The 70,491-nt window shown below is 48.9% G+C and overlaps 2 protein-coding genes across 3 annotated transcripts in view; both read right to left on the bottom strand.

Moving 5' to 3' along the window:
• TMEM201 (transmembrane protein 201) overlaps window positions 1–14,750 on the bottom strand; it is a 26,648-nt gene extending 11,898 nt beyond the window's left edge. Inside the window, exons 1-6 of the mRNA XM_025368178.1 lie at window positions 14,518–14,750; window positions 7,600–7,720; window positions 6,564–6,758; window positions 4,995–5,171; window positions 1,840–2,192; window positions 1,032–1,235 (exon numbers count right to left, since the gene is read on the bottom strand). Coding sequence (XP_025223963.1) covers window positions 1,032–1,235; window positions 1,840–2,192; window positions 4,995–5,171; window positions 6,564–6,758; window positions 7,600–7,720; window positions 14,518–14,630 — 1,163 coding nt within the window. The 5' untranslated portion in view covers window positions 14,631–14,750. The remainder of the gene's footprint in view (window positions 1–1,031; window positions 1,236–1,839; window positions 2,193–4,994; window positions 5,172–6,563; window positions 6,759–7,599; window positions 7,721–14,517) is intronic.
• A 5,821-nt stretch (window positions 14,751–20,571) lies between these two features.
• SLC25A33 (solute carrier family 25 member 33) lies at window positions 20,572–65,629 on the bottom strand. 2 transcript variants are annotated; one of them, XM_025365561.1, is made up of 7 exons: window positions 65,356–65,627; window positions 49,798–49,977; window positions 34,161–34,238; window positions 31,493–31,593; window positions 28,378–28,444; window positions 23,870–24,150; window positions 20,572–21,494 (listed from the first exon to the last, which is right to left on the bottom strand). In XM_025365561.1, the coding sequence occupies exons 1-7, from the start codon at window positions 65,409–65,411 to the stop codon at window positions 21,292–21,294; spliced, it is 966 nt and encodes a 321-aa protein (XP_025221346.1). In that variant the 5' UTR covers window positions 65,412–65,627; the 3' UTR covers window positions 20,572–21,291. The 2 variants fall into 2 exon arrangements, with proteins under 2 accessions (XP_025221346.1, XP_025221352.1); XM_025365567.1 differs by lacking the exon at window positions 34,161–34,238 and having other exon boundaries at window positions 21,022–21,494; window positions 65,356–65,629.
• Window positions 65,630–70,491: the final 4,862 nt, after the last annotated feature.

Here is a 70,491-nt window from a genome sequence, read left to right as displayed (position 1 = left end):
AGGGGTCCCTCTCATTTCATAGATGGTAAACTGAGGCTGGGAACAGCAGGGACCTGGCCAGGCCCTGCTACTGAGCAGCAGGTCTGTGGGCTGCCCCCTCACCTAAGTCGGAGGGCAGAGTGAGGCTGGGTCATGGCAAGCAGGTGCCTCGGCAGCATCCAAGAGCCACTGCCAGGGCCTGGGGAAGCTCGTGACAGGCCAGGGAGGGAGAGGATGACAACAACCTGATGTCACTGAAGGCCTGCATACCCTGGGTCCCTTACCCTTGGAAAAGCTCAGATTCCCCAAGGTCAATACAGGCTCCTACTGCCCATCTCAGGCAGGGTCTCACTCCCCAAACTCATAGCGAAGGCCAGGCTGGGCCCGAGAACTGCACTCTCCATTCCCAGGGACTCAGGAGGGTCTCAGAGCAAGAGGCCGAGCAGCAGACACAGAGCAGCAGCCCTGCCTCCTTGACGGCTCCACCATCTCCTGCAGGGCCGGTCCAGCCACAAGCAGGACCAAGGGGACAGACTGCAGGTGCTCCTCAGGGGCCAGGTGGGGGCTCTGTGCTGCCCCAGCCTCACTCTGTTGCATGGTTAGGGCATGCCAGGGGCCCAGCCTGCAGCCCCTGTCACCACCAGACAGGACCAGGCTCCTCACTCAACAGTGTCAGAGCCAGGAAACGGCATTGTGAGATGGGGGTGCCTGGAGCTACCAGCAGGAAGCCACAGGTCAGAGCCTGTGTGGGTGATGCCCACGTTCCAGTCACCAGGCCAGTGAAAGGGCCATTGGCCAGAGAGGTGGCAGCAGTGGTGAGTGGCTACAGGGCACTCGGGGATGGCTGGTGGTGCCGGAAAGGAAAAGGCGGGGCAGACTGACTCTTTGAGGCAGTGGAGGGACTGGGCCAGGACCTGGGGCTGTAGGGTGGGGGTGGGAGGGCGTGAGCAGGTGAAAAGAGGCAGGACAGAGAGGGGCCCGCTTCGGACCGGGCAAAGCCTGGGCCTGAGCATCGCGTGTCCTCCCCCCGCAGTCACGGCTGCTTCTCTGACCTTCGGGGCCGGAACCTCCGCGGGCCCGTCGCCTTCCTTGTGGCCACAGCTGCTGTGAAGCCAACCAGGCAGCACAAAGATGTGGTGCTGAACTTGAGCGTGTCCAGCCAGCTGGGCGGGGCGGCCTGTAGGTGCTGCTCAGCCAGGTGCAGCCCCAGCAGCAGGGCCCACAGGCAGGTGCAGAAGGCGTCGATCCTCCGGAGCCTGAAAGGGAAAGCAGTGGGGTCACCCCAGGGGAGGACAAGACCTCCTGGGTCCACGCCTTCCTTCCTGCCTCCTCTGTCTATCCCTGGCCCTGCTCAGAGAGTCCAGAGCCAGGAGAGAGCGCGGGCTCAGAACCCCTCACACTCACACGCTGCCCGGCTCCGAGCAGGTGGCTCAGTGTTTCTCCTTGGCCTCTAAGTTCCAGCCTGTAACAGGGCTAAGGAAAATTCCTCCAAGTCGGTGAGGAGGGGCAATGGGGACACGGCACTCACAGGACACGCTTCCACTCAGGGAACTCCAGAGCCTCCCACGTAAGCCCCACAACCCAGGAGGCAGGTGGTTATCATTATCCTGACTTAACAGAGCCCGAGGAGGAGAGACGAGGCGACTGGGCCCAGCTCACAGCCGGTGTGCAGAGGGCTGGCTCAGAGGGCGTCTGCTATGCCGCCTCACCTCACCTATGACTCCCAGTCCCTGGGCTTGTACCAGCGACATAGTGGAGTTCAGCCTAGGGCTGTGCACCCAATGGGGTCTCTTGGCCCCCACCCTAGACAGTAATCCAGCACACAGTCCCCCACCTGTCAATTCCCAGCCCCATGCACACCTGATGCGGCCAGCCAGCAGCATTGCCAGCAAGCAGGTGAGCAGGCCCAGTGCCACGACGCCCGTCTGGTGGCTCTGTCCGAAGGCCCAGGCCTCCCACAGCTTCTCCGCCATGTGCTCGGGGAGCAGGCCCAGCAGCTGCCGCCAGCCCTCGGCCCCAGGGGCAGTGCCATTGTCAGGTGTGGCCGAGCCATTGCCACCAGGTGGCAGGGCCAGGGGCACAGTGGTGCCCGGGGCGAAGGGGTCGCTGGCCCCATACAGTGTGGTGGTCAGTAGGAAGGCGCAGGCTAGGAAGGCAAGGGCACGGAGCAGGATGACCTGGACTGGGGACTTCACGGTGGAGGAGCAGAAGCTCTGCAGAGGAGGAAGAGAGGCAGGTTAGTGAGATGGCCAGGGAACCACCCCCAGCCATCACTGGTGTCACTCTTTTTTTTTTTTTTTTTGAGACGGAGTCTCGCTCTGTCACCCAGGCTGGAGTGCAGTGGCCGGATCTCAGCTCACTGCAAGCTCCGCCTCCCGGGTTCACGCCATTCTCCGGCCTCAGCCTCCCGAGTAGCTGGGACTACAGGCGCCTGCCACCTCGCCCGGCTAAGTTTTTGTATTTTTAGTAGAGACGGGGTTTCACTGTGTTAGCCAGGATGGTCTCGATCTCCTGACCTCGTGATCCGCCCGTCTCGGCCTCCCAAAGTGCTGGGATTACAGGCTTGAGCCACCGCGCCCGGCCACTGGTGTCACTCTTTGAGGGGTTCTGGCCAGACCCACATTCCCACACATCCTGGGCTTGGTTCAAAAACTCACCACTGAGTTCCACTGGCCCGCCTCCCTTCTGGGTGGGGAGGAGCGCTGCTCTACCACACTCTCCTTTTAAAGAAATCTTTCCATATTGTAGAGACCTTATTTTGGCTCACTGCAACCTCTTCCTCCCAGGTTCAAGCGATTCTCCTGCCCCAGTCTCCCCAGTAGATGGGATTACAGGTGCCCACCACCACACCCAGCTAATTTTTGTATTTTGTTTTGTAGAGATGGGGTTTTACCATGTTGGCCAGGCTGGTCTTGAACTCCTGACCACAGGTGATCCACCAGCCTTGGCCTCCCAAAGTGGTGGGATTACAGGCATGAGCCACCACATCCGGACAAGTTGAGCCCCTTTACTTTGGGGAAGCAACATGCCCATGGGGCCACCTCCCTACCCTGCTCCCCAGTCCCCTGCATGTTGTTAGCCAGGGTGGGTGTCCCGGGACAGTGACTGGTATCACCATGCGTCTGTTATGTACGTATCTGAGCATGGGTTTTGGGGTGGCCCCGCTGTTTCTCAGCACTTTCCTGGCATTTGCATTCGTCTTCCTCGCAGCCTTGGTGGTGCACTCCAAAGTCCTGGACCTATTTACAGCTGTGGAAACCACACTCAGGGAGGCCGAGAAACTGCACAGGGCCACGTATAAAGCCCATAACTGGTATGCAGTGGCTCCAGGATTTAAGCCCAGGACCATCCGGCTAAAACTAATTTTTATCATAGTACTCAGTTGATAGAATATTCTGGTTGTTTAAAAAATCAGATATGGAGGTTAAGTAGTAAAATCTACCCCCACAAAGAAACTCCTATCCACCCCTTTGTGTCCCTAGATGTGACCTGGGTCTGACTGGTATATGGTTTCTAGTCTGTAGCTGGGACACAGCCATGCCACCTCTGCCCTGCCACATGTCTGCACAGCAGCGCACCAGGTGGACCCTGTCCTGGAGCTTTTGGTTCTCATTCTGACTACCTTGTTCCTGGTCTGAATAACTTACTACTGTACTTTTAAGGTTAACTTTTGCCACAGTTATCTGTCCATTTATGTCAGTTCCAATTAAAATCACAATGGGGCCGGGCGTGCCCAGCACTTTGGGAGGCTGAGACGGGCGGATCACGAGGTCAGATCGAGGCCATCCTGGTTAACACGGTGAAACCCCATCTCTACTAAAAATACAAAAAAAAATTAGCTGGATGTGGTGGCAGGCGCCTGTAGTCCCAGCTACTTGGGAGGCTGAGGAAGGAGAATGGTGTGAACCCAGGAGGCAGAGCTTGCAGCGAGCCGACATCGCATCACTGCACTCCAGCCTGGGGGACAGAGCGAAACTCCGTCTCAAAAAACATAAAAAAATAAAAATAAAGAAAATCACAATAGGAATTTTTGGTGAGAACTTGACAAAAGGATGGAAACAGTTATTTGGAGGCTGAGTGTAGTGGCTCACGCCTGTAATCCCAGTACTTTGGGAGGCCAAGGCTGGTGGATCATTTGATGTCGGGAGTTCAAGACCAGCCTGAGCAATATGGTGAAACCCCATCTCTACTAAAATACAAGTATTAGTCAGCTGTGGTAATACGTGCCTATAATCCTAGCTACTCAGGAGGCTGAGGCAGGAGAATCGCTTGAACCCGGGAGGAGGAGGTTGCAGTGAGCCGAGATCACGCCACTGCACTCCAGCCTGGATGCCAGTGCAAAACTGTGTCTCAAAAAAAAAAAAATTAAAAATAAATAAAAGGCTGGGTGTGGTGGCTCAGGCCTGTAATCCCAGCACTTCAGGAGGCCGAGGTAGGAGGATCACCTGAGGTCAGGAGTTCAAGACCAGTCTGGCCAACATGGTGAAACCCCATCTCTACAAAAACACAAAAATTAGCTGGGCATGACAGCAGTTGCCTGTAATCCCAGCTACTTGGGAGGCTGAGATGGGAGAATCGCTTGAACCCGGGAGGCAAGGTTGTAGTGAGCCGAGATTGTGCCACTGCACTCAGGTCCAGGTGATAGAACGAGACTCTGGAGAAAAAAAAAAAAAAAAAAAAAAGGCCAGGTGCAGTGGCTCACACCTGTAATCCCAGCACCTTGGGAGGCCAAGGCAGGTGGATCACCAGAGGTTGGGAGTTCGAGACCAGCCTGACAAACATGGAGAAACCCCGTTTCTACTAAAAATACAAAATTAGCCAGACGTGGTGGTGCGTGCCTGTGATCCCAGCAAAACTTCATCTCAAAAATAAAATAAAATAAAATAAAAATAAGTAAAAATAAAGCGGCTCAGCTCTGAAGAGCTACCCTCTGGTCACTGGGGCCCAGTCTCCTGGGAGGGTTTCCTGAACAAACTCAACGCCCCCACCCGCGCCCTGTGGATGCTGCCTCTCACCTGTGCGTGGGTCTGGTCGGCCTCCCGGCGCTTGAACTGGTGGCTGAGCAGCAGGGCGCGCAGCTGGCGGTTCTGGTGCTTGATGTAGTACTCCACGGCTGCTTGGCATGGCCGGCACAGCTTGTACATCTGCTCCAGGTGATGCCGGTACACCTCGACCTCCTCGTCATACCTGCCCTGCGGGGTGGGGGGAATAGGCTCGGCATCTGCAGGGGTGGCTGAGCTGCCTCCCTCTTACAGGTCAGACGTGGAATCAGATCCTGACCTGCCACTTAGTAGGGGATGATCGGGGCAAGTCGACCCCACTCTGAACCTGCTTCCCCTCTGCCCAACAGGACAAATGCCCACTGTGTATAGCCATGTGGGCTACCGGGAGTGAGAGCCAATCCAGGGCAGGGCCCACAAGTGATGGGGACACTAACAAGGTTCTGTTGCTCCAGGGATGCACCTGCAGGCCAGGAGCTCAGGGTCTGCTCCCCAGATGCAGAGCTCCAAGAAGGTGGGTGAACATGGGGGAAGGTGGCGGCGGGCTGACACTGCCTGGACTGGGGCAGATGGACAACCCAGACTGTGGTGCCTGCCCTTCCCCTTGAATGCTAGAGAATCCCTGGCCAGGCCTGTCTCTTTGTGGCAGCTGAAGGTTTCTTTCGGCTTCTGGAATAGCCCAGAAGACAAGTCCCCTCCTCCCACCCCTCAGATGTGCAGCACTGCGACTCTCCCTCCCTGTTTCTGAGGGAGCAAATGTTCTGGCCTGCAGGGCCGGGAGGGTGAGGAGTGTGATCCCTTGCTGGGACCAAGCATGACGACGCTGCCTGGCTGCCAAGTCACCCCTGCCTTCCCCTTCCCGCAGGTTCCCCATCCCTGCCTTGGCCTGAGTTCACCTCTGTTCTCCCTCCCTCCCAGACTGGACCCCAGGAAAGCCCGTGTCTCTGGGCCCCACCTGGGACCTGCCTCTTGAGGTGACAGGACCCCCTGGGCTGGCCGAGGGCAGGAAGGAGCAGCCGGTAAGCAAGGCTCCTGGACTCCATGGAGGGCACAGGCGAGGCGAGGCTCCCGGCTCAGCCCAGCTCCTAATGCCAAGCCTCTCAGCAATGTCTAGCTTCCTCCACCGCCCAGAAGCCTGTGGCATCCTCCACCAACCCCACAGCAGACTGTCAGGGCCACCAGCAGGCAAGGCTGATTCAGAGAAACAAGACAGAGTGGGTTCAAAAGAGCCCCACCTGGAGCCCAAGGTCCCTTCCTCCCTCTGCCCAGGGACAAATTCCTCTGGACTGGCAGGTGCTGAGGTTTCCACGGTGTTCCTAGGCCTGGAACCCAGAGAGCAGTGACTGTAAGACACGGGGAGAAGCAGCTCAGCTCCAACGGGGGATGGAAGAACTAACACATCCTGGAATATGCTGGCAGCGGCCAGGATGAGGGGCCCCTTTGGGCACTCTGGACAGAAAAGCCACTGTCTAGCAGAGCAGGGGCCAGAGGCCCAGAGCCAGCGCCCTGCACGTGCCTCTCCCCCCGCTGCTCTAAGCACCCCCAGCCCCAGCCAGGGCCCCTCCCCTCCCAACCCGGCCTCACCTCCTCGCGGGGAGCGAAGGCGGCCAGCTGCTTGATCTTGGTGGTCTGGTGGTGGTTGCACCTCTTGCACAGCAGGACTTGGCTGCTCACCCACTGCTGCGGCTGCGAGGGGTCGCGCAGGCTGGGCGCGCTGCTCACCACGTGGTTCAGGTGTTCCATGTACTGGGCGGGGATCGGCTTGTTGTAGTCACCATTCTGCGGGATAGAGGTGGGACTTGAGGTTCGGTGGGGAGCCCCTTCCCAATGGGTAGGCAGGCCTTCCCAGCCTGCTCAGGCTTGGTGATATCCCTGGGGGCCTGCTCCAGGCAAGTGACAGTAGATCTCAAACATCTCCATTCTTTTTTATTTTTTTGCACACAACAGCAGCTGCTTTTCTTCTCAAGACATCTCCATGGAACCCAAAGGCCACCTAGCCCGAGCACAGAGCAGGGCCTGCAGCCCGCCGCCCACCCACACACCTCTAGCCAGCATCTGTCCTCAGAGCCCCACTCTCTCGGAACTCAGTCTGCAAACCCCAGTCTAGTCCAGGGGACGGCACACTATGACCCGTGGAGGAGCTGCCTATTTCTGCAGTTAAGTTTTACTGGAACACCAGCAGGCTAAGTCACTCTTGTATTATCTACAGTGGCTCAGCAGCGTTAGCAGTTGTGACAGAGACCAAATGGCTTCCAAAGCTGGAAATACTATCTGGCCCTTTGCAGAAAAGGTTTGCTAGCCCTGATATAGTACAGAGAATGAGACGCAGAGCCAGAAAGACCTGGGTGTGAACCCGAAATCTGCCACTTTTAGTGGGATAACCTTGGACAAATTACCATGGCTCCCTGCGCCGGGTTCCTCAAGTGAGGGGACAGCACCAGGGCAGTGGTGAGAATTGAGTGAGACAATGTACATGACACACTACACTCAGGGCTTGGAGAGGACAGGGTGTGGGGCCCACTAGCCCCGGGACAGGGCAGGGACACCGGGTGGTCTCAAGGTGCAATCTCAGGATCCCCACCCCCACGAGCCCACCCACCCGCCTGCCTGTGACCCACACCTCCTGGAAGCCGTTGTACTGCTCGCAGTGGGGACAGTCCCAGCAGTTGCGGTTCCCATAGGGCACCAGCGTATCCTGGTTGCAGAACCAGCAGTTGACCATCGTGTGCGTTGGCTTCATCCTGTGGACCAAGGAAAGAGCGGGTCGGCCTGGAAGACCCCAGCACCTGCTGGAGAGGGATCTCCATGCCCTGCCCCAGGGCCACCAGGGAAAAGGTGCTGGGAGTGGGATCTGGGGATGCAAAGCTGGACATGCTCGCCCCAGGCTGACAGGAGGAACAAGGGCTCTGAAGGAGAGGAACGCAGACTGGGTGCAGCTGCGTCCACCCAGAAGGACCACACAGGGAGGCCACGGCCAACCTGGGCTTCTCAGTCTTCAAGGGGAGGCCAGCTGGGGCCTCACCAGATCCCTAGGCTCCAGTGCAGCCACATGGGGACCCCAGGCCACCAGCTCCTGGTGACCTGGGGCTCACATGGAGGGCAACAGGAGTCAGGGCTGGCCAAACCACAGGGCTGACTGGGACCAGGTTCTAGGACCACCCCTCCCCTACGAGGTCCTCGATCCTGGGCTGCAGAAAGGGTGCACCCCAGGGATATTCCAGATTGAAAGGGGCCTCCTGTGCTCCAGTAAGAGAAAGTCCCAGGATGTGAGAGCCAAGGAGGCTGAGGGGAGGGAGCAAGTGACAGCTGCCCAGCCTGGGGCCAACCCTCTCTGGTGGAGGGGACAGTGGCCCTTGCTGGCTACACGTGTGGTGACAGGTGGGGCCTCGGGATAATCCCAGCCCAGACACTGTGGGATCTATGCTCTGGGCCCCCCTCTACCCTCCTCATTGGCTGTGGGACACTGGGGGCCTGGGGAGGGGTAGGGAGAGAGACCGCCACTGCCCAACAAACCCCCCAGTTCCAGGAATCCAGAAACAATGTGGGTGACAGGCAGCAGCTGTGGGAGCCCTGGGTCCCCAGCTTTGATGCTCCGACTCCCCACCTCTCCCCCATGGGCCACCTCCAGCTCAAGGACACCGCTTAGGCCCCTGCCAAAGTGGGCAGCCACTTCCTGCACAGATGGCCCCCCTTGTCCACAGGACCAGAGAGCATGGCCCTCTGGCCTTTCATCCTGAGGTACTGCTCAGAGAAAGGAGGACGGAGCCCCGGGAAGTTCCTGTGCTCTCAGCCTCAGTGTCCACATCACCCTGGCTTCTGCATGCTGCAAGGATGCAGTGACACAAGACAGAAAGGTGTTGTGCTCAGCAAAGTGCCAGCTCTGCCCCTAACCCACTGGGCTGGCCAGAGGCCGGAGGCTGGGCCCTGGGAAGCAGGGCTCCCGCTTCTGACACCACTGCTGCTGCCCGGCCCTCCCCTCCACCCGCTTCTGACCAGGGGCAGATGAAGGGAGATCTCTGATCACCTGTCAGTTGGGGACAAAAGCACCTCCCCCAGAAGGGGCTGCTCGTGGGATGCACTTAACAGTGCCTGGCCTAGAGTACGTACCCAAAAAAGCCAAGTTACACTGAGGGTGGGGAGGCTTGGGAGAGAAGGGGAGATGGGACCAGGCCCTGTGGGGAAGGCCCGGGGCCCACAAGGGCAGCTGGGATCTCCATCAGCAGCCTCGACCCATACCCTTCTCACCCCACACCCCCTGCCCCAGCACAGGCCCGAGCCCTCACAGAGGACAAGGACCGCTACATCTTGTCAACAGCATGGAGACAGTGGGCAAGGCCTGCGGACCAGCGACAAAACTGAGCCAGCCAGCTAGGCAGGCAGCACAGCAACAGGCACAGCCTCGGAGAGCAGCTCTACCTTCTAGGGCCGCCGTCTCATCCCTCACCTGTCAAAGGGGGCTGCTGAGCATCCCTGCCTCAGGAGAGGCCACTGTGAGGATCCTCAAGGAGAATGCAGAGAGGCGCTCAGTGCGACATTAGGACAGCGCCACCGGGCGCCAACTACACAAACAGCCAGGGCAGGAGACTCGCTCTGGGGCGTGTGGAGACCTGCTCTGCTGCGGTGCCCGCATCTAGCACTCCCGGGCAACTAAGCATGTGGCTTTCTCTGTGCTAATTACTACCTGTTTTACAGGCTTCTTTGTAACTGTGCACAGGGGCATATCCTGATGGGTGATGACCTGCTTGTGTGACCCCATACCCCAGAGCCTGGTGCTGGGACAAGGCACTGCACCCAACTGCCTTTGGGTGATGGGCTTCCTGTCCTCATGGAGGGCCCCTCGGCTCTCTTACCCTGTTTGAAAAGGAAGGTCAACCCTTGAGCCTGCCTGGGGGACCAATGACAGCTGAGCAGGGGCTGTGGCTTCTGTCCAGGGCGCCTGCCATGAAGCCCCGCCCACCCCAGGAAGTCATGTTTCCATTCTGAATCTCCAGCTCTGTTGCTAGGGAAATGGCTCCACTGATCTAGAATGAGCCGGCCTGGAAGGGGACGGGGGAGGCAAGGGATTAGCCCTTGTCCCTGGGGCCAGCAGCTCTAACTCCGGTCACTCTCAGCCCTGGGTAATCCCTGCCAGAGTTGAGGGTGGGCTCTCTCATGGCCAGAGCAGCTGCCACCCACTTTGGCCAGGCGGGCCCTACCTGCTAGAGGGTCCTCTCCCACAGTGCCTTTGGGGGCAAGCCCTGAAAAGTCCCGAGAGGCAGGTAGGCCAGGGGGCGATGGGGAGCTGGGCATGAACTGCAGGTCCCCCAGGCGCCAGCGTGGCGGCGTCAGACACATGACCTCATGCGAAACACTGTCCACAGCTCGGAGAAGGTCCCCACACAGGTGGGGGCAGTCCTGACCCCTGGCCTATGCGTGCCTCTGCCCAGCCTGTTGAGGCAGCATCTGGGCCGATCTCTTCTGAGCCAGCCTAGACTGGACCCTGTTTTTGCTCTGGGAGACGCCCCCAAGTTTCCCTGATAAACCCCTCAGCTCAATTCTCTTCTGTAAGCTAACAACCTCCATCCTTGACTCTGGGACAAACCACAGTTGGTGTACAAGGTTTGAGGTGACATGACAGAATGTCCCTGCAACACAAGCAAGAGGGGAGCTCGGGCCTGGAGGGGCTGCGCCTGCCCATAACGGTCCCAGCTCTGGGGGGACAGCAGCTGGCCCTATAGCTCCCATTGGATGGGTGGACACGAGGGCCTGGAGGCCACTCACCCAGCTCCTGCTAGCTTGATGCTGAGCCCCTGGGAAGCCTGGAGGGAGATGGGTCCCTCAGAAAAAGCTAGGGCAGCTGCACGCTCTGTACCTGCCCCGTCCACAAGCCCAACATACACCCTGAGGGAAAACAAGACGGGCACGTGTCCTTACTGATGACACCACTCCGGAGCCCTGAGCACGGACATGCACTGAAACCAAGCTCCTGCGGGACGCCTCACTATTCCCTGCAGGTGGGAGGGGCTCTGTTCTAGGTGTGAGCCCAGCACTGGGTCCTCAGCCTAGGAATGTGCCAGGGAGGGGGCACCTCCTAGAGGGGGCACTGGATGGGGCCTGGTCCCTGCCCTGGGGAGCTCAGTGGTTGTAGCAGGCTGGCCATCTCCCGGAGTCTCTGCCCAGCCCTGGGAAATCACCACCTCCTCAGACAGGGGCCTAGTACATTGCTCCGGACCTTGGACGCTACGTGCTGGCCCCAGCGGGGGGTTGGAAAGACTGTAAGAGTCAGGTTCCCTCAGGGGCCCAGGGAGCCAGAGGCCAGCCTCCCAAGCAGCTCCTCGCCTGCACTTCCTGCTTAGGTGGGCAACACTGTGTGTCACTGAACCAGAAGGACCAGAGAAGAGGCCTCCTGGGCTTCAGCGACAGCAGCATCAAAATGCAACTCAGAACTTAGCACTGCCCATCTCCAAGCAAAACAGACTTGAATCCACAGCAGTAACTTCACCACCAGGATGGAAAACACCCCAATCCACCATTCTAGGGTCAGACCCCAGCCTGGTGTGAGCAGAACATCCCATCAGTTAAGCAAGAACCACGCTAGGCTGGCGGAGATGCAAACATGAGCAAGACAAGAACGACGACCTCCCAGGGCAGCTGGTGACAGATGCCACAGGACAGAGGCCAATAAGCGGGGCATCTGCGGTCGCCCTGAAACACAGCTGTGCTCACCAGCAGGGCAGATGGCAGAGGGAGGGGACCACCCAATGTGTGCCCAGGGTGCGGCGGTCGCTCAGGGAGAGCGCGCAGCAGCAGGACAGTGAGTGGGAGGGGTGAGCCTGGAAACGGGAGGGGTACAGTGGACTCTGACTTCCAGAATGAGGCTCTGCTGCGTTCCTCTGGGAGGCTGCATCCTCTTTGTCCCCAAACACTAGAAAGGAGACAATCGCAGTAAACATCAACAAAGCCCCGGAGGCGGGACGGTGGTGTGTGCAGGGATGTGCTGGCAGAGCATGGATCCTGGGCATCGTTTGAAGAGGGCTGAGGACAGGCGCCCGAGCAGCAGCGTCCAGGGCACAGGGAGGCCTAAAAGTCACAGCCTTCCCAATGGCCTGGACACAGGGAAGTGAAATTGGGGCATCTGTGCTGACCATGGTGGCTTCCCATGGGTGCAGAGAAGCAGCCAAGGGGCTCCGTGAGCACCTGGAGGTTGAAGCTGGGCTGACAGCTGAAGTTCTGGTGCGAGGCAGGGGCCTGCCATTTAACAGCCGGGTAATGTGGGGCAGGTAGCCCAACTTCCCCAAGCTCTGGTTTCCTCATCTGTAAAATGGGAGAACAGTACGGCCCGCCCTGGCGGTTTCATGAGGAGACAGTGTGCTGTGCTTCCAGCCATCAGCTGCTCCCATCAGTCACAATCATGGGAGCAAGAGGACTCCATGCGTGGGGAAGCCAGGACAGGCCCTGACTGAGGCTGTGGGAGGACTCAGTCCTTCAGAGAAGCAGCCTCCTTCCCAGGTGCTTTGGCCAGTCCTAAAGCACAAGGTGGGGCTGACCTGCCCACTCCGTCTACATCTTCCTCTCTGCCATCTCTATGCTGAGCCTGCAAACACCCACCCAGCCAAGTCGCCTTCCAAAAACAGCTCTCCTTACATGCCCTCCTGAGGGTCATTCAAAACCCACACTGCAGCCAGAGTCAATGTTTGGTTCCTCGCTGTCACAGCACTCTCCTTCTCGGAGGAAGGCTCAACTTCTTGCTAGGTTGGTCTGGCTTCTGAATCGTGACAATGGCCAATTTATGACCTCCAGGTGAAACCCAGTGCTCTGTGAGGACATCTGAAAGCATCCTGGGAAAGGCTGGCCCTTCTCGGCCCAATCAACAGCAAGGGTCCCAATGCCACACCATGACCCACTGGTGTTGTCAGGGGCGTGAAAGGACTTCCAGGCACCCTCCTAGTTCCCCTGGCACCAGCTAGCCCAATACCTCTTCAAGGCCCCAGACTCTTGTTTCAGGAGATGGAGCGCTGTGGCCAGCAGGGCAGGAAGGGGAGACAGGACCCCTGAGGACAGCCGCAGTGTGCGGCACAGTGAGCTACTCAGTCCAAGTCCAGCCTCCATAATTACAACAGAGGCGCTGTGTGGCTGGGAGACTATCCCCTTGCCCAGGCTCTGATCCCTGGGGCAACACCCCTCATCCTGGCTTAGCTGAGAGGCAGCCTCGTCCAGGAAGAACAACGGGTGCTGGACCAGCTCAGCTGGCAACATGCTCTGGGAATCTAAGCAAATCACCTGAGGTCTCTGGACCTCAGTCCCCTGGGTATAAAACCACCGGCTTGGACAAGCTGGTCCTGCAGATGCCCGGCTTCCAGAATCCAGCAGAAACTGACACGGAGAGACTTGGGTTGTCAGGGACCCCTGGGCTGGGGTCACTCAGTCCCCAGCTACCCTCCTTAGTCACATCTGGCTGATCCTCCAGACACAGCTGATGTCCCTCCCATCCCTTCCTCCTCTGGGAAGCCTCTGCGACTCAACCGCCTGTACTTCTTTTTCCCTGTTTTCCCCCTGGAGGAGAGAAGCAGCACCGGTATGGGTTAAGGAAGAACACACAGACCAGCCAGACGGTCAGGGTTCAAACCCCAGCTCTGTCGCTGAGTGGGCAAGTCCCTTCTCCCCTTTTACTTAAGGGTGTGAGCTCCCTGCATCCCTTGCTGAATGCTGGAAACCCATCCACTCTTTCTAGGATGTTCTCACAACCCCAATTTCCCCCCTGCTCTCTGGAAAGGTGGATCAGGTGGAGAAACAGTAAGCTACCTGCGAGGCTCTGCTGAAGCAAGAGGACACTTTAAGCTTTTATGCCTGGCGATGGAGGCCGATGAAAGAGGCCGGATCTGAACACGGGAGCCCACATGGTCCGTGAGTGGGGCAGGGATGAGGGTGACCCGGCCCGTCTGAACTGTTTTGAGGCATCTCAGGCCTTGCCCACCTCTGGGAGGCAGCCCACTCTAGGGATCTGCCCTACAGGCTCCATGGGCTCAAACCATGATTCCTCTCGTTAACAGCAATTTACTCAGCCTCCCTGTCCCTCAGCTGCTCTAGTGGAAGCAGGGGCTGTGGCTCTGAAACGCGCGGATGTGAGGCGTGTAGAAAAACACCTGGGACGTCACATGCCGAGTGGCAAGCGACAGCCGCGATCGCCAGCATCGCTGTACACCGGGGCCCAGCACCGGGCTGAGGGCAGGGGCGGCCCGCGCGCACCGGCTCCAGCCCCGCGCGGCTCCCGGAGGAAGTTTGTGGGCCCCACGCCGCGCTCCCGCCCGCACCCCACGTTCCCGGAGTCCCCGCCGCCCCCCCCCGACTCCGCAGCCGCTTCCCGACTGCAGTCCCAACCCGGTTTCGGGGGGCGGCGGCGCGCGCTGGGGGGTCTCCACACGCTCGCGGGCAGGCCAGGTCCCGGCCAAGGAGGGCAGCGGGCCAAGGCGGCGCGGAGGCTGGCAGCGGGCCGGGGCGGCGCGGGGGCGGGCCCGGCGGGCGGCGCCGAGGGCCGCGTGGGGCCAAGCCGTGCACTCACCTCCGTGCGATCCGGTAGAGCAGCACGCCGGCCGCGGCGCACGCCGTGACCCCCAGGCCGCCGGCCAGGCCGGCCGTGGGGCAGCGGGCGAGCAGCGCGCTCACTCCCTCCATGGCTCTCCGCGTGGAGGGACGGCAGGCCGGCAGGCTGGCAGGTGGGCAGGAGGCGGCAACGCCGAGGCCGCGGGCCGCAGGCGGGACGCGGGGAGGCGGCGCGCGCCACCTCGCGCCGTGACCTTCGCCGCTTTGTAGCGGGCGCGGGCCCGCCCCCTGACTCGGCGCGCTCTCGTCGCGCAGCCAATCGGGACGCGGGGCGAGCCCGGGTGGGCGGGGCGGCGGCGGAAGCGACAGCGCCGGCCCGGGAGCGCCCCCACGCGGCGGGAGGTGGAAGGCGGTGCGGGGAGGGCGGGGCACGGAGCCCGGTGGGAAAGCCCCGCCCTCTGCCTCCCGCGCCCGCCGCCAGGCGGGGAGGTCTGGCTGCAGACAGTACACCGAGCTTCTGCGAAGGGGAGCATCTCCAGAGTACGCAACTGCTTGTAATTAGTCTTTTTCCCCCTCCCTAATCCTGTCTAGTCAAACCCAGCCTCTGCGCCCGGTGCTGTTTAGCAGCTCCTTAAGCCGCTCCAATGGTTGAAAAACTAGTTTTTTAGAAACACGATCATCCACGGATAGGGACATGGTTAAATAAATCATAGGACAGCCATAGTTCGCAACATAACGCAACCATTAGAAAGAATGCCAGATCCAGGCAGGGCGCGGTGGCCGCACTCCCAGCACTTCCCGAGGCCGAGGCGGGCGGATCACAAGGTGATCGAGACCATCCTAACACGGTGAAACCCCATCTCTACTAAAAATACTAACTCCGTCTCTACTAAAAAATTAGCCAGGCGTGGTGGCGGGCGCCTGTAGTCCCAGCTACTCGGGAGGCTGAGGCAGGAGAATTGCGGGAACCCGAGAGGCGGAGCTTTCAGTGAGCCGAGATGGCGCCACTGCACTCCACTCCAGCCTGGGCGACAAAGCCAGACTCCTTCTCAAAAAAGAAAAACAAAGAAAGAAGGAAAAGAAAGAAAAGAAAGAAAGAAAGAAAAGCAAGCAAGCAAGCCAGCCAGCCAGATCTGGAGTTATTGGCATAGATGGATGATAATTGTTTCTAAGAAGCAACATGCAGGCGGGCCGCGGTGGTTTACACCTGTTAATTCCAGCACTTTGGGAGGCCAAGGCGGGCAGATCACCTGAGGTCAAAAGTTCAAGACCAGGCTGGGCAACATGGTGAAAGCCAGTCTCTAATGAAAATACAAAAATTAGCCGGGCGTGGTGGTGCACGCCTGTACTCCCAGCTACTCAGGAAGCTGAGGCACAAGCATTGCTTGAACCCGGGAGGCGGATATTGCAATGAGTCAAGATTGCGCCACTGCACTCCAGCCTGGGTGACAGAGGGAGACTCCTTCTCGAAAAAACAAAAACGACAACAAAAAAGCAACATGCAGGCCGTGCACATGGCGGCTCATGCCTGTAATCCCAGCATTTTGGGAGGCCGAGGGGCGGATCACAAGGTCAGGAGTTCGAGACCATCCTGACCAACATGGTGAAACCTGGTCTCCACTAAAAATACAAAAATTAGCTGGGTGTGGTGGTGCGCGCCTATAGTCGCAGCTACACGGGAGGCTAAGGCAGGAGAATCGCTTGAACCCAGGAGGTGGAGGTTGCAGCGAGCTGAGGTTGTGCCACTGCACTCCAGCCTGGCGACAGAGAGACTCCATCTCAAAAAAAAAAAAAAAAAAAAAAAATTAAAAAGAAAAAAGCAACATGAAGATTGATTTTTAAATAATATTCAAAGCTTAAATAAAGCCTTATGTGCTTGTAGGAAGTGGAGGATAGTTAACGCTTAACTGCAAACTGACTACCTGGTGGTGGGAGATTTGAGAGGAAGAGTCACTGTGTTTCATTATTGATTTCAGCTAAATTACTAGTTTTTAAAAAGTAAACAGAAAATATTTGTATCTAATTACACACTATGTTCTACTGTTCTGACAAGTTTGCTTTTTTTTTTTTTCCGAAGGTTAACATTGTAAACTCTTTGTGGGTAGTGACAGGTTAAGGGCAAATATTTTTTTGCTCCTGCAGCCAGTTCCTCTGTCCACACCCGAATCACGCACATTCACTAGGTGGGAAAGAGGACTGGAGAGTGAAGCAGACAGGAAACCTGGAGGTTCACTTGGGTCTGGACCTCCTTTCTTGTGAGTATCCCAGCAAAAGCCTTTCTATGCGGTCTTGAAGCTTTCACCAGCCATGAGCAAACAAAATAATCATCTAAGGTTTATCTTCCCTCAAAACAGCAATTGTTTTAAGTACTATTTGCTTCCCAAGGAAGATTGTTTGCATGTCCCACCCAAAGGAATCTTTATGTGGCCAATTCTGTTATGTGCATTATCAGCGGTATCATCCATGGATCTGTAACTCTTAAGTAAATGGAATGAAATGGTTTGTCAGGTCTTGACTTTGGAGTCAGACCATTCTACAGGCTCAGATGCCCCTCTTGCTCTGTCATCCAGATTGGGGTACAGTGGCATGATCCCATGGCTCACTGCAGCCTCAACCTCCTGGGCTCAAGGGATCCTCCCACCTCAGCCTCCCAAGTAGCTGGGACTACAGGTGCATGCTCAACTAATTTTTTGTAAAGAGAGGGTCTCCCTATGTTGCCCAGGCTGGCCTTGAACTCCTGGCCTCAAGCAATTCTCCTTCCTCAGCCTCCCAAAGTGCTGGGATTACAGGTGTGAGCTACCGCGAGGTGGCTTACACCTGTAATCTCAGCACTCTGGGAGGCCAAAGCAGGCAGACCACTTGAGATCAGGCGTTTGAGACCAGCCTAGCCAACATGGTGACTAAAGATACAAAAATACAAAAATTAGCCAGGTGTGGTGGCGGGCACCTGTAATTCCAGATACTTGGTAGGCTGAGGCAAGAGAATTGCTTGAACCCGGGAGGCAGAGGTTGCAGTGAGCCGAGATCATGCCATTGCACTCCAACCTGGGCCACAGAGCCAGACTCCATCTCAAAAAAAAAAATTGTTTTTATTTAAAAAATCTTGGCCAGGCACGGTGGCTCACGCCTGTAATCCTAGCATTTTGGGAGGCTGAGGTGGGCGGATTACGAGGTCAGGAGATCGAGACCATCCTGGCTAACAGTGAAACCCCGTCTCTACTGAAGAATACAAAAAATTAGCCAGGTGTAGTGGCGAGTGCCTATAGTCCTAGCTACTCGGGAGGCTGAGGCAGGAGAATGGCGTGAACCCAGAAGGCGGAGGTTGCAGTAAGCCGAGATTGCACCACTGCACTCCAGCCTGGGCGACAGAGCGAGACTCCGTTTCAAAAAAAAAAAAAAAATCTTTATATGAAAAAAAGAGAAAGAAAAAAGCATAACCGGGTGACTACAGTCAATAATAATTTAACTGTACTTTTGAGACAGGGTCACTCCTGTCACCCAAGCTGTAATGCAATGGTGCCATCTCAGCTCACTGCAAACTCCGCCTCCTGGGCTCAAGTCATTCATTCTCCTGCCTCATTTTCTGGAGCAGCTGACACCACAAGTGCACACCACTACCACACCCAGCTTTTTTTTTTTTTTTTTTTTTTTTTTAGATAAAGACAGGGTTTCACCATGTTGCCAGGCTGATCTCGAACTCCTGAGTACAAGCGATCCTCCGCCTGCCTCACCCTCCCAAAGTGCTGGGGTTACAAGCGTGAACCACCCAGCCCCAACATTAAATGTACCTTTCAAAATAAGAGTGTAACTGGATTGTTTGCAACTCAATGGATAAATGCTTGAAGGAAATGGAGACCCCATTCTCCATGATGTGCTTATTTCATGTTGCATGCCTGCATCAAAACATCTCATGTACCCCATAAATATATACACCTCCTATATACTCACAAAAATTAAGAGAAAAACCAGATATTTCCCATGTTTAAAGCTAATGAGCTTTAAACTGTAAAGCTTATAGAGGAAACATCACTTCTTTCCTACTTTGGGTGCCTAAGCAGCTTGCATTTCCATGCCCTGGGGCAGGAGAAGCAGAAAACTAAAATTATAATTAGTTACTATCTAATTTATTCATTCAAGAATGAGTGAAAACAAAGCAATTTTACACCTTCATATTAGATACAATCTTGGAAAACAGGTTTTAATATGGATATAGGAGGATGTTGCTAAGTGCCATCATCGAATATGAATACTAAAATAGGAATGTGAATATTAAAATAAGATGTTACTCTGTAATCCCAGTCCTTTGGGAGGCTGAGGAGGTAAGGTCGCTTCTGGCCAGTAGTCTAAGACCAGCCTGGGCAATATAGCAAAACCTTGTCTGCACAAAGAATGGAAAAACATTAGCTGGGCATGGTGGTACTTTCCTGTGGTCCAAGCTACTTTGGGAGGCTGAGGTGGGAGGATCCCTTGTGCCCAGGAGTTTGAGGTTACAGTGAGCTATGACCTTGCCACTGTATCCAGCTTCAGTGACTCAGTGATACCTTGTCTGAAAACAGTAACAACAAAAAGGGCATGGGGTGTAGGGCGGGCCAGGTATGGTGGCTCACTCCTGTAATCCCAGTACTTTGGGAGGCCGAGGCAGGTAGATCACCTGAGGTCAGGAGTTTGAGACCAGCCTGGCCAACATGGTAAAACCCCATCTCTACTAAAAGTACAAAATTAGCCAGGTATGGTGGTGCACGCCTGTAGTCCCAGCTACCCAGGAGGCTAAGACAGGAGAATTGCTTGAAACCGGGAGGCAGAGGCTGCAGTGAGCTGAGATCGTGCCACTGCACTCCAGCCTGGGAGAGACGGAGCGAGACTCCATCTCAAAAACAAAACTTCTGGAATAGCATTCCTATCATGTATTGTAAAGTACAGAAGCTTCACTAAAGTCACTCATTTTGACTTCTATATAGTTGTTGGAGCAATTATACTAGAGAATCCAGTTAACTTCCCTTATGACTATAAAAAGGTGAATAAAAGTAAACTCGATTTAAATATAACTTGGAAATATCCTCCTCTTAACCCTAACAGAATGTCTGCAAGTAAACCTGAAACTACAGTGCGTAGGTATTAGAAATGAGTATCTTTCTAGACGTTCGATTGAAAACCCACCTTCATGTATAATATACTGAAATTCCAGTGACAGCTAATGGGAAGACTACGGGCTTTACTTGCCTTCTTAGTATCATCTTTTTCTTCCCTCATTAAATTTGCTTTAAAACCAAGGGGGTAACACCCTGACTTTTTTTTTTTTGAGACGGAGTCTCACTCTATCATCCAGGCTGGAGTGCAGTGGCGTGATCTCGGCTCACTGCCAGCTCTGCCTCCCGGGTTCACGCCATTCTCCTGCCTCAGCCTCCCGAGTAGCTGGGACTACAGGCACCCGCCACCACATCTGGCTAATTTTTTTGTATTTTTTTTTAGTAGAGATGGGGTTTCACCGTGTTAGCCAAGATGGTCTCGATCTCCTGACCTCCTGATCCGCCCGCCTCGGCCTCCCAAAGTGCTGGGGTTAAAATTTTTTTTTTTTAACATTGAACTAGGATATTTAAATAATCCCAGTGCTTTCTATCAGAATAAAGGTGAGCTCTCTGACGGGTGAGCCATAGTCCTATGTTGTGCTCCTTTTCTGCAAAAGCAGAGGTCCAAGAATAGGGCTAAAGACCTCAGTGGGAATGACCGTTCTTCATCACATTCTGGATTCACAGCCAAACAGGTCGGCTGTGCTGTCACACACTTAACAAGGTAACTGGTGTTAACTTCCGAAACTATATCCAGGAGCCAGGCCACTGATAAACAGTTCTTTAAAAATTCTTGCCTTTGGTTCAAAGTAGGGAGAAGAGGATAACTTCAGGAAATTTTTTATAGCTTAAAATATTTAGTGTCAGAAAGTTATATATATTCATCTCAGTAGTCTGAAAGCTTAGATGATCAATCTGCATGTAATCGGAAATGTACGAAGGAGAAAAATTGCTGGGAAGTTTGTCCTGGTCCACACACCACCATCAAAATGTGACACTTTTTTTTCTTTTGAGATAGAGTCTCGCTCTGTCAACCACGCTGGAGTAAAGTGGCACGATCTTGGCTGGCTGCAACTTCCGCCCCCAGGGGGTTTCAAGTGATTCTCCTGCCTCAGCCTCCCAAGTAGCTGGGATTACAGGCGCACGCCTGGCTAATTTTTATATTTTTAGTAGAGACAGGGTTTCGCCATGTTGGCCAGGCTGGTCTGGAACTCCTGACTTCAGGTGATCCATCTGCCTCAGCCTCCCAAAGTGCTGGGATTACAGACGTGAGCCACTGCACCCAGCCAAAATGTGACATTTCTTCCTTATCTAGCAGTGCAAGATCTTAAAGTCAGATTACAAAACAAGTTGTATTCTGACTTTATCATTTTTCTATGCATTTCTAGGGCATGTTTATCTGAACTACTTAAGTCCTTCATAGTACAGTGAGCATAAAAGAGGACACAAGCCAAATGTATACTTAAATTAAATAGCATGATTTAATTTAGTTGGTGCTTAACCCTGAATCCTCTTAAGTTAAAAAAAATGTTATAATTAACTATTAACGTTAATGAATTTAAACCTTCCAGAAAGCATGAATCCAAAAGGAAATGTCCAACAGGTGATATTAGCCAGATATTTTATGGCCTTTCCTGTTTCAGTCTCAAACGTTCTAAACATCAATGGGGGAAAAATTCTCTAGACTTTTTCAGTTTTATTCTTCTAGAGCACAATTTTCTGGCATGTTACTGAGTACGGTCTTCTAACAGGTACACAATTAACTCGTAAGTAGACAACACAATGGCAGTATTTGGGATCTGCCGGATAAGCTGGGCAAAGAGTCCTCTATAAAAGGCGAGATAGCCTTCTTCCCGGAACACCAGGCGCGCCGTCTGGACAAAAGACTTGTACTTGGTGCCCTCTTCCCGGAGCCTTGTCCTTATGACTTCTGCAGAGAGAGAAAGACCTACTTTACTCCACATATTAAATGGGGAAAGAATCCACAGCACGCAACTTTAAAACTGTCAAGGTTAGGCCGGTTGCGGTGTCTCACACTGTAATCCCAGAACTTTGGGAGGCAGCGGTGGGCGGATCACTTGAGGCCAGGAGTTGGAGACCAGCCTGGCCAACATGGTGAAACTCCGTCTCTACTGAAAATACAAAAATTAGCCAGGCATGGTGGTGCACGCCTACTATTAGAGTGGCTGAGGAATGAAGATCGCTTGAACCCGGGAGGTGAAGGTTGCAGTCGGGATCGTGCCACTGCACTCCAGCCTGGGCCACAGAGCAAGCAAGACTCTGTCTCAAAAAAGAAAGAAATAAAATAAAATTGTCAAGGTTACAACTATGTCTGTTTCCCACCTCAGCTGTATTTGGACAGGAAAGTCATATACCTAGAGAGATAATGAAAAATTAAGTTCTTTTTAGAACCATTTCCAACTCTAGGATTTGGTCAACTATTGACGCTTACATATACACAAAAGTACAAAATAACTTTTTTTTTTTTTGAGGCAGAGTCTCACTCTGTCACTCAGGCTGGAGTGCAGTGGGTACGATCTTGGCTCACTGCAACCTCTGCCTCCCTGGTTCAAGTGATTCTCCTGCCTCAGCCTCCTGAGTAGCTGGGATTACAAGCACCCACCACCATGCCTGGCTAATTTTTGTATTTTTAGTAGAGACGGGGTTTCGCCATGTTGGCCAGCCTGGTTTCGAACTCCTTTTCTCAGGTGATGTTCTCGTCTTGGCCTCCCAAAGTGCTGGGATTACAGCAAAATAACTTTTAAGGGGTTAAAAAGTCCGGGCGTGGTGGCTCAAGCCTGTAATCCCAGCACTTTGGGAGGCTGAGGCGGGCAGATCACGAGGTCAGGAGATCGAGACCATCCTGGCTAACACTGTGAAACCCCATCTCTACTAAAAAATACAAAAAATTAGCCAGGCGTGGTGGTGGGTGCCTGTAGTCCCAGCTACTCAGGAGGCTGAGGCAGGAGAATGGCGTGAACCGCGGAGCTTGCAGTGAGCCGAGATCACGCCATTGCACTCCTGCCTGGGGCACAGAGCAAGACTCAGTCTCAAAAAACAAAAAAAAAGTGGGGGGAGGGTGTTAAAAGAAAAGCTTAGTTTGAATGGGACTTAATGTTAAAATAATTCACGGTTTTCTACTCCCAATTAAGCAAATGCTAATTTCACTGAAGGTGTAATTTGTATGAAGTATGGCAATATCTTCAACGAATTCTTTTCTTATACTTTTCAGTTTTCTTTTCCTCCTGGAAACATTTTCTACTCCGCCCGGCTCAAAAGCCACCCTCTCCTTTTGCTAGCTTTTGCCCACCTGGGCCTCCTTCCCAGACACCTACAGTTGGACATTCATCATTTCTGCCCTCACACAGACCTCAGACCCTGGGAGGCATCACTGACCTCTTTCCTCACATGTCCTTTGGGGTCAGCTTAGTGTCCCAGGACACAAGGGGGACTCAGCACCTGTTACTGAGTTGACTGTATTCATTTGTCATAGCTGACAGTAAGTAGGCTTATGAAAATAAACCCTGTTTTTCATGGCACAATAAACTAAGCATTTTTAAAAACAAGTAGGCCAGTAGGTCAACAATTCCATAACTTAAAAAAATAAACTTACCCAAAGTAGCCTTACTTAAGGCTCCATTAGAAATGAAGGCTGATTTTTATTTTTATTTTTTTTTTGAGACAGACTCTTGCTCTGTCACCAGAGTGGAGTGCAGTGGCTTGATCTCGGCTCACGGCAACCTCCACCTCCCGGGTTCAAGCAATTCTCCTGCCTCAGCCTCCCAAGTAGCTGGGACTACAGGTGTGTGCTACCATGCCCAGCTAATTTTGTATTTTTCGTAAGGATGGAGTTTCACTGTGTTGGCCAGGCTGGTCTCAATCTCTTGACCTCATGATCCACCTGCCTCAGCCTCCCCAAAGTGCTGGGATTATAGGCGTGAGCCACCATGCCCAGCCAAGGCTGAGTGATTTTTAAGTTTGGCTCCCATATTATTATTTTGATTCAAGGAATACTAAATACAATCCAGATTTTTAGCTTCCTTGAAAACAGCAGAAGTTTAGGAACCCAGGGCCTGCGTTTCTGCACAGCAAGTTTTGGCTATAATCAGCTGGAGCTGAGTAAGGTTGAGTTCCCACCACTCACGTGACCTCCATCCATGCGGTTAGAGCCGTTTCCCTCGTACTCACTGACCTTACCTGCAGGGATCCTGTGCCTCAGCGTGTGCCACAGAAGTCTAGATATACCCACAAATGACAAACCTGACAGCTGTTTTACTGTTCTGGAAGAACAAAAGCAAAACATACCGTGTGGATAAGCAATGCAGGAGGCACAGCCCTTAGAAAGAGCAGCAGCTGCCATAAGTCCAAAAAAACTTGTGGGATTTTTCTCAGTCCCATTTGCAGAAGAGGCTAATGGAGCTTCTTTCAGATACTTCTTTAAACTTTCATAAATAGCAAAGCAGATTATAGTTTCGGAAATTCCAGCATAAGAGGCAGTTAATCCTCTATAGAAGCCACGAATGCCCTCAGTCTGGTAAACGTAACGAGCACACTGGAGTGTATTCATCTGCTTAGAGCCCCTCACTCTGCATAAAAGAGACCAGCACAGGCTGTTAAAGAGACACATCATGGCGGAACACAGAGATATCACACAGTAGGAGAATGGGTCTTCCTTGTGGTGTTAGGATACCTGTTTTCATCCTCATTCCTGGCTCCTAACTCTCATAGCCCTTGTCTTTTGTTACAATGTGGGGTGTGTGAGGCCACAGGGGCAGCCTCTGATAGTCCCTCAATCTCCTTTCGCCTGCCCCAAGGCCATCCTCTAATGTCCCTACCCTGTTGATCTTACTCCATGAGAGTCCCCTTCTATCCCTTGGGGGAAGGAATGCTGCTGGCATGAAGCTTCCAGAAAAACCCAAGAGGACAGGGTCCAGGGAGCTTTCAGAGCTGATCGCATGCAGGCTCCTGGAGGGTGGCCCCTGGGGAGGGTATGAAAGCTCCGCGCCCCTTACTCTGTACCTGGCCCTACCTATTTCTTCTTCTGTATCCTTGCGATGTCCTTTATAACAAACCAGCAAATATTAAGTGTTTCCCTGAGTTCTGTGAGCCACTCCAGCAAATTAATAGAATCCAAAGAGAGGGGCATGGGAACCCCAACTTGAAGCTGGTCGTTTAGAAGCTCTGGAGGCCCAGACATGCAACTGGTGTGTGGGTGGGTGGGGGGTGGGAAGTCCTGGGGGCTAAGCCCCCAATCTATGGGGCTGTCTCCTGTTAGACAGTGTCGGAACTGAACGAGAGGACACCCAGCTGGTGTCCGCTGCTCAGTGTGTAGGAAAACCCCCCTGCACATTTGGTCACAGAAGTCATCTTCTGTGTCAATGACTGTTGTGGTGTGACAGTGGAGGAAAAACATGGTTTGAGGAAGAGTTTTTCCCACGTATCTTTGTACTGTTGTCAGCTGACCCCCAGCCCACTGAGGCCAGACCAATTAGCTGGCACATCTGACAGGCCCACAGAATACTCGCTACATCTGTATCAAGAGTCATAGAAACATGTTCATAAAAACATTAACATTTGACCTAATTTTAGAAAGAGCTGCAGGGAGCAGTAAGGCTCATCACAGAGGAACTACAACTGCAAAACAATCAGAACAATCCAGATAGCTGACCATGGTACACCTGCTAGATTAAGTCACAAGGCCGTGAGACACAGGGAATGCTTTCAGTGGAAAACAGGACTAAGTTAAAGGTAAAGGACGATCACAAGGGCTAGGAGCAGTGGCTCACACCTGTAATCCCAGCACTTCGGGAGGCTGAGGCGGAAGGACTGCTTGAGGCCAGGAGTTCAAGACCAGCCTGGCCAATGTAGTGAGGCCCTATCTCTACAAAAAAATACATAATAAGAAAGAAAAACAGGAACATTCCAACCTGTTGGTGAGGCTACTTATTAGATTTCTGATTGCACTCATCTCCAAAGAGATTCTAATTATTGCTAAATTTATAAAATCATAAAACATCAAAATAAAACAGCAAATGAAAAGCCTCAGGTTTAGAGGCTCCTACCCCAGGACGTAAAGCATTTATGAACTGCCTGGCTGCAAGGCAGGAGTGAGCCACTGGATAAGCGTAGTCAGCTGTGCACCGGTCACACGTCACAGACCCCTCCAAGCAGGCGCAGACCTGGGGCCCTTGGGCTTCACTCAGTCTCAACTGGCCTCTCTCCCTTTATTATCTCCGCATAGACTGTTCCCGCTCCTTAGTCGCAGTGACCTTTCTAACACAAATCCAACCACACAACTCCCATCCAGAGGCTGGGTGCCTGTAATCCCAGCACTTTGGGAGGCCGAGGCGGGCAGATCACAGGGTCAGGAGATCGAGACCAACCTGGCTAACATGGTGAAACCCTGTCTCTACTAAAAAATACAAAAAATTAGCTGGGCGTGGTGGCGGGCACCTGTATTCCCAGCTGTTCGGGAGGCTGAGGCAGGAGAATGGCATGAACCTGGGAGGCGGAGCTTGCAGTGAGCTGAGATGCGCCGCTGCACTCCAGCCTGGGCTACAGGGCAAGACTCCATCTCAAAACAAAACATCCAGAGTTTCTCACCCTTGGCACTATTCACATTTGGGGCTAGATCATTCAGTTTGGGGAGAAGCAGGCTGTTATGTGCCTTGTAGGATGTTTAGCAGCATCGCAGCCTCTATTCACACTAGACACCAAAAACACCCACCTAAGTTGTGGCAACTTCAAATGTCTCCAAACTTAGCTGCTGAATGTCCCCTGGAAGGCACCCCCTACTTCCATCCTCCATTTCCCGAGACTGCCCTTAAAGTCCAACTCCAAATTCCCTTTCAGGCCTGGGAAGGATTGGGCTCCCCTGCTCTTCCAGCCTTATTCTTCCATAACTCCCTTCTCCTCGGAGCAGATGCACATACTACACGCCAACCACACTTTCTGTCTTACAGCTCCCTAGAACTAACTACGCTTTTTTTTTTTTTTTTTGAGACAGAGTCTTACTCACTCTATCCCCCAGGCTGGAGTGCAGTGGTGCAATCTCAGCTACAACCTCCAACTTCTGGGTTCAAGCGATCTCCTGCTTCAGCCTCCCTGGGATTACAGGTGCATGCCACCATGCCCGGCTAATTTTTGTGTTTTTTGTAGAGACGTGGTTTCACCATGTTGGCCAGGCTGGTCTCGAACTCCTGACTTTGTGATCTGCCCTCCTCGGCCTCCCAAAGTGCTGGGATTACAGGCATAAGCCACCACGTCCAGCCTGCCTCCTTTCTTTAGAGGCAGCTGAAAATCAGAGTGGACTGGCTAGAAGTTTCCAGTGTACACATTTCCAGGCAACACAGTAATACAGGGGTTCTTAATAGAATGCTGGTAGTTCGTTCACTTGGACTGGGGAGAAAATGGCATCTTTAACCCTAATCCTTAACCGAAATCCCAAAAGTTAAATTGTTAACTATTGGAGTTTAGGGCTAAGCATAGTGGGGTATCTAATCCCAGTTTGGGTCTTAGCTATTGTGTCTTCAGAAGTATTAAAGCCACCTTCGTACTTTATTTCATTTCAGCTAGGGTTTTTTACAACTTAGATGAAACTTAGCTTTATTGATGATAAGTTTAAAACACTGTTTACGCCGAGTTCCATTAGCTTGGGTTAATCGTATTTATTACAAATGTAAATAAACAGGCCACAGTAGTACTAGTAGTAGTACCTGTGATTTGACACACATAGAAATATTTTCATGTCACATTATATTTGTTGAAAACATCACAGGACACGGTTTATCATTTCTTAGAAATTATGGCAGTTACTGGACTACTATCTTGTTAATTTAATGTGTTAAAGAGGCATACTACTATATCACTGATAAGTGTATTTTTAAAAACCTTATTGTAAGGCCTGGTGTGGTGGTTCACGCCTGTAATCCCAGCACTTTGGGAAGCCGAGACAGGAGGATTGCTTGAGCCCAGGAGTTGAGACCAGCCTGGGCAACATGGCAAGATCCATCTCTGTAAGAAAAACAAAATTAGCTGGGTGTGGTGGCATGCACTTGTGATCTCAAACTACTGAGGAGGTGAGGCTGAGGCAGGAGGATTGCTTGAGCCTGGGAGGTCGAGGCTGGGTTATAGATGAGACCCTGTCTCAAAAAAAAAAAAGAAAAGAAAACGGAAAAAAAATACATTATTCTACCTGGGAGGCATAGATTGCAGTGGGCTGAGATTGCACTGCACTTCAGCCTGGGCAGCAAGTGAGACCCTATCTCAAAAACAAAACAAAACAAAACATCCAAAAAACAACATTATTCTAAAAAGGGCCTGCAGGTGTCACCAGACTACCAAAGGAATCCACAGCCCTACAAAATGTTACAAACCCCTGGCTGGAGTTCGAGGGCAGAAGCCTATTACAGTTTAGGGCCTTTGGAGACTAAAATTAGCCCTCTGAGGTCCGAGGACACTCAGAGTTCTGCCTTTACTGTCTTCCCTTTTGAGAGGGAGACCATCTGGAGGAGAACCCACAGCGCTTCAACTGGGATGGGGTCTGCAAAGGAGAGACAGTCACTGACTCTCTGAGACAACAGGCGGGACTGCAGATCAGGGAACGCAACCAGAGAAATCCCCTCCTTCCCCTGTTTGTCATCTCTGTCGCCCTCATCTTCCAATGATGCTCACAACACAAACCTCAATGCAAAAGGAATCCTGCATGCACTTGAATCTGTATATCTCATTCCTTAGAGATGTGGGGGAATTTGGGCAAGAAAAAAAAAATCCCAAAAATCCTTTCATTAAGGAAGGAACAAATAATAACTTACTTCTGTTCTAGCTGCATTCGGGTTTTAACCATCCATATAGGATTCATTAAGGAATTTGTGATAAAAGCTGGAAAAAAAAAAAAACAGTAAAGGTCAACACTGTACATAGTCAATACTTATTAAAGATGTCTATTATCATATAATAAACTTTGAAATCAGTATTTCAATGGCCTAATAAAAAGATAGTAGGAAGCAGTTATATTTCTTTTTCTTTTTCTTTTTTTTGGAGACAGATTCTTGTTCTGTTGCCCAGGCTGGAGTGCAATGGGCACTCCAGTGATCACTCCAGCGATCTCAGCTCACTGCAAGCTCTGCCTCCCATGTTCACGCCATTCTCCTGCCTCAGCCTCCCAAGTAGCTGGGACCACAGGCGCCTGCCACCACACCCAGCTAATTTTTTGTATTTTTAGTAGACATGGGGTTTCACCCTGTTAGCCAGGATGGTCTCAATCTCCTGACCTCGTGATCCACCTGCCTTGGCCTCCCAAAATTCTGGGATTACAGGCGTGAGCCACTGCGCCCAGCCGGAAGCAGTTACATTTCTATCCTGCAGATAGAAGCTTCAGTTTCCCCGTTAATTGTAACATCTATTGGTATTGCTGGATCTAAAATAAATTTCTCTTAATTTTCTGGAATCCCTTCTAGTCTTTTCTTTTTTTTTTTTTGAGACGGAGTCTCGCTCTGCCGCCCAGGCTGGAGTGCAGTGGCCGGATCTCAGCTCACTGCAAGCTCCGCCTCCTGGGTTCACGCCATTCTCCTGCCTCAGCCTCCCAAGTAGCTGGGACTACAGGCGCCCGCCACCTCGCCCGGCTAGTTTTTTGTATTTTTTAGTAGAGACGGGGTTTCACCGTGTTAGCCAGGATGGTCTCGATCTCCTGACCTCGTGATCCGCCCGTCTCGGCCTCCCAAAGTGCTGGGATTACAGGCTTGAGCCACCGCGCCCGGCCCCTTCTAGTCTTTTCAACCTCTAGATGGTACTGTTGATATCTGTGTTAATGTGATTCCTACCAAAAATTATAACTGTCCTAAAACTCAATTTATAAGCCTCAGATCCAGAAATAATTTAACTGGCCTCCCAAAGAGCTGGGATTACAGGCGTGAGCCACAGCGCCCGGCCGACACTGTTTTTAGGAACTTCCTTCAGGTCTGCTTTATTTATCAAGGGTTCTAAGTTAACTTTGCAAAAGTTACAAAACGGATTAATAGTTGTTAGCTTATGGTAACTCACTACTGGCCTATCTTTAAGCAAAGAGCAACCTGTTTTGGAACTCTGCCTTTCCTCCTCAGAGCTCTGTATTACATAGAAACGGCTTCCTTGTATAAAGCAACTTTAACATTTTCTATTCAGGGTCTAGAAATAATTAGCTATAAATATTCAGACAGGTTGGTCACACTTGTATCTGGAGTAACAAATGGCAAACAAAAATGGTGTGTACATCTTACAGACTAGTAGGAGATGCAAATTTTTTGTAAAATGCCAATTTAAGTTCTCTAAAATATCTTTCTAGGCCTGGCGTGGTGGCTCATGCCTGCAATTCCAGCACTCTAGGAGGCTGAGGTAGGTGGGTCACTTGAGCTCAGGAATTCGAGGCCAGCTTGGGCAACATGGTTAAACCCCATTTCTACAAAAAATACAAAAACATTAGCTGGGCATGCTGGTGTGCAGCTATACTTTCAGCTACTCAGGAGGCTAGAGGCAGGAGGATGGCTTGAGCCCAGGAGGTGGGGATTGCAGGGAGCTGAGATCATGCCACTGCACTCCAGCCTAGGCGACAGAACCAGACCCTGTACCAAAACAAAACAAAACAAAAAACAAAACAAAACCAATTAAAAAAAAAAAAAACAAAAAAACCCCTTCTGTTTAAATGGACATAGAACTCTATACAGCCTTCTAGACATAGCCTTCTCGGCCAGGCGCGGTGGCTCACGCCTGTAATCCCAACACTTTGGGAGGCCGAGGCAGGTGGATTGAGACCATCTTGGCTAACACGGTGAAACCTCGCCTCTACTAAAAATACAAAAAATTAGCTGGGTGTGGTGGCCCGTGCCTGTAGTCCCAGCTACTTGGGAGGCTGAGACAGGAGAATCCCTTGAGCCCAGGAGGAGGAGGTTGCAGTGAGCCGAGATCTTGCTGTTGCACTCCAGCCTGGGCGACAGAGTGAGACTCTGTCTCAAAAAAACAAAAAAGAGCCTTCCCTTCTTCCAGATAGCTACGTGTTCATGTTTTACAAGTACATCCTGGGGAAGAAGTCCTGCTATGGCTTTTCATTAGGAAGTGGAATGGTTCCCTCAAAAGAGAACAGATGCCCTGTGAGCTGTGAGCTGTCACTGACCCTCCTGAAAAACTCCACTGCAAGCCCGACACCCTCACTGCATAACCCATAGTTGGGGACAGGAGTGCCAATTGTACACAGGGTGTGTGGGACCCCGTGGGGAATCTGAAGAAAGAAACTCTAATTTTAGAAAATCATCTGATGGGGCGGGGCCAGGCACAGTGGCTCATGCCTATAATCCCAGCACTCTGGGAGGCCAAGGAGGTGGATCACTTGAGGTCAGGAGTTTGAGATCAGCCTGGGCAACATGGTGAAACCCCGTCTCTACTAAAAATGCAAAAATTAGCCAGGCGTGGTGGCAAATACTTGTAATCTCAGCTACTCAGGAGGCTAAGGCACAAGAATCACTTTAACTTGGGAGAAGGAGGGTGCAGTGAGCCGAGATTGCACCACTGCCCTCCAGTCCAGCCTGGGTGACAAAGTGAGACTGTCTCGAAAAAAAAATTAAAATAAATAAATCTACATATATATATAATTTGATGGGCAAACAGGAAGACATGAAAAACCTATGAATATTCCTTTAGAAGAACAAAATACCAATAGCATGCATAGAACATGTAAATTTTGAGGGCAAATAAAGAGCTTTAGTGGGCAAGGAAAATAAAATCAAGCTACAAACCGCGGTCACTCTCCTATCAGTTGTAATATAAAGCTTTAGAAAAACAATTTTAGGTGCAAAGGAAGAAAGGAGCTAATTTCTAATTCCTGGAAAAACTGTTTGGCAGAATGCATGCTTTAGAAAAGCGAGAGAAACCCTCTCTTCGCTCACTAGGGTGACATACCTGCAGAGCCAGCTGAGAAAATATGCACAATATTGCTGTTAGGCACGAAAATGCCATTAAATTGCTCTTTGGCTTTGGAGTAACATGCAAAGTATACAGCCCTGTTAGAACAAAGAGAACATTATAAAGAAATCATCATAGTGCAACTTTATATGTCCCTCCAGAATACCTGAAAAATTTTCAGAAAATAAAATGGGAAAGACACTGCCACGCACCCAAAAATCTTGTCCTCGCCTGTGCTAAAACCAAAATCTGCCACAGGCACGTTCAGGAAGCTCTTGTGTGTCCCTCCAGAAATGATTTAGTGATGACAGAGGTGTTCAAAAATAATTGAGGAAAGTGAGATTTGGGGAAAACATCTATAAAGTCCTTTTACATTCTTCGTTCTGGATAATGCTAATCCTTTAAGCATCAACACATTGGAAGTTTTAAATTTTTGTTTATGTTTCTAGAATAGACCACACTTTTTCACCTTGTGCCAAAATAAGAATGTCGAACATAATTTGAACTGTTTTTGCATGACTCAGGATCACACAGGAGCAGCCATCATATCATACCTGTGTTTTCATAAAGAGTCCTTCCACCACCCCCTGCCTTGACTACCACAGAGTGGTCCCGTCACCTTTGTTTTCTCTTCACTTTTCCCCCTGCTATCTTCCCGCTTTTGGGGCTGGGAAATAGGAGCTACTTGGCACTTTTCCTGCTCTTTCACCAGCAATGCAGGGAAAATGTTTCTGTCTTCTGCTGGCCAATGAATCTTAATCATAGAATATATTTTTCAGTTCAGGATCTTAACTACTTATCATTATTGTGTTATAAAAGTCTTCCTTTTCCCCTAAACCCCAATTGTTCTAAATGGGTGAGGCAGCCAGGAATCTGCATCAGGTTACCAGGGTTACACTGTAGGAGCACTGCCTGTGAGCAGCAAGGGCTCTTCTCACTTTGTTTACTACAGATGGGCAGTAGTTTCCCATCTATGAATAATGCACACCCCAGATCATCTCACAGACTAGTACTTTCTGTCTTTAAATACATCATACATACTTGCTACAAAATTCTAAAGGAACAAAAGCAGTAAAAAAGTCTGCCTTTTTACAACATCCCCAGGTGATGTTTTTGGTTTGTTTGTTTTGAGATGGCGTTCTTGCTCTGTCACCCAGGCTGGAGTGCAGTGGCGTGACCTGACCTCACTGCAACCTCCATCTCCTGGGTTCAAGCCATTCTCCTGCCTCAACTTCCCAAGCAGCTGGGATTACAGGTACATGCCACCACGCTCAGCTAATTTTTGTATTTTTGTAGAGATGTGGTTTCACCACGTTGACCAGGCTGGTCTCAAACTCCTGACCTCAAGTAATCCGCCTGCCTCGGCCTCCCAAAGTGCAGAGATTACAGGTGTGAGCTACTGCACCCAGCCAATTTATGTTTAAATTGGAGCACTGATCTGGAGGAATTCTATAAGCTTTTGGTCTTCACCCTATATAAGACAACATTCTCATTTTTGTTGAAAGACTTCATTTTCTTTCAAGTCTCTTGGAGTATGACAAGTTAAGTGTCCTGCCCCTGCCACCCAGTTCCCTTTTCAGGAAGAAGTTTTTTTGTTTTGTTTTTTCTTTTTGAGATGAGTTTTGCTCTTTCACCCAGGCTGGAGTGAAGTGGCATGATCTTGGCTCACTGCAACCTCTGCCCCCAGAGTAGCTGGGATTACGGGTGCCCGCCACCATGCCTGGCTAATTTTGTATTTTTAATAGAGACAGGGTTTTGCCAAGTTGGCCACGCTGGTCTCCAACTCCTGACCTCTGGTGATCCACCTGCCTCAGCCTCCCAAAGTGCAGGGATTACACGGGTGAGCCACCATGCCCAGCCTGGAGGCAGTTTTTAATCTGCTTTCCAGATATGCTATTCTCTCTCTGTCTCTGTTACTTTTACAATCAATCATACATTGTTATCCTCTCTATCCTATCTATCCAAGAGAACTTTCTGCCAAGATGGGATGCCGTGTATCTCTGCTCTTCAATACAGTAGCCATTAGCTGCATGTGGAGATTGAATGCTTGAAATATGGCCAGGGAGCTGAGCAACTGAACCTTTAATTCTGATTAATTTACATTTAAACAGCTCCTTGTGGCCAGTGACTATCGTTATATACTGTGACAGTACAGTTCTGTATATTTCAAACAGGCTTTCAGGAGAAGCCCTGCAAAAATACGAGGATGTCATTTGATAGAAAGTGAAGTTAAAAGCCTTTACAGTTCCTCCGGATCAGTGTTTCTAAGTGCGTTGGAGTCACCCGGGGGTTCTGTTAAAATGCAAATTCTGATATAGGTCTGGGATGTGCCCTGGGATTGTGTATTTATAACAAGCTCTCAGACAGTACTAATGCTGCTGGCCGCATGCCATACTTAGAGGAGCAAACACTTAGAGTACATTACAGTAATGATAGCAGATTAATTTTCACACTTAAGAATATGAAGAATACGGTAAGTAGAATCTCTTTCACACACTGAAGACACACCTACAATTCTCAATAACTATTTGCTATGTCCGCTACATTTAGGCAAATCCAACACAGAAAAAAGACACTGGTCATTCAGCAGCATCACCCTTTGGTAAGAAAGGACCCAGAATTCCACACTGCTTAGCACGGGCTAGCTGGAAAGTTTAATGCTTACCTTGATGGTGCAACTCCAACCAAATTTGGACCCAAGCCTCTAAAAAGTGACTTTGGTCCCTCTTTCTCCAAGATCGACCTGAATAATAAGAAAAGACAAACCTTTAAAACCCCTCAGGCAAGGTCTATTAAAAATGATAAGGAGTCAACCTTCTCATTAGTTCCTTGAGACAATAAAATGTTTGAGAGATCTCAAGCTCGACTCTCATCTGATTTGGTTACAATACAGAATGTATTGTAATGTCTGTAGAATACTGCTATCATTAACACAGTGAAAAAAACATGCTTCAAAAAGCATCAGTTAGACATATTTTATTTTTCTGCCTTTCTTTTTTTTTTTTGAAACAGAATCTTCCTCTGTCGCACAGGCTGGAGTGCAGTGGTATGATCTCAGCTCACTGGAACCTCTGCCTCCCGGGTTCAAGCAATTCCCCTGCCTCAGCCTCCCAAGTAGCTGGGATTACAGGCGCTCACCACCACACCCAGTTTTGTATTTTTATTTATTTATTTATTTATTTATTTATTATTTAGACTGAGTTTCACTCTTGTTGCCCAGGCTGGAGTGCAATGGCTTGATCTCGGCTCACTGCAACCTCCGCTCCCCAGGCTGAAGCGATTCTCCCGCCTCAGCCTCCCGAGTAACTGGGATTAAAGGCATGCGCCACCAGGCCCAGGTAACTTTGTATTTTTAGTAGAGATGGGGTTTCTCCAAGCTGGTCAGGCTGGTCTTGAACTCCTCACCTCAGGCGATCTGCCCGCCTCGGCCTCACAAAGTGCTGGGATTACAGGCATGAGCCACCACGACCGGCCTAACACAGGAGGAAGCTGTGCAGAGTCTGTACTAGACAATGAAATCCTGTGAAAGTAGGATGAATATCTGGCAGAGGGTTCCACACAGGGAACAATTTCCTCATCATAATAAGATTAACTGAGAAATAGGTTCAAAGATTTCTTTTGGATTTACTGCTTCTAACAATCCTATCTTCTAGATCTTTACCTAATATAGTAGAAACTTACACAGGGATATAAGGAATAGGGCCAGCTCAGTGCTTATACCTGTAATCCCAGGACTTTGGGAGGTCCAGGCACTTGAACCCAGGAGTTCCCAATCAGCCTGAGCAACACAGTATAAACCCCATCTCTACAAAAAATGAAAAAAACTAGCCAGATGTGGTGGTGTGTGCCTGTGCTCCCAGCTACTCAGGAGGCTGAGGTGAGAAGATAGCTTAGACTGGGAGGTCAAGGCTGCAGTGAGCCATCATCACGCCACTGCACTCCAGCTTTAGCGACAGAGAGACACCTTGTCTCAAAAATTAAAAACGAAAAAAAAAATGTTGGCGGGAGGGGGGAAGGTGGAATTTAAGGAATAGAAAACTCTAATAATTTTCATGGACAGGATGATGGTTATTTAAAACCAAAGCCTAGTAAGTATCTCAAGTCCAAAGATTATACCATGATGGCTTTTTTTTTTTTTTGAGATGGAGTCTCACTCTGTCACCCAGGCTGGAATGCAGTGGCACAATCTCGGCTCACTGCAAGCTCCGCCTCCCAGGTTCATGCCATTCTCCTGCCTCAGCCTCCTGAGCAGTTGGGACTACAGGCGCCCGCTACCATGGCCGGCTAATTTTTTGTATTTTTAGTAAAGATGGGGTTTCACAGCATTAGCCAGGATGGTCTCAATCTCCTGACCTGGTGATACACCAGCCTTGGCCTCCCAAAGTGCTGGGATTACAGGCGTGAGCCACTGGGCCCAGCCAATTGCTTTTTCTTTTAAACTTTTTTTTTTGTGGTGACACACACATAATAGAAAAATCTACCATTGTAACTTTTTTTTTTTTTGAGACAGAGTCTCGCTCTGTTGCCCAGGCTGGAGTGCAGTGGCGCAATCTTGGCTCACTACCAGCTCCGCCTCGCGGGTTCATGCCATTCTCCTGCCTCAGCTTCCCAAGTAGCTAGGACTACAGGCATCTACCACTATGCACAGCTAATTTTTTGTATTTTCAGTAGAGACAGGGTTTCACTGTGTTATAGCCAGGATGGTCTCCATCTCCTGACCTCGTGATCCACCCGCCTTGGCCTCCCAAAGTGCTGGGATTACAGGCGTGAGCCACATTGTAACCATTTTTAAGTGTACAGTTGAGTGGCATTAAGTACGTCCACACTGTTGTGCAACCATCACCATACCACCATCTACCTCCAGAACCTTTTCATCTTTTCAAACGGAACCTCTGCACTCATTAAGCACCAGCTCCCTAGCCCTCCCTCCTGTCAGGCCCTGGCAGCCACCATTCTACTGTCTCTATAAATCTGACAACTCTAGGTATCTCTTATCAGTGGCATCACATCTTTTTTTGTGACTGGTTTATTTCACCTGGTCTTTGAGGTTCATCCATGTTGTAGCATGTGTCACAATTTCCTTCTTTTTATTTTATTACTTATTTGAGACAGGGTCTCACTCCATCACCCAGGCTGGAGTGCAATGGGGTGATCTCGGCTCACTGCAACCTCCACCTCTTAAGTTCAAGCAATTTTTGTGCCTCAGCCTCCCCAGTAGCTGGGATTACAGGTGAGTGCCACCACGCCCAGCTAATTTGTGTGTGTGTATATATATGTATATACATATATATACACATATATATATATATTTTTTAAATAGAGACAGGGTGTCACCACGTTGGCCAGGCTGGTCTCGAACTTCTGGCCTCAAGTGATCCACCCACCTTGGCCTTACTAAATGCTGGGATTACAACTACTGTGCCCACCCAGAATTTCCCTTTTTTTAAAAGCTGAATATGATTCCACTGCTGTATACACCACATTTTATTATCCATTCATCCATCGATGGACACTTGGGGTTGCTTCCATGTTTGGCTGTTATAAATAGTGCTGCTATAAACATGGGTGTACAAATATCTGTTTGAGTCCTTGCTTTGGATTCTTTTGTGGAATCCAAGTGGAATTGCTGGATCACATGGTAATTCTATGCCTAATTTTTTGAGAAACCGCTAGGCTGTCTTCTATAGTGGTTATACTACCTTACATTCCCGCCTGCAACGTAAAAGGAATTCCAATTTCTCTATAACTTCACCAATGTGCTTTTCACAAAAAAAAAAGTTAAATATTGTTTCCGATTAAAAGCGACTCAGAAAATCCTAAAAGGATTGTATGGAACACTCTTAGAGGCATTTTTCTGCTGCAGCACAGTTATTGAAGTTGGTTAAATTTACTCTTTTCAATGGTTCAATTTCCATGGTATCCAATAGAATTTACATTGTTATATTAGGGTCTTCTCTAATTTAATCTCCTTTTCTTACTGAGGATTTTTCTTTACTACTAGTACCGTCCATTTGATAGCACTCAAGGTTGATATAGCTCACAAATAATCATATGCTAGTCAAAAGTTAATAGAATGGCTGGGAGCAGTGGCTCACATCTGTAATCCCAGCACATTGGGAGGCTGAAGCGGGTGGATCGCTTGAGATCAGGAGTTCGAGACCAGCCTGGCCAACAAGGTGAAACCCCGTCTCTACAATACAAAAACTAGCCAGAAATCACTTGACCACGGCAGGTAAAGGCTGCAGTGAGCCGAGATCATGCCACCGTACTCCAGCCTGGGCAACAGAGCAGGACTCTGTCTCAGAAAGGAAAAAAAAAGTTCATAGAATGTTTTACCTTCATTATAACACACAGAAAGTATGATGAAAAGATCTTTCACTTTACGGAAAAGATGTTCCTGTAAAGCTAATAGTAAAGTAAATCCTGTCAGTTCTACTTCTACGACTTCCACTTTCTCCACAGGGAAAGTTTCCCAAATTAAGCTGGTTTTTGGTGCAAAAGAGGTACAGCTGACATTCTGGTCCATGGCATATCGGATAATGTTAAAGTTTCATCTATTTCCAGCTCTCCTTCCTCAGATTACTATGCAACTTTTCATGTTCTAGATTCTCTGAATGTATAAATAAAATTTTGAATCTTAGCTTCTCTTCTCCTAATTTTTGGATGTTTAAAATAAAGAATATCTGTACCTTCAAAAAGAGCTTTCCTAAAAAGTAGGCTAGCAATTAGACGAAAAAGAGTGGAAAGAAAAAAGTAAAACTATGTCTATTCACAGACAACATGACCTTTTGTTGAAATACTAAAGAATTGGCAGGGCGTGGTGGCTCACACCTGTAATCCCAGCACTCTGGGAGGCCGAGGTGGGCGGATCACGAGGTCAGGAGATCGAGACCATCCTGGCTAACACGGTGAAACCCTGTCTCTACTAAAAATACAAAAAAAAAAAAAAATTAGCCACGTGTGGTGGCGGGTGCCTGTAGTCCCAGCTACACGGGAGGCTGAGGCAGGAGAATGATGTGAACCCGGGAGGTGGACCTTGCAGTGAGCTGAGATTGTGCCACTGCACTCCAGCCTGGGTGACAGAGCGAGACTCTGTCTCAAAACAAACAAACAAACAAACAACAACAACAAAAAACTAAAGAATCTACTAAAACAATTATCTCTATGAAGCTATTATTGGCTGGGCGTGGTAGCTCACACCTGTAATCCCAGCACTTTCGGAGGCCAAGGTGGGCAGATCACTTAAGGTCGGGGGTTTGAGACCTGTCTGGCTAACATGGCGAAACCCTGTCTCTACTAAAAATATAAAAATCAGTCAGGCGTGGTGGCATGCACCTGTAGTCCCAGCTACTCAGGAGGCTGAGACAGGGGAATTGCTTGAACCTGGGAGGCAGAAGCTGGAGTGAGCCGAGATCATGTCACTGCACTCCAGCCTGGGGGACAGAGAGACTCCTCAAAAAACAAAACAAAACAAAAAACAAAAAACAAAACATATTATTTTAAAAAGTAGTAAGCCAGACCTTATTCCCATGTGTATGTGTGTGTGTATATATATGTATGTATATGCATATATATACACATATATACGTACATATATATGTGTGTGTGTATATATATATTTTTTTTAAACAGAGTTTTTGCTCTTGTTGCCCAGGCTAGAGTCCAATAGCGTGATCTCGGCACACCACAACCTCTGCCTCCCGGGTTCAAGTGATTCTCCTGCCTCAGCCTCCAAATAGCTGGGATTACAGGCACCCGCCACTACGCCCAGCTAATTTTGTATTTGTAGTAGAGATGGGGTTTCTCTTTTTTTTTTTTTTTTTTTTTGAGACAGAGTCTCGCTCTGTTGCCCAGGCTGGAGTGCAGTGGCGTGATCTGGGCTCACTGCAAGCTCCGCCTCCCGGGTTCCCGCCATTCTCCTGCCTCAGCCTCCCGAGTAGCTGGGACTACAGGCACCCGCCACCTCGCCCGGCTAGTTTTTCATATTTTTTTTTTTAGTAGAGATGGGGTTTCACCGTGTTAGCCAGGATGGTTTCGATCTCCTGACCTCGTGATCCGCCTGTCTCGGCCTCCCAAAGTGCTGGGATTACAGGCTTGAGCCACCACGCCCGGCCGAGATGGGGTTTCTCCATGTTGGTCAGGTCGGTCTCGAACTCCCTACTTCAGGTGATATGCCCGCCTTGGCCTCCCAAAGTGCTGGGATTACAAGCGTGAGCCACTGCACCTGGCCCATTTATATAATTAAATTACATAAAAATATTACGGAGAGACAGTAGTCTTATTTTCTAATCAAATCATTTTCCTTACTGACAAGTGTAAGACCAGGCCCTTGTAAGTGATCCCATACAACCTCTGCCTCCTGAGTTCAAGCAATTCTCCTGCCTCAGCCTCCTGAGTAGATGGGATTATAGGGGCCAGCCACCACGCCCTACTAATTTTTTTTTTTTTGAGATGGCTGAGTTCTTGCTCTGTCGGCCAGGTTGGAGTGCAGTGGCTCCATCTTGGCTCACTGCAGCCTCCGCCTCCCAGGCTCAAGCAATTCTCCTGCTTCAGCCTCCCGGATAGCTGGGATTACAGGCGTGTGCCAGCACACCTGGCTAATTTTTGTATTTTGAGTAGAGATGGGGTTTCACCATGTTGGCCAGCCTGGTCTTGAACTCCTGACCTCAGGTGATCCGCCCACCTCGGCCTCTCAAAGTGCTAGGATTACAGGCATGAGCCACCACGAGTATTGCTTTTTTTTTTTTTTTCCCGAGACGGAGTCTCACTCTGTTGCCAGACGAGTGCAGTGGCACGACCTCGGCTCACTGCAGCCTCCGCCTCCTGGGTTCAAGCAGTATTGCTCTTTTAAAAGACTGAGCTCTCTGAACTAAAACCTCTCTCAAGTAACATGTTGAAGCGGCCTATACTTTATAATATAGCACATAATCAAGATTTTCAAATGCTAAGAGTATCGAGAAATTGTGTTAAGTTTAGATCCTCTCTGTGGTCCAGATTAATGTACCCTGTTTAGCTTCAGGAGTCATTTAAACACAATTAAGGGAATCTCTGGCTCCAGGAAGCTTGAAGCGCCTCATCCATAATGCAGTAGGGAACTTGTGTCCCGAAGTGACTCAGGCCTGTTAAGAACTTAAGAAAGGCGGTCTCCATAGTTACACATATTAACAGCTGGCAAAAAGCCAAATCTGTTACATAATCCAAACTTCTAACCTAGCTGGATGTTTACAAAACTTTTCTGGAACAATTAAGATCTTACTATAAATGGTACATTTCAGCTGCAAAACCAAGCCCAGAAGGATCCAGACTCATTTTCCCACAGTCACAAACTTTCATTTAGGAAAAAGATGAAAACAAAACAAAAACAAAAAAAAATCAGGGTCTTGTTTGGAGCATTTTATTCTCTTCACTAGTTTTATATCATAATATGAATACCACAGACTAATCCAAGAGAAATGTCTCATCTGAACACTGCAGTTCCTAAAAGATAGATAGGAGATCACTAACACATTACTTTTCAGATGACAAAGGCACTTGAAAAAACAAAGAGGGCCAAGCGCGGCGCTCACGCCTGTAACCCCAGCACTTTGGGAGGCCGAGGCAGGCGGATCACGAGGCCAGGAGATTGAGGCCATCCTGGCTAATATGATGAAACCCCGTCTCTACTAAAAATACAAAAGCAAATTAGCCGGGTGTCGTGGGGGGGCGCCTGTAGTCCCAGCTACTCCGGAGGCTGAGGCAGGAGAATCGCTTGAACCCGGCAGGTGGACCTTGCAGTGAGTGAGCTGAGATCGGGCCACTGCACTCCAGCCTGGGCGACAGAGCAAGATTCCGTCTCAAAAAAAAAAAAAAGAAAAGAAAGAAAAAACAAAAAGAATGTATCTCAGCAGTTTAAACAGTAAGAACTCTGCTGGAAAATATTAAGCCAGAAGATTTTTATTTTTTTAAAAAGCAGATACCTGAAATACATATACTATTTATTACTCTGGCAAATTTAATAGCAGATGCCTGAATCTGTTAACATATTGCCTTTTTGGGCCGGGCGCGGTGGCTCAAGCCTGTAATCCCAGCACTTTGGGAGGCCGAGACGGGCAGATCACGAGGTCAGGAGATCGAGACCATCCTGGCTAACACGGTGAAACCCCGTCTCTACTAAAAAAATACAAAAAATTAGGCGGGCGCCTGTAGTCCCAGCTACTCCGGAGGCTGAGGCAGCGTAAACCCGGGAGGCGGAGCTTACAGTGAGCTGAGATCCGACCACTGCACTACAGCCGGGGCGACAGAGCAAGTCTCCGTCTCAAAAAAAAACAAAAAACAAAAAAAACAACAACATATTGCCTTTTTGCTTTTTAAGTAACTATTAAAAAAAAAAGATAGGTTCTTCAATAGAGAATATTTTTTCTTTAACAGAATAGAGAACATTTTTTCTTTGAATTTTGAAAAATAAACTTCCTATAAATAAATTCCGTTCTCTGACAAGTCTTTTAAAGTAGTATTCCCCAAATGAGTAAGACCATTAATAAGCAGACAACTTTTTTTTTTTTTTGAGACGGAGTCTTGCTCTGTCACCCAGGCTGGAGTGCAGTGGTGCGATATCGGCTCACTGCAAGCTCCGCCTCCCGGGTTCATGCCATTCTCCTGCCTCAGCCTCCCAAGTAGCTGGGATTACAGGCGCCCGCCACCATGCCTGGCTAATTTTTTGTGTTTTTAGTAGAGACGGGGTTTCACCGTGTTAGCCAGGATAGTCTCCATCTCCTGACCTCGTGATCCACCTGCCTCGGCCTCCCAAAGTACTGGGATTACAGGTATGAGCCACTGCGCCCGGCCATAAGCAGACAACTTTTAAACGAATGACCATATTATTTGCATGGGTTTTTTTTCTTTTCTTTTTTTTTTTTTTTTGAGATGGAGTCTCGCTCTGTTGCCCAGGCTGGGGTGCAGTGGCGTGATCTTGGCTCACTGCAACCTCCACCTCCCAGGTTCAAGTGATTCTCCTGCCTCAGCCTCCCGAGTAGCTGGGATTACAGGCATGTGCTGCCATGTATTTTTGTATTTTTAGTAGAGATGAGGTTTCACCATGTTGGCCAGGTTGGTCTCTAACTCCTGACCTCAGGTGATCCACCTGCCTTGGCCTCCCAAACTGCTGGGATTACAAGAGTGAGCCACTGCGCCCAGCCTTGTATGGGTTTTTGATAAACACACAGTCTTCCAAAAATGTCAACAGGAAACTAACATGGGCTTTGTAGATAAGACCAAAGCCTGTACCCTTGTTCTTGTTTGATCACTTACTAAAGACCCTCTCTGTAAACCATCGTGCTGTTAGCTTAGGGATGGTTAATGAAGAACCAGAAAGCTGTACAATAACCCAGGTGAGAGAGGATGGTGGCTTCAACCCACATGGTAGCAGCCTGTAAAGGAGCCACCCTCTCTTAAGCCATTCTAAAGCTTCCTACATTGGTATATTGTTTTTATGTAAGTCCTAAGTTACAGACTCTGCTTTTAGAACTTATTAACAGGAAAAGATACACATTTCCCCTGAAGAGTAAGTACGCTTTCTTCATATGAGAATTACGCAATATGATATTCCCCTTTTTTGGCCTCTATTAAGAGATAAAAGACTTTAAGGTTAAAAAAACCAAAAACAACCTTGTGTTTAAAAGCAGATAGTAGCTATTATAATGACAGAAGCTTTTATTATTTACATGGAGGGAGGGTGTTAAGCCCTTTATATGCAATATCTTCCTGACATACCAAAACTCATGCGTTCAATTTGTATGGAATGCTTGCTATGTGCCAGGCAACATTCTCGATGCCTGGGGATGATTTCAGTAATCAAAACAAACCAAAGTCACTACCTCCAAAGAAGTCCCATTGGAGGGGGTGGTGAAGAAGGAGAAAAGAATATAAATAAGTAAACTACACTGTATGTTGATGGATGTAAGTGTGACGGATAAAAATACAGCAGGAAAGTAGGCTGGGGTGTTGGGGAGAGTTTGATTTTAAATAGCATGTTCACTTTAGGGTCTTCCTGCAAGGCGATGACAGTGGAAGTCAGCCATGCAGACAATGTCTACTGCAAACACCCTGTGGTGGGAAATGTTCCTGGCCTTTTAAAGGAACAAAAAGGAGGCTGGAGGGGCAAAGGGGAAAATAGGAAATGAAAAGTCAAGTAATGGGAAGGGTGACAATCGTGTAGAGCCTAGTAGGCCGCAGGGATAGCTGTAGCTCTTACCCAGAGGGAGACAGCAACTCTGAACAGAGGATCTGAGCAGAGGGTTCTTTGGGTCCTCTGCTGAGAACAGACTGAGGGTAGAGGACAGCAAGCTTTCAAAACAGAGCAGTCAGGAAGCGAATGCACCAATATAGGTGAGATACAGTGGCTTCCATCAGGACAGTGGTGGAGGAAGCAGTGAAAAGGGGTCAGATTCTGTATTTATTTTAAAGATAGACTTGATAGGATTTTGCTGCAAGGTTGAGAAATAAGATCCAAGGATGACTATGAGGCTTGAGATCTGTGTAGCTGGAAAGATGAAGCTGCCTCTAACAGAGACAGCGAAGACTCTGGGAGCAGCAGGTTTTATGGAGTTCTGTTTTGCTCATGTTACTCTTGGATGGCTAATAAACATCCAAGCTGTCAAACAGGCAGCCGGATGGAGTGTGTGAGGCTCAGAGCAGAAACGCTGCCAGTTTACAGATGGTATTTTACAGCCATGAAACTAAGTGCGCCCACAGAGGGAGTGGCAGTAGCTAGAGAAGGCCAGGGTCTGGGCCCTGGACCCTCCAACAGCCAGAGGTTGTAAGGCTGCAAGACGGCAAAGGAAACAGAAGCAATAGCCACGGAGGCAGGAGGGTGTAGTCCTAGGAGTCTCTGAGCTGGGAACTGCTGCTGCCTTCGCAGAGCAGCAGCAGAGGCTCAGCCTTGTGTCTGGGGCTTGTTCGTTTCTTACTTTACTTTAGCGGCTTCAAGTCTTTCTTAGAAACAAGATGGATATACTTTGAACATGACTTTGGGCATGTCACTTAACTCTTAACCTGCATATTCTCTTCTCTAAAATAGAGGTAACATCACACCTGAGTACTAATCTGTTAAGGTTGTGAAAAATCAATGAAATACTACTACCTAAAAGGAGTTTTCTTCATAAATGTATGCACCTACTATGTACCCACAATTTTTCTAAAGTAGTCCTTTACTTGAAAGTTATTAAATACTTGTGTGACAGAATCTTTTTTTTTTTTTTTTGACATACAGTCTTATTCTATTGCCCAGGCTGGAGTACAGTGGCACAATCACAGCTCACTGCAGCCTTGGTCTCCTGGGCTCAAGGACATCCTGTCTTATGTAAATTGTGCCTAAAAGTGCTAAATGTGTGGTTTTTGCAACAGAGCACCTGCATTTTATTACCTCTTTTTCTAACATTTCCCAAATACATTTCTTTTTTTTTCTTTTTTTGAGACAGAGTCTTGCTCTGTCGCCCAGGCTGGAGTGCAGTGGCACCATCTCGGCTCACTGCAAGCTCCGCCTCCCAGGTTCACGCCATTCTCCTGCCTCAGCCTCTAAGTAGCTGGGACTACAGGCGCCTGCCACCACGCCCGGCTAATTTTTTTTTTTTTTTTTTTTTTTGAGACGGAGTCTCGCGCTGTGTCACCCAGGCTGGAGTGCAGTGGCGCGATCTCGGCTCACTGCAAGCTCCGCCTCCCAGGTTCACGCCATTCTCCTGCCTCAGCCTCCCGAGTAGCTGGGACTACAGGCGCCCGCCACCACGCCCGGCTAGTTTTTTTTTGTATTTTTAGTAGAGACGGGGTTTCACCATGTTAGCCAGGATGGTCTCGATCTCCTGACCTCATGATCCACCCGCCTCGGCCTCCCAAAGTGCTGGGATTACAGGCTTGAGCCACCGCGCCCGGCCCACCCGGCTAATTTTTTGTATTTTTAGTACAGACGGGGTTTCACCGTGTTAGCCAGGATGGTCTCGATCTCCTGACCTCGTGATCCGCCCGCCTCAGCCTCCCAAAGTGCTGGGATTACAGGTGTGAGCCACCATGCCCGGCTCCCAAATACATTTCTACACTGATAAGTAGTTTTCTTGATAAATGTCTGTCTTGAACACACTCTTGCCCAAGAATCAGTTTCAGAGATCTGAATATCATGCTCAGTTATATTCAACTCCTAAGCACAGCCTCCTGAGTAGCTGGGATTATAGGTGCATGTCAACATGCCCAGCTAATTTTTTGCATTTTTTGTAGAGATGGGATTTCGCCACATTGCCCAGGCTGGTCTCAAAACTCCTGGCTCAAGTAATCCGTTTGCATTGGCCCCTCAAAGTGCTAGAAATACAGGCATGAGCCACCGTGCCCAGCCCCGAATTTTTAAAATATGTAATAAAGTTGAGGAAATAAAGCTTAAATACAACAGCTCTTGGGTGAAAAATGCCACTTTACAAACACCTTCCTAACAAAACATTATAACTAAAATTTTACTTAATAACGCCATTGTTTGTATTTTGATATCAATAAAATAAACTGATTTTAAAAGTATTCATGCTGGGTGTGGTGGTTCACGCCTGTAATCCCAGCACTTTGGGAGGCCAAGGCAGGCGGATCACCTAAGGTCAGGAGTTCGAGCCCAGCCTGACCAACATGGAGAAACCCCATCTCTAATAAAAATACAAAATTAGCCAGGTGTGGTAGCACATGCCTGTAATCCCAGCTACAAGGCGGGCAGATCACCTGAGGTTGGGAGTTTGAGACCAGCCCGACCAACATGGAGAAACCCTGTCTCTAATAAAAATACAAAATTAGCCAGGCGTGGTAGCACATGCCTGTAATCCCAGCTACTTGGGAGGCTGAGGAAGGAGAATCGCTTGAACCTGGGAGGCAGAGGTTGTGCCGAGATTGCGCCATTGCACTCCAGCCTAGGCAACAAGAGTGAAACTCTGTCTCATAAAAAAAAAAAAAAAAAAAAAAATTAAAGTATTCATATGTAAGTGATGGCTCATTATTGTGTAGCTGTGGCTGTGTTAACCAATGAAGCCGGTGGGCCTGTAATGAAAATAGTTTGTCTTTTCTGTGGTGTGGAAGTTGTTCCTGTATTAAAACATGGAATGGCTTTTTTTTCTTTGATTTAAATTTTACTAAACAATTGCCCTAATTGACGGGAGGGAACAGATACACACAGACACACACACACACACATACACACACACATACACACACACACAGAGTATCTCTTACGGGGGGGTGGATTTACTGGAGATTAGAAAGCCATAAGAATCCAAAATGTTCTAAAATCAGAAACTTTTTGAGTGACAACATGATGGTGAAAGAAATGCAAATATTCCAAACTCCGAAATCCACATTGCTTCTGGTCCCAAGCATTTCGGATAAGTGACACTCAACCCACATATCCTGTAAAACCTAAAATGGAGAAACATTCCCATTTACCTTCCATGCTTGGCCCTGTTGACACCCACACTTTTGGGTAACAGTTCCCCAGTTACAGTAAATCCAAATTCACTAGTCATGAGTTATTTGGCAAGAGGAAGTTCATTCTGAATGTTACTGAAGTAACATTACCTGTCTCAGTTTCCTTATGTCCAAAGCACTGCATGTTCCTTAGAAGAAAGGTGTCATCAGGATACTGGCACTGCCTAAGCATGTGAAAAGGCAAAGCAGGAGGGTTCTCACTGTCCTGTCTTGTTGGGGGCCATGGACTCAGATCTGTCCTGAGAGCAAAGTGTCCCTCCACATCTCTGTGCTTCTGTCCCTCCTGTACCCACCCCCAACCTTCCTGCTCACTCAGTGTCTCCACTCCTCTTCTTAGCATTTAATTTAAAAACCTGATTCTCACCCAGGCACAGGGGCTCATGCCCGTAATCCCAGTACTTTGGGAGGCCAAGGCAGGCAGATCTCCTGAGGTCAGGAGATCAAGGCCAGCCTGGCTAACATGGTAAAACTCTGTCTCTACCAAAAATACAAAAATTAGCCAGGTATCGTGGTGCACACCTGTGATCCCAGCTACTCGGGAAGCTGGGGCAGGAGAATCGCTTGAACCCAAGAGGCAGAGGTGTCAGTGAGCCAAGATCATACCACTGCACTCCAGCTTGGGTGACAGAGTGACAATCTGTCTCAAAAAAGAAACCAAACAAACAAAAACCCCAATTCTCCTGGAGTTTTGGACACCAATCTCTCCTGTTCCCTCGCTGGGCTTCTGATGCACTCACTTGTCCTTGACATCTAGTCTTGCTATTCAGTTTTGCTCAGTAAGCTTAGATGTACCTTTACACACATTTGGCATGAATGCCCGAGTGATTCATAGTTAGGTTTTACAAACAAAAGGTACCTAAACATAAATTAAGCACTTTCCAACTCATCCTGCCTCATCTAAATTGTGCCTAAAAGTGCTAAATGTGGCTAGGTGTGGTGGCTCATGCCTGTAATCCCAACATTTTGGGAGGCCAAGGCAGGCAGATCACAAGGTCAGGAGATCAAGACCATCCTGGCTAACATGGTAAAACCCCATCTCTACTAAAAATACAAAAAAATTAGCTGGGCGTGGTGGCGGGCGCCTGTAGTCCCAGCTACTCAGGAGGCTGAGGCAGGAGAATGGTGTGAACCCAGGAGGCAGAGCTTGCAGTGAGTGAGTGGAGATCGCGCCACTGCACTCCAGCCTGGGTGACAGAGCGAGACTCCATCTCAAAAAAAAAAAAGAGTGTTAAATGTGTGGTTTTTAAAACAGAGCATCTCCATTTTATTACTTCTTTTTCTAACATTTCCCAAATAAATCTCTACACTGATAGCTTTCTTGATGAATGTCTTTCTTGAACACTCTTGCCCAAGAATCAGTTTCAAAGATTTGAATATCATGCTCAGCTAAACTCAACTATTATTTATAGAGCATCTCAAAGTACAAGGTCCTGAGCTAAAAATCAGATACTCAATCAGTTCTCTTCTGAATTTGATTTTACCTTAAGCATAGACTGATACGCCAAATTTGACTTAAGAATATTTAGCTACTTTATAGGCAAATGAATTATTTTTAACAGTAAAAATAATAAAATGGGCAGGTAGCTCAGGTATAAAACAAACTTTAAAACCCATTTTATTAAATATAACTTTCCTATACATTTAAAAATATTTCCCAATAAAAAGCAAAAAAATTGGGAGGCTGAGGCAGGCAGATCACGAGGTCAGGAGATCCAGACCATCCTGGCAAACACAGTGAAACCCTATCTCTACTAAAAATACAAAATAAATAGCCCGGCTTAGTGGCGGGTGCCTGTAGTCCCAGCCAGCTACTCGGGAGGCTGAGGTGGGAGAATCGCTTGAACCCAGGAGGCGGAGGTTGTGGTAAGCCGAGATCGTGCCATTGCACTCCAGTCTGGGCAACAAGAGCGAAACTCCATCTCAAAAAAAAGAAAAAAAAAATTTTTGTTTATTTTAAAAATATTCACGGCTGGGCATGGTGGCTCACGCCTGTAAACCCAGCACTTTGGGAGGCTGAGGTGGGCGGATCACCTGAAGTTGGAAGTTTGAGACCAGCCTGACGAACATGGAGAAACCCCATCTCTACAAAAAATACAAAATTAGCCAGGCATGGTGGCACATGTCTGTAATCCCAGTTACTCGAGAGGCTGATGTGGAAGAATCGCTTGAACCCAGGAGGCGGAGGTTGTGGTAAGCCGAGTTGGCGACATTGTACTCCAGTCTGGGTAACAAGAGCGAAACTCCGTCTTAAAAAAAAAAAATTTTGTTTCTTTTAAAAATATTTGTGGCTGGGCACGGTGGCTCACACCTGTAATCCCAGCATTTTGGGAGGCCGAGGTGGGCGGATCACCTCCAGTGAGCCAAGATCGCACCATTGCATTCCAGCTTGGGAAACAGAGCGAGATTCTTCTATCTCAAAAAAAAATAAATAAACAAAATAAATAAAATAAAATAAAATATTCACAACTCTTCTGTTGTGCAATTTAAAATTTTACTCTACCACCTCTTCATTTCCCTCAAGAGCTTTGAGCAAGAGCGACAATGTGATGCAACAATTTACACGTGGATTTTTGGTTTGCTTTGCTAGGTTTACTCTAACTACCCTGGATGATGGTCACATGTACACTGGGACCCCCGCTGCCAGGGGAGCAAGGTCACAGCTCAAAGGTATTGGTAAAGTAACCTAATTCTTAAGTTAGGACCAAGGCTATGCAAACAGAACGTCACATTTGATAAGCCTGATGAACATTCTGGGTTGACAGTGGTGGTACAGGGTGTGCAGGTGGCAGGAGCAAAGAAGACTGAATAGAGACTGAACTTACTTCAGAACCTGAAAGAGTCCAGGTGTCACAGATGTTGGTCTCACCATTCCAGCTCCACTAATGGTCCCCAGATGAACCTGAGGATAGTAGACTGTCCGGAGAGCTAATCTTGAAGACTGCAACCGCGTCTTAATGACTTCTAGTGGACAAGTGAAAATAGCACCAACTGTGCCTCCACACCTGTAAGAAGGGATCAAAGCAGATCAGAGAAGCTATACTATTCTCTACACAATGGAATGCGAAGTTTAGCTTTTCTCTCTTTAAAACTAGAACATGCTGGGCACAGTGGCTCACACCTGTAATCCCAGCACTTGGGAGGCCAAGGTGGGCGGATCATGAGGTCAGGGGATGGAGACCATCTTGGCTAAGACAGTGAAAGCCCATCTCTACTAAAAATACAAAAAAAAAAAAAAAAAATTAGCCAGGCGCGGTGGCAGGCGCCTGTAGTCCCAGCTACTCAGGAGGCTGAGGCAGGAGAATGGCGTGAACCCAGGAAGCGAAGCTTGCAGTGAGCCGAGATCGCTCCACTGCGCTCCAGCCTGGGTGACAGAGTGAAACTCCGTCTCAAAAAAAAAAAAAAAAAAAGGAAGCTAGAACACAACAGAGATTAATAAAATTAGTTGAAATTGGCCGGCTGCAGTGGCTCACACCTGTAATCCCAGCACTTTGGGAGGCTGAGGCGGGTGGATGACCTGAGGTCAGGAGTTCGAGACCAGCCAGGCCAACATGGCGAAACCCCATGTCTACTAAAAATATAAAAATTAGCCAGGCATGGTGGTATCTGCCTGTAATCCCAGCTACTCAGGAGTCAGGAGGCTGAGGCAGCGGTTGCAGTGAGTGGAGATCTCTCCATTGCACTTCAGCCTGGGCAACAGAGCAAGACTCCATCTCAAAAAAAAAAAAAAGTTGAAATCCCAGAGCTAAAGTGATAACTACTATTCCCACGTTAGCACATTCTTTGGGGCTTTCCATTCTTGCCATTTTCACCTAACCCCTTCCCAGTATCTAGGTATTCTGAGTGCCCTTTTATGGCAAATTATGTACCTGTTTCATCATTTGCAATGGCTTCATACTATCTCTACCTTATCGATTGATAAGATTTTAAACAATTTCCTACTGTTGGACATTCATGTCATTTCCAATTTCACTACCATGCTGCAATGAATACTCTAGAAAAGTATTTTTGCACATTCAAACAAAATAGTTCATTCAGGTGAATATACTATTTTGAAAATCAATATTTACCCCAATACAGACCCTTCTTAGAATTTGATTAATTACTTTTGGCCAAGCACTGTGGCTCACATCTGTAATACTACCACCCTGGGAGGCTGAGGCAGGTGGATACCTGAGGCCAGGAGTTCGAGACCAGCCTGGCCAACACGGTGAAACCCAATCTCCACTAAAAAAAATACAAAAATTAGCTGGGTCTGGTGGCGCCTGCCTATAATGCCTGTAATTCCAGCTACTGAGGAGGCTGAGGCAGGAGAATAGCTTGAATGTGGGAGGCGGAGGTTGCAGTAAGCCAAGATTGTGTCACTGCACTCCAGCCTGGGTGACAGAGCAAGACTGTCTTTAAAAAAAAAAAAAAAATCTGATTAATCACTTTCAACAATGAAGTCCTTGTGTTTCCCTCATTCACAACTAATCAGTTAATCCTGTGTTTTCACCTCGCACACTGTCTCTCTGGATCAGGGTTCCCCTAAGCCAATCATTTGAGTATTACCCTTATAACATATTCATATCGAGATATTACCTGAATTACTATTAAATATTTTTCTTCAAGACAACTCACTTATTTATCCTAAAATACTTAACATCCATCATCTCTTAAACAATACTACCAGTGAAATAACATGTTTGATGGGCTAGTTATAATTAACAATGTCAAGGGCCATAGACACATCCTCACCCATGCCTACGCCTCACTCTGAAAAACATCGTTCTATAATCTGATGATTTCCTCAAGATCCACACCTAGGGCCTTACTTATCTTTCCATCCCTGGCATCAGGGCTCAACAAGTTCCTAAACAGTATTTACTAAGCAAATGAATTATTCAACTGAGATTTCAAGGAAAATGTCTTCCAAGATTTCTAAGTATTTGAAAAAAAGTATTTCTCACTAGACTGGGAGCTCCTTGGAGAAAAGCAGTTCATACATTCTTGCAACTAGAGTATACCAGGCACCTGGCATAAAATAGGTGGGTCAATAAAAATGATAGAGCACCAGCATCTCCGCCTGGGAAAAGTAACAACAGGAAGGAAAAACAGGCCTGGACATATAGAATGTTTATGCAGTTTCCCTATTCCACGAGAGGCAAATGTTGGAAATCTAGAAGCAAACCTAGTACCTAACACAGACTCTGAAAGTAATGAATGAAGTAAAATCCCCATGAGGGATTATTTTATTTATTTACCTATTTATTCTGGGGGGACAGTTTCACTCTGTCACCCAGGCTGGGAGTGCAGTGGTGCGATCTCAACTCACTGCAACCTCCGCCTCCTGGGTTCAAGCAATTGTCGTGCCTCGGCCTCCTGAGTAGTTGGGACTACAGGTCTCAGCTGTATTTTTTAGTAGAGACAGAGTTTCACCATGTTGGCCAGGCTGGTCTTCAACTCCTGACTTCAAGTGATCTACCCGCCTTGGCCTCCCAAAGTGCTGGGATTACAGGCGTGAGCCACACGCCTGGCCTATTTTTATTTTTAATCAAGTTGTGGGCGTAGCTTAATACTGGTCTGTGTAATTTGCTCTAAGCACTAGAATATATCTAAAGAAAATAGGCTATAATAAGAAATATTTAAAAAAAGATAGAAGTGGCCGGGTATGGCAGCTCATGCCTGTAATCCTAGCACTTTAGGAGGCCGAGGAGTGTGGAGCACTTGAGCTCAGGAGTTGGAGACCAAGCCTGGACAACAGGTCGAAACCCTGTCTCTACCAAGAATACGCATTAAAAAATTAGCTGGGTTTGGTGATGTGCACCTGTAGCCCCAGCTACTCGGGAGGCTGAGGTGGGAGGATGGCTTAAGACCAGGAGGCAGAGGTTGCAGTGAGCTGAGATCGTACCACTGCACTCTAGCCTGGGTGACAAAGCCAAGACTCAGTCTCAACAAATAAATAAATAAATAATAAAAATTAAAATGTTAGACGTAAAAACTTTCTAACCCATGTCTATTCATACAAAATATTCTTACCTGTCATAATAACCACATGCCTAAAAAGTATAACATTTAAAGATCCTGAAAAACTTACCAGCAACATAGTAAAATAAAGAAATATCTGAAATCTATTTGTGTTCAATAACGTAACTCCAAATCATTGAAAAAAAGAGCTTCTGGGTAAATCTTTTCATCAGAAAGCCAGTAAGTTCAAATACCATACAGGTCAACCACCTTTGCTTTGTCCCTAAGGAAACTGCACTCATTACTTTGGCCAACTGTCATCCAAGTCTATGCCGCTAATCAAAGGATGGTATGTTTGTCCAAAACAGCAAATGCCCTAGTAACAGTGAATCAGTGACCTCTTTCAAGGTGGCAGGCCACACTCACTTTTTTTTTTTTTTTAAAGAGAGAGGGTCTTGCTCTGTTACCCAGGCTGGAGTCCATCTCTACAAAAATAAAAACAAATTAGTCAGGTGTGGTGGTGTGCACCTGTAGTCCCAGCTACTTAGGAGAATCACCTGAACCCAGGGAGGTCAAGGCTGCAGTGAGCTGAGATGATACTACTGCACTCCAGCCTGGGTGAGACCACATCTCAAAAAAAAAAAAAAAAAAAAAAGTATATATATAAATAAGTCGGGCATGGTGGCTCACACCTGTAATCCCAGCACTCCGGAAGGCCAAGGTAGGCAGATTACTTGAGGTAAGGAGTTTGAGAGACCAGCCTGACCAACATGGTGAAACCTTGTGTCTACTAAAAATACAAAAATTAGCTGGGCATGGTGGCAGGTTCCTGTAATCCCAGGTACTCAGGAGGCTGAGGCAGGAGAATCGCTTGAACCTGGGAGGCAGAGGTTGCAGTGAGCCGAGATTGCACAACTGCACTCCAGAGCAAGACTCCGTATCAAAAAAAAAAAAAAAAAAAAAAAGGTTTGTGATGTACTGGAGGCCTTGGTGAATGTTATTTCATTGTAGATGGCGTTCAACCTACTATGAGTCTCAACACTGGGAATTCTCAATGATCCCACCCGCAGTTCATCCACCCATCTCTTTTCTGCCTTACTTGCCCTGGGGAGCCTGTGGGCAGAACTAGGTGTCTTCCCTTCCTTTGGTCCCCATGCTCCTTGACATCAAGGCAATGGGACCTCTAGGAGTTAACAAGATTGGCTCAAAGTGGGAGTCACTGAGTGTCCTTCCCAAGCACACCACCCAGTTCCTTCTTATCCTGTTGGCTTGGGGTGATGCATCAGCCTCTCACTTGTAGGAGGCATCTGGCCACAGAGTAAGCTACCAGTCTCCCTGTCTTACAAGCTCTCTCAGTCTGTAGCCCAGACCTACTAAGGGCCGGGGATAGAGTTGGGGACAATAATAGGAAAATCCTCTCTGCCCACAGGCCCCAGTGTTGACACCCACAACCGTTCTTCTCTCATAAACAGTCTGGTCAATGGCAGCAGGGCAGGTTCTTCCACCTAAGTCTTAGACTAGGATCCTCTTGGTTCATCTGAGGGCTCCAGTAGCCAGTGCTCAGACAGTTGGAAAAGTCATATTCAACCACCAGTTACATGCTGACACAGCATTAGCCTCACATAGTTGGAAAATTAACTAATCTGACTGGGAAGCAGTATTTTAGACAAGGAATCTCCAAACTGGGTTACATACTCTTAAGAGATGTGCACCATGACCTACTGGCATACAGAAAGAAATAACATTTTGTTTATAACCTCCACCATTTAATTTCTATTTTGTTTGTTTTTTGTTTTTGAGACAGAGTCTCACTCTGTCACCCAGGCTGGAGTACAGTGGCGTGATCTTGGCTCACTGCAACCTCTGCCTCCCAGGTTCAAGCGATTCTCATGCCTCAGCCTCATGAATATCTGGAATTATAAGTGTGTGCCAACCATACCTGGATAATTTTTGTATTTTTAGTAGAGACAGGGTTTCACCATGTTGGCCAGGCTGGTCTTGAACTCCTGACCTCAGGTGATGCACCCGCCTGGGCCTCCCAAAGTACTGGGTTTATAGGCATAAGCCACCGCGCCCAGCCCATTTAATTTCTATTTTGTGTATAGGTCTTATAATATGTATCAAAGTAATAGGGTAATATAATTATACATAAGATATGCACAAACATTTTAATCATAGCAGTGTATGATTAAAGTTTGAAGGCCATGGCTGGGCACAGTGACTCACACCTGTAATCCCAGCACTTTGGGAGGTCAAGGCAGGCAGACTGCTTGAGCTCAGGAATTCTGAGACCAGCTTGGGCAACATGGTGAAAACCCATCTCTATAAAAACTACAGAAATTAGCCAGGCATGGTGGCATGCGCCTGTAGTCCCAGCTACTCTAGTTTCAGCTACCTAGCTACTCCGGAGGCTGAGGTGGGAGGATCGCTTGAGCCTGGCAGGTCAAGGCTGCAGTGAACAATGATCATACGCCTGCACTCCAGCCTGAGTAACAGAAAGGGAGAAAAAAAAAAAAAAAAAACCCAAAACAAAATAAACAAGAAACCCACAAAAACTTAAAAAAATAAAATAAAACTTTGAAGGCCACTATTCTAAACCAGTAGTTCTCAATTGGGGCAATTTTGTCCCCACCCCAGTAACAAAATGTCTGAAGACATTTTGGGTTTTGAAATGGGAGAGAGGGTGTTATTCGTATCTAGTGGGTAGAGGCCTGGGATGCTGCTAAACATCCTACAATACGCAAGACAGCCCATCTCTCACAATCAATCATCCAACCAAAGTTGAGAAACCCTGCTCTAGACCAATAAAATGGGTACTATTTGAAGACCATATAATGGATTGGTGGCACTGCTGGTTGCCTCCCCAGCATCCATCCCCCTCTTCCTCTGTCTTAGCAAGATCCCTCATTTCTTTTTTTTTTTTGAGATGGAGTTTCGCTCTTGTTGCCCAGGGTGGCGCAATCTCAGCTCACTGCAACCTCTGCCTCCTGGGTTCAAGCAATTCTCCTGCCTCAGCCTCCTGAGTAGCTGGGATTACAGATATGCACCACAATGCTTGGCTAATTTTTGTATTTTTTTTTTTTTTTTTGAGACAGAGTCTCGCTCTGTCGCCCAGACTGGAGTGCAGTGGCGCAATCTCGGCTCACTGCAAGCTCCACCTCCCGGGTTCCCGCCACTCTCCTGCCTCAGCCAACCAAGTAGCTGGGACTACAGGTGCCCGCCACCACGCCTGGCTAAGTTTTTGTATTTTTAGTACAGACGGGGTTTCACTGTGTTAGCCAGGATGGTCTCGATTTCCTGACCTCGTGATCCACCGGCCTCGGCCTCCCAAAGTGCTGGTATTACAGGCGTGAGCTACCGCACCCGGCCCAATTTTTGTATTTTTAATAGAGACGGGGTTTCACCATGTTGGCCAGGTCGGTCTCAAAACTCCTGACTCAGGTGATCTGCCCACCTTGGCCTCCCAAAGTGCTGGGATTATAGGCATGAGCCACTGCACCTGGCCAAGATCCCCAATTTCTTAAGCCACACAGTGTGGACAGGATTGAACTCATGTCTAGTTTTGGCCTGACTCACTGAAGCCCGTCCATGTCATAACATCCACTTTGCCTTGTAATCTGTTTAGGGATGGGCATATGATTTCAGCCCGAGTACTCAGCATAATTTCCCTGGGAGTAATGACTGGTTTAGAGCAAGGGGTACATGTCTTAGTGCGTCCAGAATTACCCTGAAGACTTGCTCAATGGTGGGAGAAATACAAGGAGCTGCTACTGGAAGCCCTTCTGTGGCTAGCAGGGCCAGCCTTACAATGAAGCAGGTTACTGGAGGCCAAGCGGGCATGGGTGGGCCCCTCCTGGTGACACTGACGAACTGCTCAGCTAAGCCCTCTCCTTAAGCCTGCGCTCCTTCTAGAGTTCAGGTTTTTGTACCCATAATCAAGCCAGTTTGAAGTTGAATCTTCTATTACTTGCAACTGAATGCCCCCTAAACGAGCCTAGTCAAAAAAAAAATGTATACCTAAACTTTTCTTTTTTTTTTTTGAGACGGAGTCTCGCTCTGTCGCCTGGGCTGGAGTGCAGTGGCCGGATCTCAGCTCACTGCAAGCTCCGCCTCCCGGGTTCACGCCATTCTCCTGCCTCAGCCTCCCGAGTAGCTGGGACTACAGGCGCCCGCCACCTCGCCCGGCTAGTTTTTTTGTATTTTTTAGTAGAGACGGGGTTTCACCATGTTAGCCAGGATGGTCTCGATCTCTTGACCTCGCGATCCGCCCGTCTCGGCCTCCCAAAGTGCTGGGATTATAGGCTTGAGCCACCGCGCCCGGCCTACCTAAACTTTTCAAGAAAGCAGTTAAAGAGTTTTGGCCAGGCGCGGTGGCTCAACCTGTAATCCCAGCACTTTGGGAGGCCAAAACGGGCGGATCATGAGGTCAGGAGATCGAGACCATCCTGGCTAACACGGTGAAACCCCGTCTCTACAAAAAATACAAAAAACTAGCCGGGCGAGGTGGCGGGCGCCTGTAGTCCCAGCTACTCGGGAGGCTGAGGCAGGAGAATAGCGTAAAACCGGGAGGCGGAGCTTGCAGTGAGCTGAGATCCTGCCACTGCACTACAGCCTGGGCGACAGAGCCAGACCCCGTCTCAAAAAAAAAAAAAAGAGTTTTACTAATATAAATAATCTTCCAAAGGCCAGTTGGGACTTATGCTTGTCTTAACAGTTCTGAGTAAACATCCTGGACGTTAATTTAATTTTGCTCCTAAGTTAACAGTGTTCTAGTCAGTCACTGATGCCAAAGTGCAGAGAAAATTCTCTGTGGGGCCGGGCACGGTGGCTCATGCCTGTAATCCCAGCACTTTGGGAGGCCGAGGCAGGCGGATCACGAGGTTAGGAGATCGAGACCATTCTGGCTAACACGGTGAAACCCTGTCTCTACTAAAAATACAAAAAATTAGCCGGGCATGGTGGTGTGCGCCTGTAGTCCTAGCTACTCGGGAGGCTGAGGCAGGAGAATGGCATGAACCCAGGAGGTGGACCTTGCAGTGAGCTGAGATTGCGCCACTGCACTCCAGCCTGGGTGACAGAGCGAGACTCCGTCTCAAAAAAAAGTAAAAGAAATTTATTTGTGGGATATTCCATTCATAGCAAACATCTGAAGGATTTGAATCCAGTGGCAGGAAGGCTAGTAACAGTGGTTAAACTACATGTCTAAAAGTAGTCACAAGGGATACTCTTGGAAGTCTATTTGACTAATTTTCTAAAAAGAAACTACGAATTGAAGTTTTTCTGCACCTTTTACGTTTTTAACTACGTATTCCCTTTCTTTTTCTTAGATGGAGTCTTACTCTGTCATCCAGGCTGGAGTGCAGTGACGTGATCTTGGCTCACTGCAACCTCCGCCTCCCAGGTTCAAGCGATTCTCCTGCCTCAGCCTTCCAAGTAGCTGGGGTTACAGGCCTGCGCCACCATGCCCAGCTAAAATTTTTTTGTATTTTTAGTAGAGATGGGATTTCACCATGTTGCCAGGCTGGTCTTGAACTCCTGACCTCAAGAGATCCACCTGCCTCGGCCTCCTTTTAAAGTGTTAGAATTGGCCAGGCGAGGTGGCTCACGCCTGTAATTCCAGCACTTTGGGAGGCCGAGAGGGGTGGATCACGAGATCAGGAGTTCAAGACCAGCCTGGTCAAGATGGTGAAACCCCATCTCTACCAAAAATACAAAAAAAAAAAAAAAATTGCCAGGCACAGTGGCAGGCGCCTATAATCCCAGCTACTCAGGAGGCTGAGGCAGGAGAATCGCTTGAACTCGGAGGGCGGAGGTTGCAGTGAGCCAAGATCTCACCACTGCACTCCAGCCTGAGCAACAGAGTGAGACTCCATCTCAAAAAAAATAAAATAAAATAAAATAAAATAAAGTGCTGGGATCACAGGTATGAGCCACCACACCTGGTCTATGTATTCCTTTTCTTAAAAGATAAAAATAGGCTCCCCTTGAATCGCTTGAACCCGGAAGGCGGAGGTTGTTGTGAGCCGAGATCACACCACTGCACTCCAGCCTGGGCAACAAGAGCAAAACTCCGTCTCAAAAAAAAAAAAACAAAAAAAAACCCCACTCCCCTCCCCATTCCTCTATCTTCTCTCATTATTCCTTTCCAAAATTGAAGTCTTATATTTATTACATGAAGATATAGTTAACCTTCTAATCCTTTTACACCCATGCCGCCCTAGTTTAATTTTTCCCCTTGTGGCTTAGGCACCTCACCTCCAGTTGACAGCAGAGTAAAACTACAACATTACTACTATAATATATACTGGGATTTTTAAGAAGTATCTTTATGTGATCAGAAGTCATAAAATTTTAAATTATGCACACAGAATTGTGCTTTTTAACTCTGAGTTTAAACTATCAAGGAAAATTTGTAAAAACCAACTGTCTTCAACAAGAGCCTCTGTTCCCTATGCATACATGCATATCAGGCACTAAAACCAAGGTCTGTATGCTTTTTCTGATAATAATCACTACCCCGCTGATGGTAAACTGCTTGCCAGGCTCACAGCTTATCCACATTCTGCCAACAAATGATACTGCCAGACATCCTGCAATCCTAATCTTTGGAGGTTTGGTAACCGCCATTTCACCTGCTACCTCTATCGTGCTATTTGAAAAACACGAGGTGCTTTTCTGTATACACTGTAAATTTTTGTAAAGTTTTACTTGAAACCTGGCATTGGCTGGGCTCGGTGGCTCACGCCTGTAATTCCAGCACTTTGGGAGGCTGAGGTGGGCAGGTCACCTGAGGTCAGGAGTTCGAGACCAAACTGGCCAACATGGTGAAACCCAGTCTCTACTAAAAATACAAAAAATAGCAGGGCGTGGTGGTGCGTGCCTGCAATTCCAGCTATTTGGGAGGCTGAGGCACGAGAATTGCTTGAACCCAGGAGGTGGAGGTTGCAGTGATGGCACCGAGATGGCACTGCACTCCAGCCTGGGTCATAGAGAGAGACGCTTCTTCAAAAAAAAGAAGAAGAAAAAAAAAGTAACCATCACCCAATAAAGATTTAATTTGTAGGGAAAAGTACCTGAGTACACCTGGCAACAGCTGCCCATACTAGGTGGGAAAACTGAATTTTGAAAATATCTGCATTTTATTATAGTTTAATTTTTTTGTTTTGTTTTTTTTTTTTTCTTCTGAGATGGAGTCTCTCTCTCTCTGTCCCCCAGGCTGGAGTGCAGTGGAGCGATCTCGGCTCACTGCAACCTCCGCCTTCCAGGTTCAAGCGATTCTCCTACCTCAGCCTCCGAAGTAGCTGGGATTACAGGCGCGTGCCACCAAGCCCAGCTAATTTTTGTATTTTCAGTACAGATGGGGTTTTGCCATGTTGGCCAGGCTGGTCTTGAACTCCTGACCTCAGGTGATCCACCTGCCTCAGCCTCCAACAGTGCTGGGATTACAGGCGTGAGCCACCGCGCCTGTCCTAGTTTAAGATCTTAAAGAGATACCATATTCCCATCAAAATACATTTTAAAGGCTAGGATGACGAAACAAAAAAGCATGCCATAAAAATAAGACCCAAAGCAACTAATCCAGGATCAACCTCTAAATCTAAGGACAGCTTAGCCCAGCTATTTCAGGTACTGGGTAGATCTAAATGGGCACTGTGCTATGTGAAGTGCCTGCCCAGCATATGAAGGACATCACTAACACTAACAGAACCAGAACCCCCATGCTATTTGATGGGGAAATTTATACGATTTTCGTCTTCAGCAAATCAAGCCTACACACAGAAGGGCCACCTCAGAGCACTTCTGTGTTCTTCTTGACGAGGTGGTTTAAACAATAGAAAAGGAATGACAGGCCTGGGTCCAGTGGCTCGCACCTGTAATCCCAACACTTTGGGAGGCTAAGGTGGGCGGATCACCTGAGGACAGGAGTTTGAGACCAGCCTGGCCAACATGGTAAAACCCGTCTCTACTAAAAATACAAAAACTAGCCAGGCATAGTGGCATGTGCCTTTAATCCCAGCTACTAGGGAGGCTGAGGCAGGATAATTGCTTGAACCCGGAAGGTGGAGGCTGCAGTGAGCCAAGAATGTGCCACTGCACTCCAGCCTGGGTGACAGAGAATCCATCTAAAAAAAAAAAAAAAAAAAAAAAAGACAGGTTTTGTACAATAAAATGTGCTTGAGTACTTTCTTTCTTTCTTTTTTAATTTTTTTTTTAAACAATATCACCCAGATGTGAGGGTAAGATGGAAGAAAGCAGAAGACAGCAGAAACCCTAAAGGCAGTAAACATCAAATAAATAAGGTAAGCTCATGCAGAACTCACTCACCCTGAAAGACAGTTTATGAATGTGCTGTGTAGGTACCAAAAACCTTAAAAACCTTTGACTCAGCAATTGTACTTGTACTGGTTTATTTAAAGGAAATAAAGCACACATGTAGACATAAGGATGTCTAGGTATTTATAATGGCAAAAAAATTAGCAATGATAGGAGATTAGAAAGAAATTACTTAATCGACCAGGTGTGGTGGCTCATGCCTGTAATCCCAGCACTTAGGGAAGTAAGGCCCAGGTAGGCAGATAATCTGAGGTCAGGAGTAGGAGACCAGCCTGGGTAACATGGTGAAACTCCGTCTCTACTAAAAAAAATTAAAAAATTAGCCAGGCGTGGTGGCGCACACCTGTAATCCCAGCTATTCAGGAGGCTGAGGCAGGAGAATTGCTTGAACCTGGGAGGCAGAGGTTGCAGTGATCTGAGATCACACCACTGCACTCCAGCCTGGGCAACAAGAGTGAAACTCTGTATCAAAAATAAATAAATAAAAATAAAATAAAACACTTTTTCAGGCAGGGCGTGGTGGCTCACACCTGTATAATCCCAGCACTTTGGGAGGCCAAGGTGGGTGGATCACCTGAGGTCAGGAGATCGAGACCAGCCTAGCCAACATGGCAAAACCCCATCTCCACTAAAAATACAAAAATTAGCTGGGCGTAGTGGCACACACCCCAGCTACCTGGGAGGCTAAGGCACGCAAATCGAATCGCTTCAAACCAGGAGGCGGAGGTTGCAGTGAGCAGAGATTGCACCACTGCGCTCCAGCCTGGGCGACAGAGTGAGGCTCCTTCTCAAAACAAAACAAAACAAAAAAAAAAGAAAGAAACGCTTGTTCAGTATCATTAATTTGCAACAGTATTAAACTTATTTGCTGTTATAGTTTCCAATGGCTATTCAATAAACAAGAGAAATGTGACAGATTTTTAAAGTAGGGGCTCTGACTTTTCAAAGGAAGTGCACCTCGTTTTTTGGAAACACGCCAGCTTAACAACAGTGGCGTGGCAACTAGTTACTTGGAGCAAAGCAGCACATATTCCACCGAAGTAGGTGGGACCTCTGGGTGGATTCATTTTAACCATACAATACAGCCATTTTACACTCAGCTCCTTTCATGTTCTTCCCTAACAGAAAGTGAAGTAAAATATTTTAGGCTAGTGAGAGTGGATCAAAATCCAATTAGTTACTCTGAAAACATCCTTTTGGAAGCTGTCCTTTCTTTCTTGAATCTCAAACTGCTGCCAATACAGGAAGGGAAACTTGTTAAATACAATGGCTTCAGGCGATATCCTAATAAACTACCTACATCGTAATCAAGTAGGAGAACTCTGCTGGCCACTGCAGATTTACTCCATCACAAGGTAAAAGGCTGCCCTAGCAGGAGAATCTGGCAGCCAGAGGGCACAGTGAAGGGTACAGAGGGAGATTCAACAAGACAGGGTCATCCATTTCACAGTGCGCCTCAACAGAGGTTTCTCCACAATCAACTCTCCTGGCCTGGAATACAAAGAAAAAATTTAAAAGACCACCTCACTGGCCGGGCGCGGTGGCTCACGGCTGTAATCCCAGCACTTTGGGAGGCCAAGGCAGGCGGATCACGAGGTCAGAAGATCGAGACCATCCTGGCTAACACTATGAAACCCCGTCTCTACTAAAAATACAAAAAATTAGCCAGGCGTGGTGACGGGCGCCTGTAGTCCCAGCTACTCGGGAGGCTGAGGCAGGAGAATGACATGAACCCGGGAGGCGGAGCTTGCAGTGAGCCGAGATTGCGCCACTGCACTCCAGCCTGAGTGACAGAGACTCTGTCTCAAAAAAAAAAAAAAAAAACAAAAAAAAAACCACACACAACAAAACAAAAACCACCTCATTAAAAACAGTAAGTCAAAATCACTGAGCAGAAATTCTTTTTTTTTTTTTTTTTTTTTTGTTGAAATCTTCCTCTTTAGCTTAAAAAAACGTGGGAAACAAAAAAAAAAAAAAAAAATGGCCAACTTGTTTAAAATTCCCAAGAAAGACAAATTTATATAGAGTGGCTTAATTTAAGAAAGCTTCCCCCTTGTGTTACTCTGAAAGGAAGTCTCAGTCTGGCGTGGTGGCTCACGCCTGTAATCCTAGCACTTTGGGAGACCGAGGCGGGCGGATCACGAGGTCAGGAGATAGAGACCATCCTGGCTAACACGGTGAAACCCCGTCTCTACTAAAAATACAAAAGGTTAACGGGCGCCTGTAGTCCCAGCTACTCTGGAGGACTGAGGCAGGAGAATGGTGTGAACCCGGGAGGCGGAGCTTGCAGTGAGCCGAGATGGCGCCACTGCATTCCAGCCTGGGAGATGGAGTGAGACTCTGTCTCAAAAAAAAAAAAAAAAAAAAAAAAAAAAAAATTAGTCGCACGTGTTGGCGGGGGCCTGTAATCCCAGCTACTCGGGACGCTGAGGCTGGAGAATCCCTTGAACCCAGGAGGCGGAGGTTGCAGCGAGCCCAGAGATCGCACCACTGCACTCCAGCGTGTGCGACAAAAGAAGACTCCCTTTCAAACCAAACAAAACAAAGGGCCGTGCGCGGTGGCTCTCGCCTATAATCCCAGCACTTTGGGAGGCCGAGGCAGGCGGATCACCTGAGCTCAGGAGTTCGAGACCAGCCTCAACATGAAGAAACCCCGTCTCTACTAAAAATACAAAATTAGCCGGGCGTGGTGGTGCATGCCTATAATCCCAGCTACTCGGGAGGCTGAGGCAGGAGAATTGCTAGAACCTGGGAGGCGGAGGTTGCGATGAGCCAAGACCACACCATTGCGCTCCAGTCTGGGCAACAAGAGCGAAACTCCATCTCAAAACAACAACAACAACAACAACAAAAAACACAAAGGAGTCTCAATGGAGACATGGAGGGAAGGGTTGCAAGGGAATGACAGGGAAGAGATGAATGATAAACTCTTCCTATCTATGAAGACCCACCAAAGTTTTTGGTTAAAGTAACCTGGTGACTGCCCACAATACAAGCACAAAAAAGGTCAGGGACGCTTTCATCAATCATCTTCGAAGGTAAGTTTCTCAACCATTGTTGTAAGGAACATATCCAGGTAGGAATCCAGGCTGCAACTAAACTACTCAAGCCAAGATGATCATCCAGGTTAAACTATTTTATGCAAAATATCCTACACTCAAAAATTGCTGTGCCAGGCCCATGAGGTCCTCAAATTAAGACCCCAAACATCTGGAAGACTCCGAAAGGACCCCAAGCCACCGGCTGTGATAAAGGAAAAAAGAAAATTACTAATACTCAAAAACATTTTACCTTCTCGCAGGGGGGAGGAGGAGGAAGGGGAGAGGTGGTGGGGGCAGGGAGGTAAAAATCATCTCCCTTCCTAACCGCAGAACTCAACCTCCTAAAAATGCATTGTCTCCGCTGGAAAAAAGGTGCCTGATCATAGACCTAATGCAGCTTTCAAAACAAGGAACACCTTACAATTCTGCGGTCTCCGGCGTTGGAAGCGTCCACCAGCCGGCGAGAAGTGTCTCAACACACCTTCCAGACCTCATATTAGTCCGGGTCCCAGGCTTAGCCATCCCGCGTGTGGCCGCCAGCATCACCGTTCCCCAGCACCATCCAGGCCTTGCTGGCGTCCAACGTCCGCAGACCGTTTTGCCCGTCCGGATGACCTCCCGCACTGCCCTGAGGAACCTCGGGCACACCCGAGCATCAGCGATCCTGCCCCGGGCTCTGAGGCACTGCGCTTCGGGGAAGGCCCCGGGAGAAGGGGGCGGGGGAGGGGGACCGCGCCACAGCGTCCAGGCAGGACCGCCGCCGAGCAACACTCACCGACCACTGACTGTTCAGAATGGGAAAAAGCTGGGGACGCCGCGGGGACGACGGGCGGCGGGGCACAGCCGCCCTGGGGGCTGCGGTCCGGATAGGGGGTGAGGAAGGCCCGACCCCCTCCCTTGGCCCTGCCCACCAGCCCCCGACGCCGGGACTTCCTCCTCCCGGGCGCCGGCGCCGTAGCCCGGGGAGGGCCGGTAACCGCCGCGGGAGGCTGGGACCGCGCCCGGGGCGAAGGCCGAGGGGACCGTAGGCGGCGGGGCGCGCGGCTGGGCCCGGAAACTCACCCGCCGGCGAAGAGGTGAAGCAGCGTGTTCTCCTTCTGCTGGCCGCCCGTCGCCATGGCCGCGCCGGCTCCGCGGCCCGTCGCCGCCCGGTGGCGAGAGCGCGTGGCGGCTCGAGGGATGCGCGAGGTCGCGGGTCGTGTCTCCCCGCTGCCCTCAGGGGCCTGCCGGCAACGCCTCCATGCGCGCGCGGGCCCCAACGCCCGGCTCTGCTCGGCCCGCGCCCTCCGCGGCGTGGCCGCCGGCGCCTCACCGGCCTCTGAGGCGCGAGCCTGGCGGGGAGAGAGAGCCCGGCGCGCGGCCGTCACGTGGCGGGGGCCGGGCCGTGACGACACGCGGCGCGCGAGTCTGGGGCGGGGCGTGACGGGGGTGTGGGCCCAAATCTCGAGCGCCCATTGGTTAGGAAGCATATGTGGGCGGGGAGTTTGCGCAGCTCTGGGGCGGAGCCAGCCCCGAGCGGATGACTGGGGAGAGGGGCTGGCCTAGGCCGGAGCGTGGAGGCAGTGGAAACTAGCTGTGACTGCCTGGTCCTCGCTCCTCAGAGAAGCCTCGCGAGGCCCTAGGCCTTGCCTTATTTTAAAAGTTTACTTTGTGATATTTACGTGTGCAAAAGGTGTACAAATTACGTGTTACATCTCACACCTCTGTACTCACCACCCCGTTTAAGGAAAAAAAACCCAGAATCTAAAAAACCGTAACCTAAACAGCCTCAAATAATCAGTGAGGCCCTGCTCTGTGGCTCACGCCTGCAATCCCAACACTTTGGGAGGCCAAGGCGGGCGGGCGGATCGCCTGAGGCCAGGAGTTACAGACCAAGCTGGCCAAGATAGCGAAACCGTGTCTCTACTAAAAATACAAAAGTTAGCTGGAGAAGGCGAGGCGGCGCACCCCTGTCATCTCAGCTACTTGGGTAGCTGAGGCTGGATAATCGTTTGAGCCCGGGAGGCGGAGGCTGCGGTGAGCCCAGATCGTGCCACTGAACTCCAGCCTGGACGACAGAGCGAGATTCTGTCTCAAATAATTAATAATCATTATCATTATGTGTATTTTTCATCTCCTTATAAGTAGTATTATATGCTGCGCATATTTTGCAGTAGGGTTTTTGCTTCTTTTCTGATCATCTCCAGCCCAGACCTAGATATCCAAACAGCTTCTCTCAGGCTATGTCCCTGGGTCATTGTCATACTCAGCCTGACATCGTCTAATCTCCAGGTCTCCCCCAGATGGAGTCTTCCCTGGCCGCCTTTGCAGAGCAGTCTGTCACATGACTATAGAACCAGGCTTCTGCAGTTTGTTGATTTATTTAAGTTGTCCTTCCCATACAGGAATGTAAGCTTCAGGAGAGCAGGGACCTTCTTTCTTTTGTTCACGGTTGTTCCTGACATGGTACCTGCCACCTAGTAATGCCCAAGGAGCTAATGAATAAAGCTCCCAAACTGAACTTATCATTCTTCCCCTCCCCCAAACCTGCTCTGCCTCTCCTATTTCCTGTCCTGGCAGTGACACCACCGACTGTACAGGCACCAGTGCCAGAAGCTTTCCTGTTACCTTGGACTATGTCTCTCTGTTTCTCTCTCAACAGCCCACCATTCACCTGTAGAGCGTACCAACCCTTTCTCTTCCGTCTCTCAGAGCTCCAGAAAGCTGTACCTTGACCAGAACTGGCAGTTAGAAGTCCTGTGTGTAAACAGAGAGAGTTTAAGTAGGAGGGAATTGTGTGGAAACAGGCGAGCTAGCAATCCAATCTGTATTTGATTGCTGGGACTCTTTAAATAAAAACAGCTCTTAGGCGCAGTCCTCCAAAATGCAAATACAGTGATTACCATTAAACCAATTGCTCCCAGGCCTAGGAGAAGGGGAAACCATACCAGGACATGAAGTATCTGACAAAAAGAAGTAAAGAAAACCCGGCACAGCAGTTCATGCCTGTCATCCCAGCACTTTGGGAGGCTGAGAAGAGCGGATCACTTGAGTCCAGTAGCTCAAGACCAGCCCAGGTAACGGGGCAAAACCCTGTCTCTATAAAAGAAAAAAAAAAAAGTAAAAATAAATAATTTTTTATTTTTATTTTTTAAATTTTTATTTAGTTAGTTAGTTATTTAGTTATTTATTTATTTTGAGATGGAGTCTTTCTCTGTCATCCGGGCTGGAATGCAGTGGTGTGATCTCGGCTCACTGCAACCTCTGCCTCCTGGATTCAAGCGATTCTCCTGCCTTAACCTCCTGAGTAGCTGGGATTACAGGCACATGCCACCCGGCTAATTTTTGCATTTTTAGCAGAGACAGGGTTTCACCATGTTGGCCAGGCTGGTCTCAAACTCCTGACCTTGTGATCCGCCTGCCTCGGCCTCCCAAAGTGCTGGCATTACAGGCGTGAGCCACCGCGCCTGGCCTGTTTTGTTTCTTTGTTGGTTAGTTTTTTCGAGATGGAGTTTCACTCATGTTGCCCAGGCTGGAGTGCAATGGCACGATCTCAGCTCATTGTAGCCTCCACCTCCTGGGTTCAAACAATTCTCTTTCCTCAGCCTCCCAAGTAGCTTGGATTACAGGCATGTGCCACCACACCTGGCTAATTTTGTATGTTTGGTAGAGTGGGGTTTCACCATGTTGGTCAGGCAGGTCTTGAACTCCTGACCTCAGGTGATACGCCCACCTCGGCCTGCCAAAGTGCTGGGATTACAGGTGTGAGCCACTGCGCCCAGCCATCCTGCCTGCTCTATCTATCTATCTACCTATCTATCTATCTATCTATCTATCTATCTATATTTTGTTGTTTAAATGGTCTTGCTTTGTCACCCAGGCTGGAGTGCAGCAGCATGATCTCAGCTTACTGCAACCTCCGCCTCCTGGGCTCAAGCAATTCTCCTGTCTCAGCCTCCTGGGTAGCTGGTATTACAGGCGCCTGCCCCTCTACCTGGCTAATTTTTTTTTATTTTTAGTAGTGATGGGGTTTCATCATGTTGGCTGGGCTGGTCTCAAACTGCTGACCTCAAGTGATCTGCCTGCCTAGGCTTCCCAAAGTGATGGGCTTACAGGCGTGAGCCACCGCACCGGGCCTCTGGGCAGGATTTGAAGCTCTAGGAAGTGCTATCCTTAGAGCACAGCCCTTCATCATGGCTCCTTGCTCACAGAGATGTTTGAGGCTGGGACCCAGGCTCTTAACTCCAAGGTAGCACCTGGTCTCCTGCCTTCTTTTCCCAAGTATTGTCAGTACAGTGCTCTGCTACACAGACAGACAGGCCTCCCCACCTCCTTGTCAATAGCAAGGCTGCCTTCCTATTAGAATTTTCCTAAGGCGTTTCATGTTTTGTTTTTTCAAGACCTTTCCCAAGGTCCCATTGAATACTTACAATGCTTGGTAGCCCATTTGCTTTCCTTGCCTTTTTATGGATAAGCAGGATAGATTTGCCCAAGGTCACACAGCTATTTAGCAGCTGATGCAATGATCTTTCATGCACCAGCCTTTGAATCTGCTGTTTTGTTGTTGTTGTTGTTTTGTTTTTTTGAGACCGAGTGTCACGCTTGTTGCCCAGGCTGGAGTGCAATGGCGCGATCTCAGCTCACCGCAGCCTCCATCTCCCGGGTTCAAGTGATTCTCCTGCCTCAGCCACCCAACTAACTGGAATTACAGGCATGTGCCACCATGCCTGATTAATTTTGTATTTTTAGTAGAGATGGAGTTTCTCCATGTTGTCAGGCTGGTCTCGAACCCCCGACCTCAGGTGGTCCGCCCGCCTTGGCCTCCCAAAGTGCTGGGCGTGAGCCACCATGCCCAGCCTGTTGTTATTGTTGTTGTTTTGAGATGGAGTCTTGCTCTGTCTCCCAGGCTGGAGTTCAGTGGTGCAATCTCGGCTCACTGCAACCTCTTCCTCCTGGGTTCAAGCAATTCTCCTGCCTCAGCCTTCTGAGTAGCTGGGATTACAGGCACACGCCACCACACTGGGCTAATTTTTGCATTTTTAGTACAGACAGGGTTTCACCATGTTGGTCAGGCTGGCCTCAAACTCCTGACCTCATGATCTGCCCACCTCAGCCTCCCAAAGTGCTAGGGTTACAGGCGTGAGCCACGGCACCTGGCCTATTGTTTTAAGAGGAGGCCTCACTCTGTCACCCAGGGTGAAGTGCAGTGGCACCATCTTGGCTCACTGCAACCTCCACCTCCCAGATTCAAGCGATTCTCCTGCCTCAGCCTCCTGAGTAGCTGGGATTACAGAAGTGTGTCACCATGCTTGGCTAATTTTTTTTTTTTTGACATGGAGTTTCACTCTTGTCACCCAGGCTGGAGTGCAATGGTGCGTTCTTGGCTCACTGCAACTCCTGCCTCTCAGGTTCAAGCGATTCTCCTGCCTCAGCCTCCCAAGTAGCTGGGATTACAAGCGCCTGCCACCATGCCCGGTTAATTTTTGTATTTTTAGTAGAGACGGGGTTTCACCATGTTGGCCAGGCTGGGCTCGAACTCCTGACTTCAGGTGATCCGCCCGCCTTGGCCTCCCAAAGTGCTGGGAATTACAGGCATGAGCCACTGTGCCTGGCTTGAACTTGCTGTTTTCCCTGACTAGGATGGCCCCCTTCGTCTGCCAGCCAGACTTCTAGAGCTCTCTGACACCAACTCAGGCATTGGCCATGGCCATGTACTGGGTATACAACAGAAATTCCAATAGATAAAAACCTTTAGTGAAACATTGGCAATCAAATCCAGCAATATAGAAAAAGGATAATACATCAGGACGAAATGAGAGATGCTCAGGAATTAGAGGTTGGTTTAACATTCAAAAATCAATCCATGTAATTCAGCATATTAAGAGAATAACAGGGACACATGTTCCCAGGACCTCCTGGGGCTGTGTCAACAGCAAAACAAACAAACAAACAAACTAACAAACAAAAAAAAACAGTGAAAGAGAAAGAGAATAATGGAAAAAAACCTGATGACCATGTAAATTGATGCAAAAAAAGCATTTGACAAAACTGAACACCTATTCATGAAAAAAAGCTCTCAGCAAACTAGGAACAGGAGGGAATTCTGCTATCTGATACAAAGTGTCTACCCCAAACCTACAGCTAACATCACACACAACATTAAATAACTGACCAACTGCCCCTAAGATTGGCAATAAGCAAAGATATTTGCTGTTACTA

Source organism: Theropithecus gelada, chromosome 1 (genome assembly GCF_003255815.1).
Source record: "Theropithecus gelada isolate Dixy chromosome 1, Tgel_1.0, whole genome shotgun sequence".
NCBI lineage: Eukaryota > Metazoa > Chordata > Mammalia > Primates > Cercopithecidae > Theropithecus > Theropithecus gelada.
This window is presented reverse-complemented; position numbering and strand designations above follow the sequence as displayed.

Excerpts from the sequence above, each read along its gene's own strand:
- SLC25A33 (XM_025365561.1), bottom strand. The coding sequence starts at position 65,411 with ATGGCGACGGGCGGCCAGCAGAAGGAGAACACGCTGCTTCACCTCTTC. Across the intron at positions 31,594-34,160 it reads GTTGGAGTTGCACCATCAAG|GGCTGTATACTTTGCATGTT; the intron begins GTAAGCATTAAA and ends TTGTTCTAACAG. Across the intron at positions 28,445-31,492 it reads TTTCTCAGCTGGCTCTGCAG|CTTTTATCACAAATTCCTTA; the intron begins GTATGTCACCCT and ends TTTTTTTTCCAG.